We start from the raw sequence: 67,397 nt of genomic DNA on the forward strand, positions 1-67,397 counted from the left end.
CCTCTGGGTCCTCCCCCCACCAACCCTCCACCTTGGCCTGCTGCCCCAGGTGTCCAGGGACAGCGAGGACGCTGGACCCACTAGGAGGAAACTTCCGCCCTGTTTACCTGGCGCCCATGTCTCCCTCACTGGGGGGACGCCAGAGATACAAAGGTGGGGGGACCTCTGCTAACCAGAGGCCCACGGACAGCCCCAGCAAGGTGAGGGTTCTCGAAGTTCGTGCCTCCAATTCCCCATGGGCTCACTGGTGTGGTGCTACTAGAAAGTGGGGCGGGGGGGGGGGCGGGATCTGAACAGCCTCTTCCCTGTTTTCAAGAACGACGTGTGTGTGTGTGTGTGTGTGTGTGTGTGTGTTAGAGAAGGGAGTGCAAGACAATGGTCTCTCTCCAGATCCCATTTAAGTGTCTGTGCAAACGGCACCGACAGGACCCCTTCCAGCCAGTGCCCCTAGGCTGGGACTCAGGACAGAGCCTTCCGCTAGGGAGGGTGGGGGCAGCCTCCAGAGGGCCCACCCTCCCAGGGAGAGCCTGGACTGAGCCCCCAGGCCCTCAGAAGCTGGGCGGGGTTAGCAGGAAGGACCGGAGGCTCGGAGACCCAGGGCCCAGGGCCTCAGGTCACGTGGTCAGGTCCGAACCTCGGCGGGGACCCGTAACCCTGCGCTCCGCTGTGGTCCAGCATCCTCCCAGCGGTTCCCTCACACGCGGCCCCAGGCGAGGCTGGACCCTGGGCTCTGGCAGGGACAGAGCCAAGAAACATAGACTGAACCAGGCGGCCTCCAAGCCACATCAGAGGCGGGGCCAGGGTGGTGGCCCCCTGGGCAGGCGGTGAGGAGGAGACCAGGCCCACCGAGGGAAGGAGTGCAGGGCTGCGCAGGTGGCTGGGCTAGAGGCCGGGGAAGGGACCCTGTCCCATTGGGCGGGGGTGGGTGGGTGTGGCCAGCCCTGGTGGTGACCTGGGCGGGGCTGGGTGCAGAGCTGGGAATCTGGGTGCCAGCCAAGGTCGGGCTGAGGCTGGGCAGTGCAGGTAACACAGGATGAGGGGCTGGCGGTGGGCACAGTTTATTCCACTTCATGCAGACACCGATCCACACGCTCAGGAGCTTAAAAATAATGCACTGAACCACACGGTGCCTGCGCCCCCACCTCTCCCGGAGACACAGAAAGACACTTGGCTGAGTGGGGTCAGGGTCCGAGGGTCCACAAGCCTCCATCCTGGGACAGGGCAGTAGTGTGGGTCCAGGCGGCAGTGGGGGCAGCGTCCTTTCCCCGCCCCCCGAGAAAAAGTGCAGAGACAGGGCCGAGGCCCCGGGCAGGGAGGCCCCACTCTTGGCGGTTGGCAGCAGGGAGGCCGGGGGCAGGGGCCTTCACGGTCCGTCCTGAGGGCCCGGCCGCCAAGCCGTGGGCACAGCTCTCGCGAGGTGCGGGAGCTGAGGCGCCGGGCGGTTGGCTGGGCGCGGCGGTGGGCGGCGCCCTGGAGTCCTCAGCGCCGGGCGCTCAGTCCTGGGCCGCGTCCGCACGCCACTTGAGAGCGTGGTCCTTGTGCGCATCGGGGAGGATCTGGTTGCGCATCCCCCCGAGCAGGTTGGACGTGGCCTCCGTGGCCAGGATGAGGGGCTTCACCACCGTCGGGGGCAGCTGGCGGATCACGCCTCCCACAGCCCCCGTCAGCCCCTTCTGCTCGTGACCCCGAGATGCCACCTCGCAGATGGTCTGAGCTGTGTCCAGGATGCCCTGTGGAGGCGGGCGGTCAGCGCGGGGGGGTCTGGGCGGAGAGTGGGCGGGGGGGGGGGGGGGGGACAGGGACGGGCTGCGCCGCGTTACCTCCCGAACAGTGTCGTAGGCCTTGACCACACCCTCCCGCAAGTCGGCGGGCTGCTGGCCCTTGCGCTGCCTTCGCACGGAGCGCTTGTCCTGCAGGGAGCGGGAGATGGGTTCCGCCGGGGACAGGATGTCGTACACCGTCTCGGCAGTGGCCTGGGGGAGCACAGGAGACGCCGGATGAGGAGAGGCGGTCCAGGCAGACTTGATGGAACCCCTGGGCCCCCAGTCCAGGGAGCCCGCCACTGCCCCACCCACAAACCTGTGCTGGCTCAGGGGGTCTCGCCAAGGTTCCTGCTAGCAGGTCAGGGGGGCTTCAGGTGGACTGGCTGCCTCCTCAGGGGCTGCTCCTAATGCCCTCCAGACCCCAACCCCCTCCTGCTGACCCCAACACCCGCCGTCTGCAGTGCCCCACATGCAGCTTGCTGAGCCGGACCCACTGCCTGGCCTCGCCAGGTCCACAGGGCAGCCCCGCAGACCAGGGGTCCCTCTCACTCCCCCCACGGACCAGGGAGCCAGTCCATCACCGAGTCTGAGCTGCCTTCTGTTGGAGACTCCCGATCTTTGCACCCACGTCTCATCCTGCATCGCTCCTTCCCACCCAGACTCCTTGCCTGGCGGTGCTGCCCTCCAGGTGGGGGAGGCCTCCCGGGGGAGCCCCTCAGATGCTGGCTCGTCTCTCCAGCCTCCTCTCTGGAGACCTGCCCCTGCCCTCACAGGGCGGGGCTTGCACGGCCCAGAAAGCACCACGCTCCCCACGTGTCGCACGCTCACGCCCACCTGCCATGACTGCCTATAAGTGCCTGCCTGCCCTGTCCCAGCCTCACACTGTGGGTTCCCGAGCAACCTACAGCTGGCCCCAGGCAGGACCTGGGATCCGTCGGGCCAGTGAGGTGCAGGGCCTGAGCGAGCCAGGGCCAGTCTGGGCCTCACCCTCCTGTCTGTACACAGGGCCCCCCTCCCCGCCCCTTCAAGACTCGGCCGTGAGCAGAGACCCAGTGGGCTGTAGAGCCTGGGGGACACTCGTCCTCCTGCATGGGGGCCACAGGGGGCCTCGGGAGACGGGCTGTGGGTTGCCGGCCAGTCACGTGGCCTCTCGTCTCCGTGACTGTTCTTCATAAAACGTTGTGCACACTCAGACTGCCCGGTCAGGGGGGATTTGGGGACGGGATTGGACGCCGCGGCAGGCCCTCCCTGCCCTACAGAGCCAGCGCCCTCACCTGGATAGCCTGCACCAGCCGGTTGCTGAGTTCCAGGGCAGCCGAAGCTGTTGACGAGCCGAAGGAGGCGGCCCCCCGCTGCAGCCCCCGCATGAGGCGCCCGTCCTTCCTGTACTGCTCGATGGGCAGCCACAGCAGGTCCCGGAACCCTTGGACTGGGGTGGGGCGGCGGGCCCGTCAGAGGTGCGAAGGCTGCACCGCCCCCGCCACCCTCCTTGAGGACCTCCCCTACTCATTCCCAATGGCAGCTCCTAGGCTGCCCAAGGGCAGGGCAGTTTCAAGAGTTTCCCCAGAGCCAGACACTTACAGAGCTGGACCACTGAGTGCATGGGGCCCACTCCCCCCAGCAGGCCTGGCAGCTGGTTCTTGCGGATGTCCTGCAGCCACTCGTTGAGAGCGTAGCCCAGCACCTTGTCCACGCCCAGGAGTCTGGGAAGGGGAGGGGAGAGGGGGGCAGGGTGGGGCAGAGCCACGCACTGAGGGGTCACAGGGCGAGGCGGACCTGAGGCACCTCCACACTCCCCGTGGCCCCGCCCAGCCCTGTGCAGGGATGGGGAATAATTGCACCCATTTTACAGAGGAGAAATTGAGGCCCCAGAGTGTCGATGTCTTGGCCAAGGCCACACAACCAGTCAGGACCAGAGCGAAAGGAAGAGCAGGGCCCTGGGAGAAGCCGGGGCGCCGGGGGGCAGGGAGGGCTCACCCGTGCCGGCAGCAGAGCCGCTTCAGCTTCAGCTCGGAGCAGTTGAGCTGCGCCAGGCCGATGAGGAGGCCAGTGAACGTGCCCTGGGGAGGCGGAGCGGCTGGGTTTGTGTGGGGGGCTCAGCGGCCTGCCCAGCCCAGCGGACCCCTCCTCGGCAGCCAGTGACGCCTGGTGCCAGCCCTGGCCTCCTGCCCCCAAAAGCCAGGCTACCCCTGAGCAGAGTGGGCACCCCAGAAGGCCCAGGCTACTCAGCTGCCCCACCTGATGGCCCCACTTACCACCTGGTCCATGGTGACGTGCTTGCCGTGATAATCCAGCCAGATGGGCACCTCAGACGTGAATCGGAACTCCCTGGGGGGAAGAGAGCAGGTGGCTGAACCACTGACCTGGCCCCTCGGCCCACCCAGGGCTCCGCCCCGCCCACTCAGGGCCCCGCCCACCGCTGTACCTGAAGTAGATGGGCTGCTGCTCAGAGCCTTGCCCACCACCTGGGGCCTCCTGCACATCATCAAGGGCCTCCGCACCCTCAGGCGCCTCTACACCTTCAGGCGGCCCCTCCTGGGGGCCGCTGGGCTGGGCTCGGGTCTCGGGGTGAGCTACAGATTAGACAGACCAGGGATGGGCCCAGGGCCAGCTGGGAGGTGGAAGGCCAAGCCCCGCCCCTCCCCGGTCCAGCCCCTCACCCTCAGCGGAGGCCTCCGCCGGGACCATGGGGTTGATGCCCGCTGCCAGGCTGGTGAAGAAGTCCCTGAGGAAGAGCAGGGCGTCCTGGGGGGGAAAGGGTGGGCCACAGGTCAGGCTCAGGGCCTGGCAGCAGGGGGCCTCACCCTGGGCCCGCCTACACCCAGCCCGCTCACCTGGTCCACGTTGAGCCGCAGGGGCAACAGCGAGACCCGGAGACAACACTCGGGTGCACCCATGTTGGTGGAGGGGGCCACGTGCAATGCTTTGATGGTGAGCTGGGGACAGAGGGCGAGCACTGGACGATCGCTGGGCCGCAGGCCCTGGGTCCCTGCCCGCCGCGGCTCACCCGATCAGTCTGTGTCCACGCAAGCCACCCCCTCAGCTGGGTTGCCCGGAGACCCCCCATCCCCTGGGCTCGCGGACAACCCAAGTGAGCATGAGCGCATGCGCGCACGTGAGCAGATGTGGCCCCGCCCCCGTCCGGCTGGGTGCCGGGGCTGCCCGCAGTACCATGTTGGAGTGGGTGCGCCGCGGCATCCGCTCGCTGGTGTACATGTACAGGAACTTGTTGATCTTGGAGGAGGGGAGCCGGTCTCGGATTTCCAGCTCCTGCACGACGAACACCTGGCGGGACAGCGGGTGCTCCTCCAGCTCCTCGCCGGGGGCCGCGGGGCCTGCGGCTGGCTCGACCGGGTACACCTCATGCTGGAAGCTCACCTGGGGAGGCGGGGGATGCGGGCCTGAGCCAGGCAGGCAGGGCCCCTACCCTTCCAGCCACCCTTCCCGCATGTAGCCCCAACACGGAGCCACGCCTGGTCCCCTCATGTGGCCACCCCATGGGCATTGCAAACCCACACGGTCACGCTGGACTCCTGATCTCCTCCCCCAGATCCATCTGCCCCGTCACCCTACACACAAACCCTAGTTCAAGCCTCGCTCTCTAACTTATCACCAGGGACGTTGGTTCTGCATCCTCAGAACGTCTGTAAAACCCACTCCACAGAGTAAGTCCCCGAGGTGCGAAGCGCTGGCTGAGCGGAAGGGATGAGGTGACCAGCCGCCGTCCCCCACCCCAGCTGGCCCTTTGCACCCGAAGCCCCTCGCTCACCTTGCTGAGTTGGATCTCCATGAGGACTTGGTGCTGCCGCCCGCTGCCCCCCTGCGAGCGCCAGGAGTTCTGGGGCCGGTTGGGGCCAGAGCAGCGAGAAGGGGAGCCCCGGGGAGCCGCGAGGCCAACTCTTGCCCTGGGCAGGACAGGGGACAGGCTGACTCAGTGGAATACCCTTTTCTCACCCCTCCTCCCAGAGCGGGACTCTTGGCCTGCGGTGGGAGACCCTCTCCTGGAAGCTAGGTGGGATGAGGAAGGAGGAACTGAGGCCAGGGAGGCAAGGGTAGGCTCAAGGTCACCAGATGCTAAAGGTCAGGGTCGGACCCCAGCCCAGGCCCCATCGCCAGCTGCCACCTGCACTCCCTTCCTCACCTGTGGCCAGGGTGGGGGCCAAAGTCTCGGCCTCCGTACAGGTGCCAGACAAAGGAGACCTCGCGCAGCACCACGCGGGTGCTGGGCACCGGGAAGTGGGCGGGCGCCCGCAGCAGGTCCGTGCTGCCCAGCGGCCGGGAGAAGTGCCCGTCCTGCACGACGATGGGGCCTGGGTGCAGCTGCGTCACCACGGGCTCCCCGTCTCGGGGCTGTAGGGGAGGAGCCGAGTGAACTCGCGTGGCGCAGACGCCCTCCCCTGACCAGGCCATCCTCCACCCGGGTTCTTCCGGCCCTGAGCCTCCCTCCCAATTTCTGCAAAAGACGACACTGTCCGCACAGCCTGCGTCTGCACATTCTGCCCGGGATGGGGCCCAGTGCCTCTGCTCCTGCTAGCCTTGCCTCCCTGGGACCTGGGTCTTGCTTGCATGTGACATTCCCACTGGTACCTGGGGGCCAGGGGGTCAGCACCCTTGCCGTCCACACCCTCCCAACTAACCTCCTGCCCACGTCCTCCCTACTCTGGTGTGCCATCCCTCTGCCCAGGATGCCACGCCGTCTCTTCCTTCCCCTGGCAATCCACTAGCTCCCTCGAAGCCCAGAGTCAGGGCCGCCTCCCCAGGAAGACCGTCCCAGCCCCAGCTCCCACGGGAGAGTGACCACCTCCTGCCTCTCCCACAGCTCCCTCTCCGGAAGGGCTGGCCTGGGACTGAGCCACCCTCTCCCGCCGCTTCCCGCCCTCGCCCAGCCTGCCCGCCACACACCGGGATGCCTAGGCCAGGCGTGTCAAGGATGCAGAACTCGTCACTGTCCAGAGTGTCTCCATCCCCATCCCCATCCTCTTCCGTTTCATCTTCATTGGTCTCCGGGAAGGACCCCAAACTGCCAGCAGGGGCCCCCACAGGGGACGAGGGGGGCTGGGCTCCACTCCGTTCACCTGGGAACAGGTAGACTGACACGGGCGAGGCCTGAGGGAGGGGGCCACCTGTAGGAGAGAGAGCTGGTTGGGGGAGCCTGACGTGGGTGCTGGCTGCGCCCGCCGGCTCCAGAGGCCCCCCCCCGGCCCACCTGAATGCTGGGCCAGCTCCCTCAGGTTGCGCTCGGTGTCCAGGAGAGCATCCGCCAGGTCCCTCTGGTTGATGAGGGCCGTCTCCACTGGGGGGCAGGAGGACAGGGAGGCGGGGCTCTCGGAGAGCTGGGCCAGGCAGGGGAGGAGCCATGAATGAGTGCCAGGGGGCGGGGCCCCAGGGGTGCCCCGTGGCCAGGCCCCTGGGGGACCAGGGCAGGGGAGGGGGCCAGGGAGAGCTCTGGGAGCCTGTGTGGCCGGGTCTCACCTGTACCTTCTGGCCGGCGATCTCGGTGGGGCTGGGGGGCCGGGCTGGGGGGTGCAGGTCGCCCGAGTTCATCACGTACTGCAGCAGGTTGAGCAGCAGGGCGCAGGAGTCGGCGCAGCTGTGCATGTGCACCACGCTGTTGGAGCAGCGCAGCTCGAACAGCGGCTGGCTCTGTGGGGGCGGGGCGCCGTCAGCCTGGGCTCTGTCCTCTCCCACCAGAGACAGGACAGGTTGGGTCTTCCCTGGGGTAGGTGAGCACCCTGAGCCCAGGGGGTGGAAGGGGCTTGGCCCAGGCTGCCCAAGGAAGCGGAGCGCCACCCCCTGAGTGAAGGGTTTTGTTAAACCCGACTCCTTGGCCCCTGACCCCAGCCAACCGGGCAAGGCCTCCATTTTACAGATGAGGAGACTGCCCCGCTGCAGAGGCCTGGCTATAGCTCCCCTCCAGTGGCGGGCCTCCCCCTGGGGGACACCCACGGTGGGCCTGGCCCTTCCCAACAGAGCCAACAACCACAGCCCAGCGAGGGAAGGACACACAGCGACCATGACCTGCACGCAGGCCCAGGGAGCAGAAGCAGAGAGACGGTGTGTGGCGGAAGGGGGCCCTCTGCAGGCACCTTGGCCCGGCACCGCTCCAGCCCCGGGGGCTCTGGGAACCAGATGCACTCACCAGTTTGCCCCCCGTGCTCCCCTTCCAGGTTTTGATCACGAGCTCCAGGAGGTCAACATCCAAGACACAGACGTAATCTGAAGCAGAGGACAAGAGACGTTCCTATTGCCTCCTCGTGCCCAGCCCGACGCGCCACCAGGGGGAGAATCGGGGTTTGTCTGGGTGCAGCCCTCGCATGCGTGTGCATGTGGGTGTGTGCGGAGAACCGGCCACTGGGGGAGGGAGGACACGGGCTACTCTGTGTGTGGCCGGGGCCCACAGTCCCTCAGAAGGGAGGGAGCCCAGCCCAGGCCCTGCCCACCTCGCCGCAGGTCCAGGGTCTCCACCTCACACTTGTCGGACAGGTACAAGGCTGAGTCATCGAGGATGAACCTGGTGGGGAACAGGGCTGAGAAGGGCCCGGAGCCCCTGCAGGCGGCAGCTCCACGGGAGCCGGCCAGGGCGGGCGCCCAGAGCAGGTCCCGGGCCCACGGGACCCTGGTGTGTGCACTGCGGGAGGGCGGGTCCCTGGTCTCCCGTGTTGTGGGCCCCAGTCCATCTGTTCCCCCGAGAGCTTCCAGCTCCTCCACCACGTCTGGGCCCAGGGAAGGGAGGGCCCTGCCTTCCCCTCCTGCGTTCACTGTTCCTTTGAAGTGAGCCCTTTTTTTAATGGCAGCATAACACAAGTCCCTTCAAAATATTCTAAAACGTACCAATAAAAGGGACACGATCCCTAACCCCAACCCCAACCCCAACCCCAACTTCCGCTATACGTCTCCTCGCAGCCTCTTTCACGAAGCTGCAGAGAGAGGCTCGTGAACACCTGCTCACACGCCTTTGCGTTAAACCTTTGCAGTTTCTCGCCGTACTTTTTTCAGTAAACGCTACTATGGCATTTCCCCGTAGTTTTCGATGTTGTTCTCTGTCTTGACTCAAATGCCGGGTGAGCCACGTTTACCGACTCCGGCTGGGATCTGGGGGCATTGGGGCTGTGCGTCCTGGCTGTTTGGAGCCGTGCCGTGGAGGCACCGCATTCCAGCTGCTCTGTCCTTCTACCCCCGCGCAGCGACCAGAGGCAGGCTGGGCCCAGGGGAAACGACCGGGACAGGGAGCCTGAACGCCTCAACGGCTCCGATCCCCGGCCCAACTGCCCTCTAAGAGGGTGGGTCCCATGCTCCGGGAGCATCGTGACTGGAGTGTACGGACGGGCTCCGAGAGTGGCCTGAGGACACAGAGCAGGCGGACTGCACAGGAGTGGGCAGGGGCAGTGGCAGACGCAGCTCAGCTCGGGAGGGCGGGGCCTGCCTACCTGAGCAGGAAGGTGGAGGTGTCCATGATGATGTTACTGGAGAGGGTGAAGGTCTCGGCGGTGATGAGGACACGCACGGGGAGGTAAAGGGGCCTGGGGGCGACAGTGAAGCTGGGGCAGGCTCCTCACACCCACTCGAGAGCCTGCCCCTGCCCCCGGCCCCCAGCCTGGGTACCTGTAGTCCACAGCGCAGGAGAACAGGTGCGTGTGCAGGACGGTAATGACCGTCGGGGGCAGGTAGCCCAGCACTGGGTCATCCAGCACATCTAGGAACTCCAACAACTTTGGGGACCAGGGGAGAGAGGTGGTGAGGACAGGGTGGCCTCTTCCCCCTTCCGGCCCCCCACCCCAACCCTGACACCAGCCTCCTCCTGGCCCCGAGACCTGTCCACCCACGCCACCCTCCCTCACCTGGGAGTGCCAGCTCTGTTCTGGTAGGGTCACGTAGTGGCGCAGGGTGGCTCTGTGCAGCCTCAGTGTCACCAGGAACTCCTGGGGGCGGGACACAGTCAGCGAGGGCGAGCCCAGCCCTCCACGCACCAGGCGGGCAGTCGCCCCGGCCGAGTGGGCGGGCAGAAGCAGACACAGCCGTACCTTGACGTTCTTGTGAGGGTCCAGGTGGATGCGCACTGCGGTGGACAGCATGTGGGGGCCCTGGCCCTGGCTCTTTCGGCCTGAGGCTCCCCGCTCGGTCACCCCTTTCTCCGATGGGTAGATGGTTGGGACCAGCTGGGCCGGAGGAGCAAAGGTGGGCAGCTCCAGGCGACTGGGCAGCAGGTAGTCCTCCACGGCCGCTGCAGAAGCATCCGGTGAGCCCCCCGCCAAGCCAGCTGACCCCCACCCCTGTCCTCGGACACCAGAGACCCCTGACAACTGGCCCACAGCCCTCACACCTCGGTGGTAGAGCGTTGCCTTCTCGGCCTCCAGGCAGAAGTAGCCGAGCCCCGGCTGGCCCCGGTACTGCGAGACGTTGAAGATGGTGCCTTGCTCCACGTCCAGCACCAGCTCCCCGTGCACAGCCTCCAGCGGCCTCCCGTCCTCGTCCTGCAGACAGAGCGCATGGCTCGGCCTCACCGGCTGCACGGAGCAGTGCCCAGGCCCTCAGGGGCAGGGGGCCTGCCCAACCTGCCTCCCAGCACCACACGGTGCCCACCTGGGCCCTTTGCATGGTGCCTTACACACAGCAGGCGCTGCTAAGTGCCCGACAGGTCTCAAGAGGATGGGGGGGGGTCCGATGCATGCTGCTGGCTGGACAGGCCCTGCTCAGCCCCCCACTGCCTGGGGCCCACTTCCCACACTCCCAGCCCGGCACTGCTCGCTCTGGTCTCAGTCCCCCGTCAGCGGGGGCTCTGCGGTCGGGGGCGCAGCGCTCTGGGGCTGCCCTCACCTTGGTCTCACAGAGGGCCGTGACCCGGCCCTTCAGCACGGTCACCAGTGTAGTCAAGGTGCTCTGGGAGTGAGGACTCGGGGCCTCGGGGGCGGCCTGGGGGGCGCCAGATGCCCTCACCGAGAAGAAGTGGGCATCCTCGTCGTCCGAGTCCGAGTCTGGGGCGAGATCAAGAGGCCAGTGGGAAGGAGGCCCCGAAGGGCCGCCCAGCCCTGCCCAGCTCTGGGGGCCCCAGGCCCCGCCGGGCGTCCCTCCTACCCAGCTTGAAGGCCGACTTGCACATCTTGAAGTTGTCGTGCCAGAGGCCCGAGGGGCCCAAGGAGCCCGAGGGGCCGGGAGCGTGGGCGGCGCGGGAAGAGGCGGGGGCTGGCAGCAGGTCCGCAGGCTCCCACATGAGCAGGTCATTGTTGATCCTGAGACAGGCGGGTGCAGGGCGGCCGTGAGGGATGCCCGGTGGGACACCCGGCGTGGCCCCAGCCACGGCCCCCACCCGGCCGGTCCGCATCCTCACCTGTTGTAGAGGCTCTCGTAGACTTCCTTGCTGGGCAGGAAGACGTGGGCGCTGGGCAGGACCACTTCCAGGCTGCAGCGCGACAGCCTCAGGGCCCGGCTCTGGAAGCTCCTCATCTCCTCGGGGTCTCCCGGAATCACCATCTACGTGGGGGAGCGGGGAAGGCGTCTGAGAGGAGGCGGGGCCTGCCGCCGGCTCAGCAAGCAGACCCAGACCCCAGACCTGCTTCCTAACCTCCTAGCATTCGTTCGTTCTTTTTTTTTTTCCCAAGAGTTATTTATTTCTAGACAGAGGGGAAGGGAGGGAGAAAGAGAGGGAGAGAAACATCAGTGTGTGGTTGCCTCTCACATGGCCCCCTACTGGGGACCTGGCCTGCAACTCAGGCACGTGCCCTGACTGGGAATCGAACCAGTGACCCTTTGGTTCACAGGCCGGGGCTCCATCCACTGAGCCCCACTAGCCAGGGCCATTTGTTCACTCTTACTCACTCATTCGCAGGAGCCCTCCCCTGCTGGGACGGCAGCCTGCTCCGAGGGCCTCACACGGTAATTCCTTTATCCTCAGGGCAGGCCTGAGAGGGGTCCTCGTGCCCACTTTTCAGGAGAGGAAACTCATTGGCATGTAACTCCCCAAGAGGTCAGGCCCCAGGCTGAGACGACACGGCCGCTGGGCAGCAGAGCCCGGGCTGCAGTCCAGACTTCCTGGACCCGGGGGCCAGGCCCTCAGCCGCCTCTCACTCACCCCCATCGCCTTCAGAAGAGAGGGTCCCAAGGCCTAAACACTCAGTGCCAACCAGTGCCAACCGATGGGACAGGGCCCTGATCTCCCCCCAGGGCCGGCCCTCACCAGCGCCCTCACTCCCGGGCCCCGTGGGCTGGGTTGCTTTCGACTCCCCTTTGAATGAGATGACAACAGAGATGAAAGTTTTGCTGGTGCTGGGTCGCATCCCCTGGGGCCCCGGGTCACCCTTCCCCCGGTCCCCAGCCGCCAGGTGGCTCCCACGAGACCCGGGGCCCCCAGGCCTCACCTCCTCAGTCTCGTACATCGTCCTCTTGGAAGAGAAGGGCGAGGGCTCGGGCTCCCGCAGCTCGCACGGGCTCTCGACAGACAGGTCCAGCTCCTGCCCCTTCTCCGGGCCCACTTCCCACTGTGTGCCGCCGGTCTGGGGGTTCAGGGTCACCACTACCCTGCCGGGGCACAGGCCTGTCACTGGCAGGCCCCGCCCCCCACGCCCCAGCCCCTGGTTCCAGGTGGCTTCGCGCCGCCCTCAGGGGCGAAGCCCCCCTCTGCCGTCTGCCCCTGCCAGAGCCCCCGCTTACTGGGGCAGGAAGTATTTTCGACCAGGGCTCTTGGGGTCCAGGGCTTTGGAGACTCGCAGGCAGGGCACAGGTGGCTTCTCCCCATCTTCATAGGTTCCTGGAGGAGAGGGGGAAGAACGGGGGACGGTCATCGCTGCCGGTCCCCATTTCTCCCCCAGTGCCACACGGAGTCCGTGGTGGCTAACCCTCCCTGTTTGCAGACCTGCGCGTTCTCTCATGCGGCAGCCCAAGGACCAAGGGCCCGTCCTGCCTACTCCCCCGTGACCCCGCCGTCTCTGCTGGAGGCCAGGCCAGAGCCCCTGCCCCAGGTGCTGTCTGCTTCCCAAGGGCTCTCACCGTGCAGGTCAGAGCAGGTAAGTTCCAGGCGGGTAGGGGTTGGGGGGCCAGGCCCGCTGCTCAACTCTGTCCGGAAATGGGGCTCACTGAGCTCCAGCCGCAGCTGCTCCGCCCGAACAGCCTGGCCTGCCCAGGGATCCCTCTCCGGCCGCAGGTCGGCGATGGGGAAGCGCAGCTGCAGCGTGGCCCGGGGCGCCGAGAGCCGCACCACTGTCTGCTGCTCGGCAGCTGGCGGGGACTCTGTCTGCGAGAGGGTGCAGGGGTCACAGCTGCCGCCGGGGCCGTGCCCCACTCCCAGCCCTGGCGGGGCATCTTACCAGCAGGCCGGCGGGTGGCTCGGGAGGGGCGAAGGAGGCCAGGTGCAACAGGGCTGCGAGCCGGTCCAGGGCCCCCAGCTCCACGTCTGCCTGGAAGCCGGCCAGGTCCAGGGCCAGCTCTGAGCGGCAATGGCAGGTGGCTGTGCGCCGGGATCGGCTCTGAGGTTGAGGGTGTTCGGGTCAGCAAGGGCTGTGGGGCGGGTGAGGGCAGGGCGGGGAGGGGTCCCCTTGAGCAAAAACAGAGAGGCCTCCCGGGTGGTGGTGAAAAGGGCTTGGGCAGGGGACTCGGGAGGGGACCAGGAGACCGTCACCACCCTGCCGGAGGCAGATGACCACGCTTGTTTAATAAAAGCCATCTAAGCATCACCACTCCCAGCCCTGGAGGTTAGAGGGGGCCCACCAAGATGAGCCGGGGAGGGGCACCCAGGTTCAAATGTACTCAGGGGTCCTCGGGTGGGGCGGTGTGCTGCTTGGAGCAGGCCAGGGGGGTGACAGAGGAGGCTGGGACTGGGGGTGTGGTGTCAGTGCGCCACGGGAAGAGTGTAGGGCCGGGTGGGTCACCTTGGGCATGCGGCGCAGCGTCTGCGTGTGGCGCAGGTGGGCGCAGGGCTGAGCCGAAGCCTGGGAGCCCTGGCTGCTGGGGAAGCTCAGGATCTGGGTTGGGACGTGAGAGGGGAGAAGATCAGGCCAAGCCGTCGAGCCCACCCCAACCCCCAGGCCCAGGCCGCACGCGCTCGCTGGCCCTCACCTCCATGTACTCAGGAGTGGAAGTGCCCCTGGGCCACAGACACTCCAGCACTTCGAGCTGCCCGAAGTGCACTTCCGTGCTGGTGGTCCGGCGGCCCCGGCCGGTCTGCAGCTCCCAGGACAGCTGCACGGCTGCGCCCGTTAGCCTGCAGGGGAGAAGCTGGGCATCAGACGGGGGACTGCGGGGCTCAGGGAGTCTCTGCTCAGGCCCCTGCCTCGGGCTTGTACCGAACGTGGCTACAGGGACAGGCCCTCTGGAAGCGCAGTCGGAGGTGGTGGAAGTCACGGGAGCCGAGGGGCCCATCCTTGGCAGCATCGAACTCGGCAAAAAAGTGGGCGGTGAGGTCAGGCGGTCCGGAAGACGGGGCAGATGTCTCAAGCAAGGTCAGGGTCATGCCCCCCAAGGTCATCTTCAGTAGCGAGTCAGGGCGCATGGTGTCCGGATGGGGCGTGAGGGCCGTCTTGCCTGAGGGGACAGAGGCTTCACCAGGGGCTCCCCAGAGTTTGAGGGCAGCCCTGCCCAGCCGGACTGTGGCTCTGGGAGGAGGCTTGGCCAGGCACTGAGTCCAGGCTCAGGTCTGGACTGGAGGCGACAGAACACTCAAACCAGTCCCTTACACATACAAGCTCTCGGTACACGGCTAACAAACACGCAGCCCGCAGGTCATGCCTCATTACGCCACTTACTGGGAGGGCACAGCGCGCCTTGGAGAGCGGAAGTGCTCATCCAAGTTCACTGACTCTGGAACCCAGGCTTCGTCCATCGTATCACCAGCCTCCCCCGGAAACCAAGTCACCCACGGTGGGCCTCCCGCATACACGGGACATCGCAGCACCACGGCCTCTGCCCTTCTTTCTGCCTCTGGAGCACTCACCTGTTGGGTGGCTCTGGGCAGGGAGCTGGCGTGGGGTCACGTCACTGTGCACAGAGGAGCCCAGGTCTACGTCGGAGAGGGAGAGCTCAGAGAGGACGGAGGCCACGCTGCTCGTGAGGCCCGCCATGGAGAAGAAGAGGTCTGTGGGCCAGGTGAGGGCGTCAGGGGCCGTGGGCTCAGCCGCCCACCTCCTGCGCCCACACTGGCCACCACGCCAGCTGCCGGCCCGGCCCCACACCCACCGGTGCTGTCCAGGTTGACAAGGGGGTTGGTGAGGGAGTCTGGACCAAGGGGCTCGGTCACAGCCCCCGCCTGCAGCTGCTGGTTCAGGTCCTGCTCGATGAGCCACAGGTCTTCAGCTCCCAGCGGGCGGCTCTTGTTCAGCTTGTCGTCCAGGGCCTTGGGGTCTACAGGGGAGGACACTTCCTTGCATCAGTCCCACCCGGCTGGCCCCTCTCCAGCCGCTGTCCCGCCCCCTGAACGGCCCGGAGGCCTCACCTGCGAGGCTCATGGCGCCGAGCAGTTCCTGAAGCTGCTGGAGCTGCTGTGGGGTTAGGAGCAGGTGCAGGGAGCCCAGCTGTCCGGCCACCTCCAGCTGAGGGCAGAGGGGGCAACCAGGGAGCCTATACTTGCCATCCGGGCCCCCCCGAGAGCCCCTACCCACCTGCCCTCACCCTGCGGAGGAAGGATGCCAGTTGCCAGGCTAAGCTTTCCCACCAACTAGCTGAGTGACCCTGGCCATGACCTGACCTCCCTGAACTTCAGTTTCTCCAGTTGCCAAGAAGGCAGCAACTTCCCCCACTCAATGTCCCACTTTGCCCTGAGAAGATGAGCCTGGCTGAGGATTCTGAGGTAGAGCCCGCCCCCTCCTCCCCACGGGCCCAGGGACTCACCTTGGGGCCTGGGAAGGCCTCATTCTGCTTCAGCTTCACCGTCAGCTCCATGTACCCTGAGCAAGTGCCGATCTGCAAGGGGGGCTCTGGGGCATCTTTCTGGGAGGCGAGAGGGTGTAAGGGGGGAGGGGTCAAGAGGGTGACATCAGAGCTGGTCAGAAGGGAGAGAGGGGCAGAGGGGCCCAGGGCCCAGGAGGGCAGGGATCAGAAGGAGAAGGAGAGCGTGGGGATCGGGGTTGGCCCACCTGTGGGGGAAGCTCCTCGAAGTGCAGGCGGACCCCCGCCAGCTGCAGCAGCTTGTGCAGGAAAGCAGGAGGCTGGTGCACGTCCACCGGGGGGGCCTGGCTCGGGTCCCGCATGGCCTCGTCACAGTACTCCAGTCTGGGGAGTGTGGGGTCAGCCTCTGTCCCGGCCAACCCAGGAATAGAGCCCCGCTCCCCGCACAGTATTCTGTTCTAGGGGTCTGCGGTCACGGGGCTGCCCGTGGTAGCCAGACCGTTCTGACCCTCACGTTCAGTTCTCGCTCCGTGAACCCTCTGCATGTAACCTGATGCTTGTGGGTCCCTTCGCCACTCCGAGCCTGCACCACCTGGCCCTGGGACACCACTCGAAGCTTACAACACAGCCACCCCCCCCCCCCCGCCTCCTTGCTGTAGCCACTGCCCAGGCCCATGCAGACATGCTCTGTCATTTCCAGGAAGGACCCTAGGCTGGGGGTGGGGTCAGGGTCAGGGCCAGTTGTAGCCCTTCACACCCCCCTCTCCCTCACGCCAGCCCACCCACCAGGCCTGCACCTACCTCTGCACATGGACTTCCACCGCCACGCCACGCTCCCCATCGCCCAGGGAGTGCTCCACCCTCACGACAGTGTCCAGGAAGGTCACCCTGATCCTTCGCAGCACTGAGGAGTGAGGAGGGGGTCTCAGGTTAGGTAGAGCTGTAAAGGACGGGCAGAATTTCCCCTTTGGGCCTGCTTACCAGTCTCAATGGTCTGGGCGAACATCTCCAGGCCCTCCAGGGGCTGCGGTGGCTCAGAGGGCTCAGGCAGCCCATCCCGCAGGCACTCCTGAGCCAGCTGCAGGCTCGTGGTCATGCACGAGGCCCAGCTCTGCGAGTCAGCAGGCCCCGGTCCTGCGGGCAGGAAGAGGGTCTCAGGGCAGGCTGGCTCAGCCAGCTCCTGAGCGCCCGGGCCCACTCCCAGTACTTGCTCTCCCACCCCCACCCCACCCCAGCCTTAGCCTGCCCTCGGCCTACCCGTGCTCTGACGGGGCTGCAGGGTGAGCTGGAGGCCTGACACTCGAACGGTGCAGTGGTCAGTGAGCAGCGCGGCCCAGGGCACGGCCACCTCGATGGAGCCCACAAAGCCTTCCACCAGCTCCAACGGCGACTCCATGGACTCCAGCACCTCGTTCACAGACTGAGAGCAGACAGGGGACAGACCTGGCTCAGGAACACCCCACGCCGCCTGTCTCCCCGGCCGCTGCATCCTTTGTCTGCTCTGCTTTGGAGAGCGCCCTTGCTCTCCCAGATCCTCTGCGACGCGACCTGTGAGGTCCCACCTCTGCTCACGTGGACCCCTGCTCTCGGCGGGTCCTAGCACTGTGTCACGCAAACATGCCCAATCTTTCAAACCAGAGGAAGGGAGAGCTGAAGGGGGAAGCGGAGGGACCGGGTGGAGGACAGAAGGTGCAGTGTTCCGGGCTGCGCACCAGCACATTCAAAGGCCCGGCAGAGAGCGCAGCAGCACCGCACCTGCGCTCTGGGCAGGCAGAGTTTGCGGCGAGCGTCCAGGGGAGGCCGGCAGGGGACGCCCCTGGACTCCAAACACTTGGTGTAGCTGTACATCTCTCTGAGGCACAGGCTGAGCACCCCTCCCCCACTACAGATAGGGGACTGGTACCCCCACCAGCCCGGGAGCTCCTGGAGAGTAGAAGCCCGCCTGTTTTCCTTATTGAAACCTGGAGAGGGGCTCAATAAGTACTTGTTGGATCCCATGAGTTAAAAAACCAGAAGGCCCAGAGAGATCAAGTCCAGATTCCTCATGTAAGATTCACAGATGGGGAAACTGAGGCCTAGAGAGGAGTATAACCTAGTCACCCAATGTACTGGACCAACGTCACTCTCCTCATCCTATCTCAGGGTCCCCAGGCACTAGGCTTCCTCTGGGGTCTTCAAGGTGGAGGCTGCAGGCAGAGCAGCCGGGAGGAGCGGCTATTGGAAAAACACCCGCATTCCACGAGAGCACAGCTAGCTAGGAGCCAATTCAGCCCCAACAGGAGGGCAGGGCTGGGTGCGGCAGGAGTGCTTCTTGGCACTGAAGTAGGAAGGGGCAGCTCAGAGGTCTGAGAAGGCTTCCCGCACTGGGACTCACAGGCAAGAGGCTACGGGGAGGTGCCCCCAACTCTGGGCTCAGGGGACTTCCCGCACCCCACATGTGCTCAGGAAGCCCTGTCCCTGAAGCCCAACTCTTCCTGCCCTGGTTGTGCTGAGGCCAGACATGCTGCCTGCCCTCCTGCCCTTCGAGGGCAAGCCCTGAGCTGGTGCCTCTAATTGGGGGTTCCTTTGCAACTTTCCAGGTCAGCTGAGCTGTGAGTCACGACCCCTCACTGCCCCCAGACTCATATCTGACCCTGACCTTATTTCTCTCTGCCTGCTCAGTGTCTATCCCAGCCTCCTTCCTGCCTGGGGCCAGACCTCTCCGACCTTCCTTGTGGGCTTCCCTCCAGGTGGGGATGCTAATTCCCAATCCCCTCCCCAAACAGCCACTTGGTCCCTCCCACTCTCCCAAAAGCAGGAAGTAGGCAGAAGAAGCAGCAGCAGTCACACGAGGTGTTGATCAACACGGGTGCTGACGCGGTTGTTGACATCCACATCCGGAGGCGAACCCCACCCACTGGGCCCAGGGCTGTAGGGTCAGGAGGTCAGGGGACCTTTCCCACAGGTGTCCTCAGCAGGGCTCCGGGCCCTACCAGTCTCCCCTGACCAGCGGCATGGCCCCAAGTCTATCTGCCCTGGCCTGGTGCTACGGCAACCCCCTAGTTCCTCGGCTGCGCTTCCTCCTCACCCCCTCCTTAGTCCCTCCACCACTCTCCTCAGAATCAAGGCCCCAAACTCAATGTGTTTATTATGGCATTCTCCAGACAAGTGACATCCCTCTCCCCAGCCTCAGTTTCTCCTCCTGTGAAGTGGCCACAAGGAGCCCCTTCCCGCCCAGGCTCTCGCTCTGGAGGCGATCAGCAGGGTCCTTCTGACGCCTGAAAAGGGCCGGATTTCCATGGCCTTAACACGCCTGGTACCTGGTCCCTCGGCCCGACCCTTTCTCCGGGAGCCTCAGGTCGCGGGGGCCCTGTGCCCCCCACCCTCTTGCCGGGCTCGGGCCTGGCTCCTCACCCAGATCTCCAGGTGGATATCCCGCAGGGCAACGCTGCCCTTGTACAAATCGAGGCTGAGCTGGTCTAGGCTGAGGTGCTCCTGGAAAAAGTGACCCAAGTAGTGGTGCAGCAAGTAACGGCAGACCCGCTCTTTCACACAGTTCGACCATGGCCACAGCCATCGTGACATCTCGGAGACCGCCGGGCCCGGGCCGCCTCCGCTCGCCGCCCGCCGGCGATCCTTGTCCGGCTACGCTGTTCACTAGAGCCTCGGGTTCGCCCCGCCGCTTCTCTCAGCGCCAGGCCGCGCCCCCGGGCGCTTAGCCACGCCCCCCACGCTCACTGCCATTGGCCATTGTAAAGGGCGAGGCCTACTGATTGGCCGAGGGGGGTGGAGCCTTCAGGCGCCAAAAAGAGACTGGGTTCTCTGCGTGATATACTGCTCCAAATCTTGATTTACGCTTGCGTATAAATTCTTTGTGGGAGGACCTTTAACCTTCCTCCTACAAGCTCTGGGAAGGCTGTTGCTTGAGGTGCTAGTCCCCGCGAAGGAATGCGCATGTGCAGACTCGTCCAATTACTTTAAGTAGTTGGGGACGATTTAAAGGGACAGTGTCTCATAAAACTTCGCAGAAAGCTTCCCAGAGAGATAAAGTAGGTAGGAGAGCCCCTGCACGCATCTGCAGACGCCAATAAATAAACATTTGCAGCTTACAAAGTGCTTTAGCACCCTTTATCTGTTTCAACTCTAATAACAACCATGTAAAGTAGAGGTTACAGTCACCATTTTACAAATAAGAAAACGGCTTTGTAAAGGTTGCTGTGAGTGCATTACCGAGGTCCTTCTCCACTTCTCTTCTGGAAAGCTTGGCAGGAGATTTACTGGCCCTCCTTTCTGCAGCTGGTCAAAACTTCATCCCGTTTGGAATAATAGCTTTTCATGTATCTAATGCTAAAATTAATGAAGAATGGGTTTTAAATCCCTTGAATAGGGGTCTCTTGTTTTTTGTACAGCCAGTGAGCTAAGAATGGTTTTCACATTTTTAAACAGTTGAGAAAAAAATCAAAGGAAGAATAAGATTTAATGACATGCGAAGATCATACGAAATTCACATGCCAGTGTTCATAAGTAAAGTTTTCGTGGAACACAGGCAAGTTCATTTAATTAAGTACTGTCTAAGGCTGCTTTCTTGTTACAGTGGAGACCTGCAAAGCCTAAAATATTTTACAAGTTTGCAGATTCCTGCTCTACCGAGTTGGCCACGCAAGCCCCAGTACAGGAAGGGTGACTTGAGAGATACCCAGAGGTCATTGTGATTCTACTTTAGCCTTGCTTTAGCTTTGCTAGAGCGTGGGGACTCAACTGCCATCTAAAGGCAAAAGTCGGCCTGAGGCAAGGACACTCGTCCTGGCCTCGGGGCAGGGGCCTGGATGCCAGTCCCAGTTCTGTGTGGCCTCAGGCAAGTCAGCACTTCCTCTGTGAAGCTTCCAGCCGTTTTATCTCCTGTAACCAGAGGCTGGGTGTAGCAGGCCGGAGGATTCTTTGAAGGAATTGAGGAACAGCCTCCAGGAGAAGTTTGGGAGACACTGGGAAGGCCCCACTCCAGGAGGCAGGCGAATAGGATGACACTGAGCAAATGCTTGTTAAGGAATGATTCACGAGCTCTGCCTGTCTCCCCCGTGACAGACTGGGGGCACTGCTATGTGCATTGAACGTTGATTAAATTAATAATAATTTAAAAAAATAATAGACATTAGGAATTGAGCCGATGTGATGTCCTGGGCTTGTCGCTGCACTTGCATGACCTCATCTGCTCTTCACCACTGCGCAGAGAGAGGACACTAGTAATATCCCCGTGTCCCCGTCTCACAGCAGAGGTCAACAGGCTGTCTGCCTAAGTGCCTGTGGGGCGAGTGAATGAAAAAGCATCATTTCTCCTTCCAAAGGCAGTGGAATAGAAGGGCATATTCTGGAGAGTAGGAAGTGTCCTTGTGTCCAGTCTAGGAGGGGTGACCATTCCCCTGCAGAGGGGACAGGGTGCATCAGGTGCAAAGGTGGAGGACACAGGACCATTGCCAATATTCAGGTCCCGATCTGGGGTGGCAGCTTCCCTGGTCGACCTCTCTCTCGTGAAGCCACACCCATGTCTGGCTCTCATGGTCACTTGACTGGGAGCCACATCTGTCTCCCAGGAGTGGGTGCCTGTGTGTCCACTCCTCCTCCGACCCTCTCTGTGGCCAGGACACAAGGCAGTGTCTGCGTTACAGCAGAGGAGCAGACAGGATGCAGAGGGGCAGAGGGGCACAAGGGTCCTTCCTGCCGCCTCCCCTAGACAAAGCTCTGTGAGCTCCACAGAAATCCAACTCCAAGACACAACGATCTCACAGTCTGGCCCAGGCCTGGAGCAGCAGCCAGAGGAGAGAATAAAAAATGCTCTCGAGGTAAAGGGTACGAAGACTCTCTCTTAGGAGAGAAGGCTGTGCTTCTGGGAGGAAGTCCCTCCCAGGCCCTGCTTTAAGTCCAGCACCCCCAACAAACACACTGGCTGTGTGCACTGAATTAGGGAGCTTTCACTGGACAACGGGACCCCAGAGAACTCAACGGGTCTGGGGAAAGATGGGGCTGTGGGTCCTCCCCTCAGAAAGAAAAGGGGAAGGGCCAAGCTTTGTGGGGTTCCTTGGGGACCTCCCCACATTAGGTTAGATGGGAACTCATCAGGTAGAACCTGAGTTCTAGGTCTCAGGGGCTGGGGTGGGGGGAGCTCCCCCTTCCCCAGGGATGGCACACCCAGAGGAAGCCCCTCTGAGAATTTCCTCAGTGGGATCAGGGTGGGTGTGGAAAGGATCATAAGCGATAGCAAGGGAGTGTGACCTGTGACTTGGTCCATGGTAGTAGAGGGCCTGGATTTTGCATCTTGCTTAAATTCTGGTAAAACACACATAACGTGAATTTTACCATCTTAACCCTAAGTGTGTAATTCAGTAGTGTTAAATACATTCACGCTGTTGTGCAATCAGTCTTGAGAACTTTTTTGCCCTGCAAACCGGCTGCTCTACCTATACCCACTAAACAACAGAATGGGTGGGGTTTTTTGGAACGTTTATGCTATCTCAATGAAGGCGATAAAAAAGGATTTTCATCTGTGCGTCCAGGTGCCACAGTATCTATTTTGAGACCCAGTTCAAATACCACTCCTTGCAGGAAGCGTTAGTCCGCCCTCCGCCCTCCAGCTCCCCGGTGCTCAGACTGACCGCCCCCCATCCTACAAAGCACCGATTGATCCTCCACTGTCAGCTTGACCTTGAGTCCAGGACAGTATCCCCCAGGGGGCTTGGAGCTGGTGCCCTCCTGACTTAGGCTGGGAGATGGGGGTCTGGCCCCTGATCCAAGCTTTTGGTAATGGCTGTGCGACCTCGGGCAAAGCCTTCTCCCCTCTGGCACTTGGGATCCTTACCTGGCTGTAGAAGGCTGCAGGGTGGGCTTGCCCTCCCCCAGCTTTTTCTGCAGGGGTGTGGCAGAGACTTCGCCTCCTGAGCCTAGGAGTTGGGTAGGGAGGAGATTATGGGTTTCCACGGACAGACGAGGATGCCAAGGGCCAGATGAACGAGGCCTGGTGAAGGCCTCTGAGCAAGGGGCCACTGGCCAGCTCTCCAGTGGTGTGGTCCTGGAGCCCGGCCTTGCTAAACTGGGTCCTTGGCTTTCAGTTGCTCTAGCAGGTGGGCCCCTTTGGGCACCCAGTTTCCACAACAACAGGGAAGATGGCTGGGTGGTTGCACTGGCGCACTGGGTGCTCCCCGAGGCCCTGGGCAGGGTGGGGAGGACTCCGACAAGGGCCCCAGCCTCCAGCCCCCTCCTTGACTTCATTGTCTGGTCTCACTGCCCACTCCTCTTGCTCACATGGACCAGTTAGTTGTCCATCCAGGCAACACTTCTGGGTGATGGCTTCACAGCATAGTGTAGGGGCGTGCAGTTCGAGGGTACAAAGGATATGGGGGTCCAGGGTCCTAGGAAGGGGCCAAGGGAACTTCTGGCAGGAATGTCCAGCTCCTGGAATGCTATCTGTGCCTTGGATACTCTGCACAGGCTTTTCAACAAGAGACCCCTCATCTTAGGGCCCAGAGGGGCTGGGGGGTCTGCCCAGGCCGTCCAGCTTGCCTGCAGGGGGGCAGTGGCAGTGCCAGGGAGCACCTCCAGCTCTGATGCTTTGGCACCCAAGGCTGGCCCTTTAAACCCCAACCCATGATGTCACCTTAGACAGCAAGGAATGGGAGGGGGACTGCAGGCCTGAGGATGGACTGCATTTCCCAGCAGCCTCCTGCGTGCCACACCCCTCCCAGCAGGCACTGGCTCGCCAAACACTATTAACCAGCCCAGTGCCGGTTTCCAAGGAGATTGTGAAGTGTCTGGCGGTTCTGGGATGAGGGTGGGGTTCGCATGGGATGGAACGGCTGGGGCACAGATGGAGAAGGCCAAATCTTGGGGCCTGACATAGTATCGGGCCTCTGTCACTGTCCTGTCATCACGCCTAGCTTCCTGGTGCAACCTCCCGAGCCCTCCTCTCTCCCTATGCGGCCTCCCTTCCAAGAACCTAGGGGCCCAGCACCATTCGAACCTCATCCCGCTCTGCTTCGTCCTCGTCCCTGGGTGTTCACCGGGGCTACCCCTTTGGTCTGGCACCCCGCCCCCCCCCTTTAAGCGGTGCGGAGACTACATCTCCCAGCGGCCCCGGGAGCTTCCTGACGCAGCCCCCCCACCCCGCCCCCTGCCCGCGGGGAGGTGCGGGCCTGGAGGGGGAGGTGACTTGATGTCATCCTGAGCAGCTGGGCGGCGGGTGCCGGTGCGCACAGACCGGGGCTCCCGCGGCGACGCGCTGCGCCGGGTCGGGTCCCGCGACTTGCAGAGAGGTCCGCGCGCTGCCCGAGCCAGCCCCCCGCCCACCGAGCGCCCGCGCCCCGACCCGGCGCTGAGCTGGGGGGCATGCTCTGACCCCCCCAGAGTCCGAGAGGGAACCCAGGAGCGCCGCCGCCCAGCACCCAGAGCGGAACCGCTATGCAGAAGCTCTGAACGGCCGCCCCCTCTCCGCCAGCAGCCCCTGGGGTCTGGGGCCCAACGTCTGGGCTTCTGAGAAGTGAGTGTCCCCCCACAGGGAGACAGATGAGATTTGGGGGGTGAGGAAGGAGAGGCTGAGGTGGGGGAGGGTGCTGGGTCCTAGGAGGGAGATGACATAGGGATGGGATCCCCATTCTTGGGGAAGTCTGCGGTTGCCGGGATCCGCGGGGCAGCAGCGGGGTCCCACTCTGTTAGGGGCCCCCGATGAGGAACGGGGTTCCCCATCTCGGTAGGGGCTGCCTTGGGAGATAGGCTCTGTTCTGAGAGGGGTTGTTTGGAGCTGGGCCATTCAGTCCGAGCAAAGGGAGGGTTCCGCGGAAGGGGCTGCACCTCTCTTTGGGGTCTGGGCAAAGCAGGAGGGAAAAGAGCGCTCTCCCACACGCTGGCTTTCCTGGAAAAACTGACAGGCGCTCTCTCTCTCTCTCTCTCTCTTCCTTTCTGACCTCTCTGCCCTGACTTCACTTTCAAAGAGTCAGGGTGGGAACCCCGACTGGACTCGTCGTGACCCCCAGAAAGGACTTGAGGCCTGAGCCATCCTCCTCTCTACCCTGCCTGCCCCCCAGGACTGGGCAGTTGCCGAAGGCCCTGGGGGGGGGCGCCCAGGACTGTGGTTGTGCCCCCCCCTCCAGGATGGGCCCAAGTTAGTCAGCCAACCTGCACTCAGCATCCTCCAGGGCCATCGGGAGCGGGAGCGGGAACCCCAGGGTCTCTGAAGGCTTGACCACTGCCTGGCTGTCATGGAGACGAAGCTGCCCCCTGCGAGTACCCCTACCAGCCCCTCCTCCCCGGGGCTCTCGCCGGTGCCCCCACCGGACAAGGTGGACGGCTTCTCCCGCCGCTCCCTCCGCAGGGCCCGGCCCCGGCGCTCCCATAGCTCTTCTCAGTTCCGCTATCAGAGCAACCAGCAGGAGCTCACCCCGCTGCCCCTACTCAAAGGTGAGCCCGGCTGCCGCTGCCAGGGCACCTCGGGCCCAGCTGCAGGGGGCAGGGAGAGGCAGCTGGCAGGCGCCGTCAGAGGGAGTTTGGGTAGCCCCTTCCAGGCAAGGGACTCCGCCGTCCGAGCTGACCCCCGCCCCCAGCCCTCTCTGCTGACGCATGGTCCGACTGGCCTGTCATTCTTGGAGGTGGGGCCTCTGGAGGTGGAGCCACCCTGGGGGGCAGACCAGGGCCAAGGGTGGGGCCCACAGCCTGGGTTCCAGGAGGCCACTAGCACCCCAGGTGCTGGCAGGGTCCTGGAACAGGTGTTTCCTGTGGCTCCCTGGGAGCACCGTGTCGTCTCCCTGCCTCTGGGACACAGGGCCAGACTGGCTGTGCCCGGGCACCCTAGAGAGCCTCAGCTCTGACCCCCCCCACCCCACTTCTGGCTCTTGGAACAGACCACCACCTATGAGAGGGAGGTGGTCGTTGTTTGGGGGCACCTGTGGAAAGCCCAGGTACTCAGGGTCTGTCACCTTGCTTTCAAATGGGACCATCACGCCTCTGAGCCTGAGTTAGGAGGGAGAGACGAAGCTCCTTTACCCGCCAGGAACGGAGGGTGGGACGGGAGTCACTTGCTCCCGGAAGGAATGGGGTCTGGGCAGGGGAGGCTGCCCTAAGAATCACGGGGTGCGCCCAGGCTCAGCCCCTCCCCGCTTCCCAGATGTGCCGGCCTCCGAGCTGCACGAGCTGCTGAGCCGGAAGCTGGCCCAGTGCGGGGTGATGTTCGACTTCCTGGACTGCGTGGCTGACCTGAAGGGGAAGGAGGTGAAGCGGGCGGCGCTCAACGAGCTGGTGGAGTGCGTGGGCAGCACGCGGGGGGTCCTCATCGAGCCTGTCTACCCAGACATCATCCGCATGGTGAGCCCCCGCCGCCCAGCCTCAGCCTCTAGGCAGGGTTGGGGGCGGCCCAGGACCGCGACTGGTCTGCCCGTGGGCTCCCGTGTGGAGAATAAACCCGATACCCTCCTGCCTGGCCCCGAGTCCCACATCTTCCTTCCGCACTGTCCTCCAGGGCGCCGGGCCGGGGCCAGTGTGGGTCCCTCAGCGCCCCTGGGGGGCCTGTCCAACCCTATGCTTTTGCTTATCCTCTCCCCAGGCTCTGTGTGTACCCCCTCCCCGGCCTCGCACCCCTGCTCCAAGGCCCTCATCACCGTGTCTGGCTCAGGGGCTGCTTCTTCCGTGAAGCTTGTCTCAATGCCCAAGCTAGAAACCTCCCCTTTGATGGCTAGAATCCCTGCAGACCTTACTACTCTCTGTCTCGTCCTCCCCACTGGACTGCACCCCACAGAGGGCAAGGATGTGGCTTGTCCATCGTTGGGTCCCCAGCCCCTGGCCCGGGGCTTCCGTGAAGTCTGTCCTCAGGCAGTGATTGCCAAGGAGTGACTTGCTCGCTGGGGCCGGTGATGGGCCCCATGAGAATTTTGGACGAGGGACCCCCTGGCTTCTGCCTTGGAGGGCTCTTCCTTAAAGAACCCGCCTCTGTCCCGCAGATCTCAGTGAACATCTTCCGGACTCTGCCACCCAGCGAGAACCCTGAATTTGACCCTGAAGAGGACGAGCCCAACCTTGAGCCGTCGTGGCCGCATCTGCAGGTACGAGGGCTGGGGAAGGCAGGGATCGGGGTTTCCAAAAAGACCCAAGGACAGAGGACGAGGAGGGCCACAGGGCAGGGCGAGTGGGGGCGTCTGTTCCTGAACTCACCTTTTTGCCTATCCCCGCCCCCAGCTGGTGTATGAGTTTTTCCTGCGTTTCTTGGAGAGCCCGGACTTCCAGCCCTCTGTGGCCAAGAGATACGTGGATCAAAAGTTTGTCCTGATGGTGAAGTGGGGAGCCCAGGCCGGGCGGTGCCATGGGGCAGGGGCAGGCTCCCTGAGGGGCATGGGGATAGCATGGGAGCCACCTGGGCGTGGTCTCTCTCCTGACCCTTGACCCTGGGGCCCACAGCTCCTGGAGCTATTTGATAGCGAGGACCCCCGGGAGCGGGAGTACCTCAAGACGATCCTGCACCGGGTCTACGGCAAGTTCCTGGGGCTCCGGGCCTACATCCGCAAACAGTGCAGCCACATCTTCCTGCGGTAGGTGCCCGCCACCTGCCCCGCTGAGGCCTGGAGAGGAAGGGGCGGAGCTGTGGGGGAGACTGAGGCACAGGCTGCCAGGCTGGGACTCTGGTTTTCCGAGTTCCTTCTTGCAACGTATTACTTGATAGTGATCATTCAAAGCCGGTGAGGTCAGCAGAGGAAAGATGCTTATTTCCATTTTACAGATAAAGAAGTAGAGGTTTGCAGGGACTAAGTCTGTCCAGGGGGGGCTAGGACCTAAACCTTTTGCCCCTATTATGCTCAACCGGAAGGACCTACAGGAAGATCCTTTCTGCAAATGTGTGTTGAGCACCAGTGCCGGCACAGCCTTGCAGTTGGGACTGGCTCTGGGCTGTATCTGGGTTGGGTTCAAATATCTGGGTGCTCTTGGGCAAATTGTTTAAGCTCCCGCCTCGTCTCCTCATCTCTAAAATGGGCGCGAGAGCTACCTCAGGGACATTCATCAAGATGACACGAGGCGACTCCTCGGACGCGCCGAGTGAGGCACCCGGACCGAGCCCGGGACTCCGAAATGTTTGCTCTGGTCGTTACTAGCTGCAGAGCGGCTGAGCCCTGACCCCTGTCCTTCAGGGGCTCGGAGCCCCTGAGAGCCCCGGCTCACGAACTTTGGGGCGAGTTTCATTGAACCGCTGAGCCTCGAGTTCTCCCTCTGTGTGGTGGGTCTAGTAAGCCCCGCCTCGCAGGATGCCTTAGAGAAGAACATGGCTCAGAGCAGACACTCTAAGTGTCTTCTGTCCTTTCCGTTGACGGGCATGAAGCGGGGAGGGGCCAGGCGAGGTGTCTGCTGACTGGGTGGGGACCAGGTGAAAGGGGGCTAGAGTCTGGGGGGAGGGATGAGTTGGAAGGCTTCCTAGGAGAGAGGTGTGAGCTGGGGCTCAGAGTGGCCCCCGTGGCTGGGCCAAGGAGGGCGATTCTGGGGTGGGGGTGGCTCTCAATGGGGCCTGCTTTCGGGTATCGGGCAGGGAGCACGGCCTCTGGGCTGGGAGTGAGTCGGCTCCTCGGCCAGGGTTGGGGGGCCACCCAGGATGGCTGGGAGGGCCTGGGCCTGCCCCGGTCTCTCTCTGAGCCCTCCGCACCCTTCTCTTCCTCTCGCAGGTTCATCTACGAATTCGAGCACTTCAACGGTGTGGCGGAGCTGCTGGAGATCTTAGGAAGGTGACTCTCCCCGGGCCTCGGCCAGAGCATTGGCATCCTGGGTGGGAGGGTTGGGGCCCGGTGGTCTGAGCCCTCCTCCTCTCTCCTGCCCCCTCCTCAGCATCATCAACGGCTTTGCGCTGCCCCTGAAGACCGAGCACAAGCAGTTTCTGGTCCGGGTCCTGATTCCCCTGCACTCCGTGAAGTCGCTCTCCGTCTTTCACGCGCAGGTGAGGCCCAGGCCTGGCGCTGACCGTCAGAGCAGCCGCCTGGGTCAAGCTGACACCCAGGCTTCAGCCACACGACGTCACCAGTTTCGGGGGATCCCCTCTCACCTTCTTCGTCTTCACTGATTCTATTCCGTCGACCTCAGAGCATTGCCATGACCCTCAAAGGTTGCCAGGCACCAGCTCTGTGAAGCCTGCCCAGCCCCTCCCTCCCTGCCCTGTGCCCTGGGCGGGATCCAAGTCCCTAGCTTCTAGGTTCCCGTAGACTGAGATACAGATTTCGATCACGGAACCTTCTGTAACATTTATGAGGACTGGTTTGCCGAACGTTAGCCCTGTAGGATCCCCACTGTGTCCCCCCCCCCCACACCAAGCGGGGCGCCTGGGGCGTCCCAGGCTGTCGGGAAGTGCTTGGTGAATGAGCGTGGTCACGGGAAGTGAGCGAGTGTCTGGCGCCCAGTCCCCGTCGTCTCCTGACCCCAGTCTTCTCCTCCCTCTGCCCCCACCCCCCCCCTCAGCTGGCATACTGTGTGGTGCAGTTCCTGGAGAAGGATGCCACCTTGACAGAGCATGTGAGTACCTGGGTGGGGGAGGCGAGTGTCTGTCCCTGCAGGTCTGACCCCTCTCTGCCTCTGCCCCCACAGGTGATCCGGGGGCTGCTCAAGTACTGGCCGAAAACCTGCACCCAGAAGGAGGTATGCGGACGGGGCTGGCCCAGCACCAGGGGGAGGCTGGGAGGGCTGAGCTCCCGGAGGGCGGTTGGGCGTGTGGCCGGGAGATGGAGCCGCTGACCCATGTCCTCCCCCCACCCCCCCAACCCCCACCTGCAGGTGATGTTCCTGGGGGAGATGGAAGAGATTCTTGACGTCATCGAGCCCTCCCAGTTCGTGAAGATCCAGGAGCCCCTCTTCAAGCAGGTGGCTCGCTGTGTGTCCAGCCCCCATTTCCAGGTATGGGGTGGAGACCGGTGAGGGTGGGAGCCGGGGCACGGACGAGGAAGGTTGGCCAGTTGACCTAACACAGCTCCCTCCACCCTCTGGACCCTCCTTGAACCTGGTGATGGGCAGACACTGGACTCAGAGTGAGGAGGCCCTGGGTGGAGCCTCCCCCTGGCCGAGGGGCCTCAGGCCGCTCGCTGTGCCACTCTGGGCGTGATTGGGCTTCCCCCCCACCCCCCGTCCGTAACGTGAGCCGGCAGCAACCCCCCCAGAGGGCGGTGTAGATGTAGGTGGTGAACTGCAGTGTAATGACGCACTCCGCGTGGGCTGTCACCGCTTCTCTGCTCTCGTCGGTGGCCTTCGGTTTCATTAGTCCCACTTCAGGGCCCAGCCCGGTCCCCATGTCACGAGGCTGGAACTAGTGTTCCTCCATGCATGGGTACAGACGCGCTCCCATTCTCATGAGCCACACCCTCTGGTGGAAGTCCGTTCTCCCTCACAGTGACTCTGGTACTTCAGTTTAATGCACCTTATTCGATTCTTACTACAGTCCAGGGGCCAGGGGGGTGTAGGTATTATTAGCCCCATTTTGTAGATGAGAAAACCAAGGCCAAGAGGTTGACAGCTTTGCCCAAGGTCACGTGGCCCATGTGTAGTGGACCTAGGATTCAACCCTGAGCACTGGACCCCACATCCAGTGTTCCTGCTTCCCTGCCACGTTGCTCCCTCCAGCGGGGCAGACAAGCCCGAGGAGGGGTGTGTGGAGGGCAGGGTGCCCTGGGCTCAGGGTGGGGGTGGACACCAGCCCTTGCACACACAGGGGAGGCCCTGCTGGGCGCCCACTCTGCCGTCTCGCTGCCCCAGGTTGCAGAGCGGGCTCTGTACTTCTGGAACAACGAGTATATCCTGAGCCTCATTGAGGACAACTGCCACACTGTGCTGCCTGCTGTGTTCGGGACCCTCTACCAAGTCTCCAAGGAGCACTGGAATCAGTGAGTGCCCAGGCCGTCGTGCCCTGGCCCACGGAAGCTGGGTCCAGGGCCCGCCGGTCCAGACCCAGGGTCACTCCTAGCTAGAGGGAACGAGGGAAGGCGCGGGAGGGGCAGGCAGAGGGCCGTGCTGGTGTGTGCGTGCGGCTGCACTGCACGCTGCGTTCGGGGCACCACGGGGATGGGCAGAGCCCTGGAGAGGGAGGTGGGGCCAAACCGAAGTTGATGTCACCGCCTCACCCATCTCCCTTGACCCGCCAAGAACCATCGTATCTCTGATCTACAATGTGCTCAAGACCTTCATGGAGATGAACGGGAAGCTGTTTGACGAGCTCACGGCCTCCTACAAGCTGGAGAAGCAGCAGTGAGTGCTGGAGGCCTGGCCGAGGAGGGAGGGGAGACAGGGAGGAAGGAACAGCCTTCTCACGGTTGGAGGGAGCCGGGAGGATGACCCCGCACTGATCTGATCAGATCCTTAAAGTCCCTCCCTACGTCCCTGGAACGTGTGGCCCACTCCCGCCTGCCTCCCCACTGCATCATCCAGGCACCCTCCCAGGTGCCTCTTCCAGGTGCGGAGCTTTGGCCTCCTAGGGTCTCCTGCCGCTCAGGGCCAGGCTCGCCCGTCCGCTCCATGACCAGCCAGCCTGTCCTCAGTGACGTCTGCCGGGAGTGGAAGGTCCCCGTCCAGCCCCCTGTGCAGCTGAGGCGGTGGCAGGGGAGTCTCGGCCGCAGTCAGGGCAGCTGCCTCACCCTCTCTTCCCAGGGAGCAGCAGAAGGCCCGCGAGCGGCAGGAGCTGTGGCAAGGCCTGGAGGAGCTACGGCTGCGCCGGTTACAGGGGACCCAGGGGGCCAAAGAGGCCCCCCTCCAGCGCCTTACACCCCAGGTGGCCGCCGGTGGGGGTCAGAGCTAGAGATCCTACGGAAGGGGAGGCACCCAACCTGGAGCTATCAGTCCCTCCGTCCCCTCTCCTGCCCGGGGGCCCAGACAGACACACACCTACCCCTGGCCCCGCCAGACTGGGCTCGGAGGGCTCCCTGCCTGGCCCGGAGCGGGCAGCTTCCACTGTGGGGGAGGCGGAGAGGAGCTGGAGGTCCTGGCAGCAGGACTCTCAGGCCCTTGAGGCAGGACTTGACCAGGGCACGCTTGACCGGAAGCGGCCGTCAGGGACCTCCCTGCCCCGAGGAGCTGGGCCCTAGACTACAGGCAGGTGCCCAGCCCCTGCTCCCGCCGAGGGCAGTGGGACTCAGCTCCTCCTCCCTGCCGCCTCGTGCCAGCGCGAGGCCCCTCCGCACCCCACCACGGGCTCCACGGTCTATTTATTCTCCCCTGCTCACCCCCAACACAGACGCCGTCCTGGGCCTGGGGCGCCCTCCTCCCCTCCCCTCCCTCGCCCTGTACTTTCTTGTCCCCTTTTTATTTATTGGGCAGGGGGAGGGGTGAGGGCACAGGCAGAAGAGATTCCCCATGTCCTGAGGCAAGGTGGGGTCACTGTTACTGTGGTCTGTCCCCTTCCCCTGGCTGGGGGTAGACTTAATAAAGACAGAAACTCGAGGACTGCTTGTTTATTAAGGGGTGGGGGCCAGGAGGAAAGTGAAATGGCCGAAGGCTGCTTGGGAGGCCAGGCAGAGGCAGGGAAGAGGCAGAAGCGCCCCCCTTCTTTTTTTTAGTATTTTATTTATTTATTTTTAGAGAGGGGAGGGAGGGAGAGAGAGAAACATCAATGTGTGGTTGCTGGGGGCCGTGGCCTGCAACCCAGGCATGTGCCCTGACTGGGAATCGAACTGCGATGCTTTGGTTCGAAGCCTGCGCTCAATCCACTGAACTACGCCAGCCAGGGCGAAGTGCCCCTCTTTTCAGGAGGTGACAGTCACGGAACCTTACGAGGGTGGAAGCTGCCGTCCCCAATGAGGCTGAGGACAGATGGGAGTCCTCCAACTCGGTCCCTCTGACCAAGCGGAGGGAGAGGGCGGGCAGGGGTGGGCTAGAAGCGTGAGAGGCGACACATGTCACACTGGCAGGCCCTGGCCGTGAAGATCTCCAGCTCCTCCCTCCGGGCCCCCCCACACTGCAGCTGCACCTTCACCTGTGGGGGAGAGGGATCCACGTTCCAGTCCCCTTCCTCAGGGGACCGCTTTAGACCCCCGCCCCCCCTGCCGCCCCCAGCCCTCGGGGAGCCACCGCGGGGCCGGGCACCCTCACCTTCCTCAGGCCGCTGATGGTGCAGCACCGAGAGACGGAGGTGACGTTGTGTCGATAGCCGCTGGCCACCAGCACGGAGTACCGGGAAGGGAAGGCGCTGGACTCGCAGTGGCCCACACAGGCCTGTGCCACGTGGGAGCCCTGGCAGGTGCCCTGGCGGTCACTTCGCACTGTCACATTGAAGGCTAGACGGAGACAGGCAAGTGGTAGATAGTGCCTCTGCGAAGACTCGCCCAGCCCCTGCGGCCCAAGCCCTCAGTGCGGGGCGTCACGGGGGCTGCCCGCCCCTCCACCCGGCCCATCAGCTCTTTGCTCCCACCCGGCTCTCCGAGCCCAGGGTTACTCACGGTGCAAGTGGCAGCCAGGGACGGCCGCCCGCTGACCCCAGCCTTCAGCGATCACCAGGAACAGCAGGCAGGAGAGCAGGGTTCGGGGGGACGCCATGGGCACCTGAAACACAGCGGGCAGACAGGTGTCTGCAGGTGGGTGTGCAGGGGTGCTGGGGAGCTCTTTAAAGGCCGCCTGCGTCCAGGTGAACGGGCGGGGCTGGGCTGGGCTGCCTGGCTGGGGTGAGGCGGGCCTGTGAGTGGGGCTGTCTTCCCTGCACCTGCCTTGGGCTGAGGGTGTCTGCCTGTGTCTCTCTAGGTGGGTGTCAGTGTGAGCCACTGTCTCTGGATGTGACTTGTGTGTCAGCCCACTGGGGTGATGTCCCCTTGCATTTCTGCCACCACATGGGGCGCAAACATCTGCCTCCCTCCACCTGCCCATCTGGGCCTGCAGGACCCCAGGCCTTCGCAGGGCTGCTTCTGTCCCGGGGGCTTACCACTTCCAAGGCCCGGGAACCGAATGGGTTGCTGGGCAGCTCCTGTGCCTGCTGGTAGTCTCTGGCCAGTGCTGGTTCTCCAGATTTTTATTTGCCGGCATTGGGAAGGCACGCCCTCTCGGAGATCGGCTTTCAGGCTACCGCCTGGCCAGAGGCCTGGAGGAGCAATCCCACCTGGGAGACCCTGCCCCTGGCTGGGGTGTGGTCCTAGGAGGAGGGTGGCTCCTGCTGCGTTCTGCTTCCCCTCTGTCCAAAAGCTGCCCGAGGCCCAGGGCGGGGGAAGTGAGGTGTGGAGACAAGCCTGGGAGCTGCTGGGGGGGAGGGGCGGCTTGTACGCAGGTGGAGGAACAGGGGCCAGGACTGGGCCCAGTTGTGGCCACCTGCATTCTCTTTGCTGGGTGGCCTTGGGCAAGACAGCCTCATATTGGGGGCCTCATCCCCCAACCGTAAAACTACTGAACTCAGCCCCGCCTGCCTCCTCACCCCACAGCAGAGGAGGGGGTGTGGGGGAGGTTTGTGCGCACACGTGGGGCGACACCAGAAGCCGTCTCCCGAGATGTGCTCGGTGGCAGAGCTGGAGGGACAGGGGGCTTCTAAGTCCACGTTAGGGCTGCACGTGCACTGTCAAGTGGAAGGCTTCTCATCTGGGGTCAGCTACGAAGTGGGTGCCCCCCGCCCCCACCGCAGTCCCTGGAACAACAGGGGCCCGACTCCTGGAAGGGCCTGAAGCTGTTGATCCCAGCAAATCCCACGGTTTACTCCGGCTCCGGCTCCGGTTACAGGTGGAATGTTACTAAAGGTCACGCAGCCAGTTACTGTCAGGGCCGGGTGGGAACCCAATTCTGCTGGCCGTGTGTGGTGCTAAATGAGACTCGGGACAAGAACGTGGCAAGCTGGACAAAGATCCCCTGGTGAACGGTAGATGCAGGGCTGAGGCGGGGTGGAAACCAGAAGAGGGGGTGGTGACCTGGCCCACGCCCGGGGCCGCTGGCTCACCCAGCTGCTCGGAAGGGCAGAGCCAGCCGCACAGGCTGCTGGCACTGGAAGCCACTGGAGAGCCCAACAGATCCTACTTGTTTTCCAAATGAGAAAATAAGAACCAGAGAGAGCGCGACTTAGCCGCGGCTTCGCTGTAAGCTAGTGCATGTCAGGATGCTCTCGGGCCGCCTGGCTCTGGAGCTGCGCCTTCGGCTCTCCGTGAAGCGGGTCGTGCCAGGGACAGGGGGGCGAAGGCTGAAAACTTGACTTGCACCTCGTCCCCCAGTCCTGGTTGACGGCAGCTCCCCCCCAGCCCTCCTCTCCCCAGGGCCCAGGCCCTTTCGCAGCAGCCCCCTCTTCTCCCCACCCGCGGGGAGGGCAGCAAAACAAGGGGTCGCCCAGGGACCCAAGCAGTCACCCCGACATCACGGGAACCTCCGGGCACATGACAGACAGATCAGCTGCCAGGGGACCAGAGCTGACGAGGGTGCGTTACTCCATGAGGTGGTCCATTCTAATGTCGAACACCTCTACCAGTTAAAAAAGTGATTCCTTTGTCCTCAGCTACAATGAGGTTCCCTAAATTCCCAACAATTACTTTCATCCTCTGTGAAATACGACACAAACCCAACCTGTCTGTCCCGGATCAGCCCTGCGTTACAAGATGCCAGAGCTGGGGGCCCTGGTCTTCTCCAGGGGCCCCGCCCTGGGCCGACCTCGGTGATGGGTAAACTCACCTGCGTCGCTGCCAAAAGCCAGAGGGACAGGCGGGTGGGCAGCATTCACCCACTGAGAGGCCGCACCCCAAGCTGGGTGCGCTGGGGAGGATGACTTGTGAGGGTCAGCAGGACCCAGATCGGCGAGTCTTGCAGGACCCCACTCCCTGACCCCAGCAGGGGACTTTCCAACTTTCCAGTCCACCCTGCGGTCCGGACCCCGCCCCCACAGCACCCTGCAACCACAGGTACGCCCAGGGCGGGGTCCAGGCGCTGCTTCCCCGTATCTTGCGGGAAGAGTTTGCTCTCTCTCACACTCTACTTTACTGAACTCAGTCAATAACTGTTCATAAATAATTTATTGTCTTAGGATCCTAAGTGCTAGAGATAAAAGACCCAAATTGAACCTCAGAACAGTATAATTCTCAAACTAGAACATTTTAGAAAGTTCCATTCTTTTTCTAGTATTTTAAATTGAAAAAACAAACTTTCACTGGAGAGGGGGAAAGGACAGGGCAAACCAACTGGAGGACCCAGGGAGTCGGGGCGGGCAGAGGACAGCCACCGGGAGCGCGCACTCCGGCCACCGCCGCGTCCGTGGAAGGTTCACTGGCTGCTCCTCCGGAAGAAGTACCGGAACGGGAAGAGGGAGCTGCAAGAAAGCAAGCGGGACAGGCTGAGGCTCCAGAGGGCCCACTCCCTTCCCCCAGGCCGCATTAGGGCTCCATTAGCCGGGGCGTTTTCGCTCGGGGGAACCACTGAGTGGAAACTCAAGTCTGGAACGGCATCTGAGAATGTACCCAAATTAGATTACTCTCAGGCGGGGAAACACAGAATTGCATCAGGATGGCTGGGCTCTAGATAGATGAAGGGATCTGCTAACTGTCCTCTGCAAAAATAACTCTGGAGACACAGCCTAGATTCAGGGAGCATAAAAGCATTCTGGTCACCAAATCACCTAAAGGAGCCAAACACAGCGCCAACAGTCTCTGTCCAGGCAGTATGTATGCCACGTTGGGTGGGCTGCGCTGTGTGAAAATGGACAACATGCAGTTTCTATTAAATTCACAGTCAGGGCCGTGGCTGGTGTGGCTCAGTGGACTGAGTGCCGCCGGCCTGCGGACCAAAAGGTTGATGGTTTGATTTCCAGTGAGGGCACACGCCTGGAAGGTCCCCAGTTGGGGGGTGTGCAAGAAGCAACTGATAGACATATCTCTTGCACATGGATGTTTCTTTCTTCCTCCCTCCCTCCCTCTCTAAAAATAAATATTTTAAAAATTTTTTAAAAATCAATTCCCAGTCAGAGTCCTTGTGGCCAGTCCCCTCTGCGTCATCTCTCCCGAACACAGCAGACACCATGCGGGGAATCTGCTTCCTCTCTCTTCTCGTTTCCCGAGGCTCTCGGCGAGGCGGGCTCAGGGGGTCTTCCGTTCTGGGCCGCAGTCCGATGGCAGCAGAGAGGTGTGTCTTACCTTAGAAACCCCAGGAAGCCGCTGGTTCCCAGGCCCCCGGGCCCGTCAGGTGGAGGCGGGCTGCTCTGCTGCCCTGGCAGGGTGTCGTCCCCTGCCTGGCTGTCCTCCCACGGGGAATCTGCGAGGAGAACACGCGGGCAGGGAAAGGTCACGGTCCCTAGGCTGCTTTCACGGGGGCAGAAGGCAGGACGCTCCCAGCGCGAGCCAAGGGCGGCCTCACACCAGGACTTTTTGAAGCCACGTGGCCCGTTTGTTCCGACTTTCCCAACCCCATCTCCCTCAGTAAGACGCTGCTCTGGCCTCGGGGTATTTTCAAAGTCGGACCCCTGAGGTTTTTGCACCATTCGACTCCCAGCCACCCGCCACTGCGGGTGTCTTCACGTGGGTGACGACTCGTCGAAGAACTCCCCTGCTCACCACACCCCCGCCTCTGCGGTAACTGCGGTCCCCGCAGGACCCCCACGCTGGGTAAACGGTCGGCGAGCTGGAAGGGCGGCGCTCGGACATGCATCCCCACCCTCGCCCAGCACCCGGGGCAGCGTGCATGCTAACGACACTGACGCTGAAGGGAAGAGGCGGAGAGACAGCTCCCCCGACACCGTTCTCCACTAAGACGGAAAAGCGAAATACATCGCCCCACGTGGAAACGCTCCGAAACACTGGGGGCATCGGTTTCACTGTCAAAAGCACAGGAAGCACATGCACCGCCTCCTCTCACTCGGCTTGGGAGCTAGACGAGGGGTGGCTTCTACGACCCCGGACGAGGGCAGGCCCCAGGCTGGAGGGTGGCCCGCGGGCACCTCCACGGGAACAGGGCACATCACCCACCGAGCACGCGGACGCTCAGAGCTCTGTGCTGCTCTGCTCCCCAGAAAACCCCGGGGGCCGGGACAATGATTAAAGGGCAGTGAATGAATTTCCCGGCACCTACCCTGTTCCTGGACGTCAGTGACACCAAGTGCCGAGGCCTCCTGACACTCCTGCGGGGTTCTTCTTTCCCGGGTCTGATGAGAAGAGGACCAAGGAGAGTTTTAGACTCTATTCCAGTACAGCCCGAGGGTCTGCATGCAATCTGCTGGTGGACGGACCGCTCACAGCGCTGGGGCCTGGCTGCCGACTGCCCAGGCAGGTTCCAGATCTCTGTCTTAGCGACCGTCCTTTTCCCATGTCAGCCTCCGAACCCCTGTCCTTCTAAAATCACAGGGATGAAGAGCCAGAACAAACTGAGCTGGGTTTAGTTTATCATTCCGTATCACTGAGTGCCAACTATCGGTAAGGACAGACCACTGAGGTTTTGGGAGTCAGGGGAACCCCAACCTTCCCGTGGAGACATGTCTGGCCTGTGCGGTGAAGCTGCCGCACGGACTGAGAGCTGTGGGACAGGGCGGGAGGGGGCCCCGAGAACCCCCAGGGAGTGCTGGGGCTGGCGGGGAGGAGCGGGGCCTGAACGGAGCGGGCGGCAGTGAGTCGAGGAAGACTTTGCAGGGGAAGTGCTGTCTGGATGGAGCTGCGGTGTACGAGTGGGATTCTGTCCTGACGGGGCTCATGGGGGGTGAGGAGGTGGCAAGAGGAAGGGCATTCAAGGCAGGGACCAGAAGTGCAAAGGCACAGTGCACTTCCTAACAAATACCATCAGCGCGGCTGGAGCTGGGGCGTGAGAAACAGGAGCACAGCATAAGCAACAAGCATGCTACAACGCAATCTCTCGATTTCTCCTCCTGCTATCACTTTACAAGGCTTCCTTGGACATCCTACAACCCGGTTCCCAAGCCCACATTTCCAGTAGACGCCCTGAGAGTCAGACACATGGTTCATACATTTTCTTTGGGAATCTCTGCCAACTAACCACTCCCCTCACCTGGGCAGGACCTGAGGGCCCACTACCCAGCGGTGCTGGGGAGTCCCTCGAGCCGTTTTGCTGGTGAGGAGCTCTACAGCGAGGGGCTGCGGGCTGGCGCGGTAGGTCTGGGAGGAAGGAGCGTGGCGAGCTCTGGGGAAGCCAGGACACAGCCTCCACCCTAACATAAGCTGGTATTTCCAACGTGAGCTTTTCCACAAACCATCACATTTTGGACCACATCAACAGCCACTTAAGCCGTATTCCGATAAAAGTGGAAGGAGCCCTAGCCAAGTTGCTCAGCTGGTTAGAGCGCTGTCCTGTATACCAAACGGCTGCGGGTTTGACTCCCAGTCAAGGCACATACCTGGGTCGTGGGTCCGGTCCCCAGCTGGGGCACGCACACGGGAGGAACCAACCGACCCATGTTTCTCACATCAGTGTTTCTCCTTCTCCCTCCCCACCCCTCCTCTCTAAAGTTAATAAACATGTCCTCGGATGAGGGTTTTTGGGAAAGTGAAAGGAAACTTCAGGAAGGAAGGAGACCACCTCCTGCCCTCCTCCAGTCAGCGCAAACATGGAATTCCAGGGTCCAGTTCTGACTTCTAGCTTGAGGGAATGGTTCTTACAAATCTAATGAAACTATGGTTTGGGGCTAAATCCTGCTGCACTGGCCCGCATGAAAGCACCTAATAAGGTTGGCAGTGGGAACCAGAAGGGCAAAAGGCCTGGGGCAGAGGTCAAGCCTACTTCTGAAACACGAAGAGTCCACTCACAAGGTAACTTAGTTCTTCTGTCCTGAAATCTTGAGAGAGTTCTTCTTAGGAAAATGTTGAGAGGAAAAAAGCATTATAGCCTGAAATAAGACCAGGGGTGTCGGGTCTTGGAGATCCCCAGAGACTCCGCCCCACCCCATTTATGGGACCGCCCAAGGTGCTTTTGCATATGAATGGCTGGTCTTGGCTCCTGCTGCACAGCTTCCTAAATCCTCTGCAACAAGCAGGGTGTCAGCGAACCCCCAGCCCAGCACCAGCAGCAGCCAGCCTAGATTCACGGCTCGGCTCCTACTGGGAATCTCCAAGCCCAGCACAAGTAACAGCCATCTCAGATTGCTCTATAGCTCAGGCAGGGTGACCCCAGGCAAAACACAGGTGGGGGCTGACCTCGGCCTGCACAACCTGGGAAACCCAGGGCCAGTGCACCCAGTGGACAGCTACGGACCATGTCAGAGCACCACCACCCTGCCCCTGTACAGCCTATCCTCCACGGAGGGTGGAGGTTTGTGGTCAGTGTTCAGAGCCAGTCCTTGCAGCTGAGTAGCCTAGGTAAATCCCTCCCACTGACCTGCCAACAGCAACCAAGACTCAACTACAAGAGGAGGGTACACTCAGCCCACAGGATGAGTCCAGCTTGGGTGAGAGGGGAGGCTGTGCCACTGGTCCAAGGGAATCTCTGCCAACCGACCACTCCCCTCACCTGGGCAGGACCCGAGGGCTCGAACACCCAGCGATGCTGGGGAGTCCCTCGAGCCATTTTGCCGGTGAGGAACTCTACAGCAAGGGGCGGTGGGCTGGCACGGTAGGTCTGGGAGGAAGGAACGTGGGGAGTTCTGGGGGAAGCCAGGACACAGCCTCCACCCTAACATAAGCTGGTATTTCCGATGTGAGCTTTTCCACAAACCATCACATTTTGGACCACATCAACAGCCACTTAAGCCGTATTCCGATAAAAGTGCAAAGAGGACACTGACTGCATTAGGCCACATTACCAAGACACAGAGTCAAAGCAGCTCTACCTAACACACAGAAGCAAACACAGGGAGGCTGCCAAAATGAGAAGACAAGGAAACATGGCCCAAATGAAAAAACAGATCAAAACTCCAGAAAAAGGGCTAAATCAAATGGACATAGCAATCTATCAGACGCAGAGTTCAAAACACTGGTTATAAGGATGCTCAAGGAACTTAGTGAGGACCTCAGCAGCATAAAAAAGATGCAGTCAGAAACGAAGGATACACTAATTGAAATAAAGAACAATTTACAGAGAAACAACAGTAGAGTGGATGAAGCCAAGAATCAAATCAATAATTTGGAACATAAGGAAGCAAAAAACAACCCATCAGAACAAGATAAGAAAACAATCCAAAAAAATGAGGACAGTATATAAGCAGCCTCTGGGACAACTTCAAGAGGTCCAATATTCTCATCACAGGGGTGCCAGAAGGAGAAGGGAAAGAGCAAGAAGTTGGAAATCTATTTGAAAAAAAAAAATGACAGAAAACTTCCCTAATTTGGTGAAGGAAATAGACATGCAAGTCCAGGAAGCACAGAGAGCCCCAAATAAGATGGATGCAAAGAGGCCCACTCCAAGACACATCATAATTAAAATGCCAAAGGTTAAAGATAAATCTTAACCTTAAAAGACTCTTAAAAACAGCAAGAGAAAAGAAGTTAGTTACCTACAAAGGAGTTCCCATAAGACTATCTCAAAAGAAACTGCAAGCTAGCTGAGACTGGCAGGGCAGATAAAGAGCTTCCCAGACAAAAAATTAAAGGACTTCATCATTGCCAAACCATTGTATGAAATGTTAAAGGGACTTAGTTAAGAAAAAGAAGATCAAAACTATGAACAATAAAATGGCAAAAATACATACCTATCAACAAATGAATCTAAAAACCAAACCAAGCAAACAGGAACAGAGACAGAGTCATGGATAGGGAGAGCATTCTGATGGCCGCCAGACGGGAGTGGGGTGTGGGGGAAGGGGGAAGAGGGGAGGGGACTGAGAAGCACAGATAGTTACAGAAGCGCCAGGCGGGATGTGAAGGACAGCACAGGAAGCCGAGCGGCCAAGGGACTTACGTGCAGGACGCGTGGACACGAACAATGGTGTGAGGACTGCTGAGTGGAAGGGGGCAAAGGGAGAAAAATCAGGACAACCACAATAGCACAACTGATAAAATATAATAAAACAAAGACTGAAGGTATCACCCGGGATACCCAACAGGACACAACACCCTAAAAACCACATGCAAGGTGGTCCTCTGTTCAGGGCCAGATCCGCTTAGAAGTGCAGTTCCAACAGAGGGGCGGGCGGGCAGGCCAACAAGCAAACAAACGAACTACACGTGTGACTATGTTTTACTTCTGGACCATTCATCTTTTCGTCCCCCATTTTTTTACCCTTCCCACGTCTGGCTCTCTAGGTCCAGGACACGGGGTAACCAAGGGAATGGGTCTGCCCTTCCTTCCCGTTCTCCCCAGAACACCTTTCATGGAACCAGAGACCTTACTCTGATGTGTATTGCATTCTTCTAAGCTGTCCCCACTCAGGCTTTCAGTGTGTTCAGACAGGCATAGTCCGCATGGTGTTGCCACACCCTAACCTCCCCTGAAGGGCAGAGAAAGTATGAAGCATGGGGCCACAGGAGCAAAGTCAGTTTCTGCAGCTCCAGTGGCTCACACTGCAAGTCACCGTGATCACTTTAATTCAGGAGAAATCCTCTCTCTGGGAACAGGGTCTATGATGGAGCCTGTCTTCGGGCTCTGAGTCAAAACCAATAAACATGTTCCTTTTGGGTTTTTTGCTCCGAGTTTTTTCTAAATTCAGTATCAGGCTGAAAGGTAATTACGTTGAGTAAGAAACTGTGGGTACAGTTCTTGAGGGAGATGATCTGTCAGGCTAAGAATAGGAAGGCACAAAGGCTAGAGCGTGAAGGCAATGTTCCTTTACCGGTGATCGTGTCGGCTGCATCGAGTGTCTTTGTTCTCCGGAGCTTCGTGTACTCCCCTCGTACTTGCTCGGCTCCTCTTCCCTCTCAAGAGGATGGGAGGATGGAAGAGGGCAACGACCCACCTACAATCACCCCATGGGCGAGCTGGCCGCGGCACAAGGAAGCCGGGTAGCCCACACAGGTGGAGGTCTGCGCCCCAGGGAATTCCCTCTTCCTCCACTGAACAATTAGCTCCTAAAGGAAACCCGATTTTACACGCCTGGGTGCACCCCTGCACCTAACACAATGCCTTGCAAACAGGAGACAGAATCATCATTCAGGAGTGAAAATCATTCCACTTTTCTACTTAAAAATACTTTGCAGGGAGTCCTTTAATCTTGACAGTGACTCCAGGCTCTGGGGGCACCGGCGTGCAGTCCCCAAAGCACTGTCCTCTCTCCTGTTGGCTCTAATTCTCTGAGGAACAGAGCAAGCCTCCCAGTCTGGGTGAGGCTCTCCCTTGTGGTCCCCTCGCATCCTGCGCTTCCTGTGCTCCTGCACACAGCCCAGCTATCCGTAATCACACAGTTGTTGAGGAGAGGGTGTGCTATCCCTAGCTCCTTTTTTTTAAACTTTCTATTCATTTAGTTTTAGAGAGAGTGGAATGGAAAGAGAGAGAGAAACATTAATGTATGGAGATATATCAATTGGTTACCTTTCACACACCCCCTACTGGGGACCTGGCCCGGAACCCAGGCATGTGCCCTGACTGGGAATCAAACCAGTGACCCTTTGGTTCACAGGCCCGCGCTCAATCCACTGAGCCATACCAGCCAGGGCTCCCTAGTTCTCGGCACATAGTACACTCAGTGGAAGTTTACTGAATGAATGAATGAATGCACTACAAATGCCTGCTTGCTAACTGGTCGTGTAATGCGTCCTGGGAAGGTGAGGGAGGTGAGTTAAGAACGTGTGGACACTTAAGGTCAGAGCTACTTGGAGAGACAGAAGACAAGAAAGGATAAATAACCGCTATTTCAGGAGAGAAGGAAAAGAAAACGAGTGTTGTTTTAGAGACTACTACGGAGAACAGGCCTGAAACGGAGGAGGAGCAGCAGATGTATGAACATCTAAACGGGGAGCAGACCTCACCAACAAAACCCAATACCAGTGGGGCCAGCCCACCCTGCTCTCGCTCTCGGCAAGTGTTCTCTTCCCACTGCCCCGTGCTGTTCCGCGCCGAGCTGGTCTGTGAAAACTAGATGCTCCTAGACTCAGACCCCCGTGCAGATGAGGGCAAAAAGGTTTCCAAAGAGAAAATCCTATATTGGATCCCACCTCAGTTCAACAGCCCTATTTTCTCATTTGAACTGCAGAGTACAAGAAGTGGCTTTTTCCGCCGAGAAAAGAACTCTTAACAAAAGGAGTCATCGACACGTATGGTGTCACGCAGCTACGGCCGGAACAGGCTGTGGCAAGGACAGAACGGCTGGATGTAATTCTGCAAACAGCGACACCTGAGACCGAGTTCAGCCCATTCCGTCTGCAGCAGCACCGAGACGCGCCGGTAACAGGACCCCTGACTCGCTCGGAACGGCGCAGGACAGTCAGGAGCCTCGAAGCCTCCACCGCTGGGCTTACCCTGCTGGTCTCCGTGGGGAGCTTCTTTCTGCCGGGGCCTTGGCTGGCGGTCCTCATCCTGGCCCTGGGGTGGGGGGAAAGCCCAGGAATGGTTACTGGCAGAAACAACATCGCCACATTCAAGCAAACGTGGCTCCAATGAATATTTCAGCAGGTTGGCTATTTTTATACCGCTCCTGGCCTGCAGACTAAATTGTGTGGCCAAATTCCCTTTGGGTGCTGCTTTAATTCACAGTAGAATCCCAATTTGAGACATTGAGGGATCTAGTGCTTGAGAAAAGGGAAACGGACTGACAGCAGGTATCAGATTTTGAAATGCCTGATGCTGCATACAAACTCAGAAAAAGGGAAGGCGTGAAGCCTCATCTCCACGGAAAACTCAGTGAAGTGGAACCGCGCAAAGCTTCGCGTCTCCAAGCACCCTCACGTTCCGCCTGGCCGGGAAAGGCGTCTCCTAGCCCCTCGGGGCCTCATGCGTGAGGAGGGTGCTGCACTCGGCTTCCTCACGGTCCACCTGCACGGCTCCTGACTGTCTCGGGCCCACACGGTCCCGGGGGGAGAGCAGCTGCTCTCTGTGAGCCTGGGCTGACAGCACTTTGGGCCGGGGAGCAAACCACACGTGGGATTCCTCCAGCAGCCCTCTCCGGGTGCTGAACTGTCTGACCGACTCGCTCCGTCCCCGCCGGAGAATCAGAAGGAAATACGCAGCCTCCTCAACAACAACTCCAACACATTAGGGATGTGCTCGGTGTTCCACTTAACAGTGCGGCACCTCACCCAGTAATTGTTACACACCCCCTTGCAGGCATTTGTATTTCAGATCGGACTATCTTTTAACGGAGAGCTCTAAAAGCTCACTGCTCACCAGGCAAAGGAGAATTTACATCTTATTTGTTCTTAATCTCTTGAGGGTTTCCCTATGTCCTTATATATCCTGGAACTTTTTAAATCTTGTGTCTTCTGTGTTTTTCTGGTAGTACAACCATAGTAAGTACTCGCTGAATATACCTTGGGCATACTTGTGTAGATCTGAATGCATTTCTTCCTCAGCCTTCATTTTAATAAACAAAGAATCCTGTTTCGCCGAGGAAGGTACTGTTCAAATTACACTGCAAACACCAATTTGTGTCCACCCACCGGAATAGCCAGGTGCCGAAGGAACCCTGAGAAAGTGACCTGCTCAGGGACAAGACCAACCAGCAGCAACAGCTGGCAAAGCGGAACTGGAATGTAGGGCTTGGACTTGCTCCCGACCCCACCGACCTGTCCGGCCCGGGCCTGCTGGGGGTGCTGGGCACTTCCGTGCGTTTTCGCTTCTTCCTCACGGCTCCTGCTGCCTCCCTCTCGGTCAGGACCTTCAGGGAGGAACCAGATGCTGTGACTCCTCGTTTCCAGAGGTGCTCACGGTCCGGGGGGGCACCGTGAACGCCCCACCATTAAGTTGCCAAAGGCAGCTTTGCCAGGATGGCAGACACTCTGTTAGAGACCGTCTTACTCTTGCCAGGGGGAAAGAGGTTTCGTGCACACAGGTCTGACTGGGCCTGGGCAGCAACAAGGGATGCAGTTAAAGGGAGAGACTAGAGCGGGATTTTTTCACGACATAGGCCACACAGGCGACTTTCACATTACAAACAAAAGGCAACTTACCAACCCAAGAGCACTGTCGTTCATTGGTTTTCCTAAAACAGGAAATGTCAATGTCATAGCGGATCAAGATGGATTTCTGGCTACCATTTTACTTCCCCAACTGTCCCGCACAAACCCCCCGTGTACGCCCTTCTCCCCTCCGCCTGGTGCCGCTTACCCTAGAAATGCAGAGTCTTCAAAAATCTACTCCTCCCCTGTTTTAGAACTATGATCACCTGCAAGCTGAAAACCCCCGAGTCTGCTTCACACCATATTCTAACAATACGCCACTTATTTGGGGGGGGGGGGTCCCCTACTATGAAACGGAAGGTGGAACTTCAGGCGCCAGTGGCAAATTAACCGGGGAGATACTCTTCGGCGAGGCCTTCCCACCCTTCCCCAAATCCAACCGGCAGGCGCCTGCTTGTCCCTCTGTGAGTAAAGAGTGACGGCCCTTACGGGATAAAAACTGGGAGACAGCACAGTAAGACATTTGGTGGAAGCCACGGAAAACTCTAAAGTGGAAGGAAGTATTTCTATAACAGGTCTCTTCCACCGAGTGGTCATTCTGTCACACTTTGCACTTACGGTCCGTCTTCCAGTGCTTACATAAGTGAATGGTTTTAACAACTCAAAGAGACAGGTGGTATTATTGTTCTTCACCATTCCACAAGGCAGGCACAGAAAGATTAAGAAATTTACCTGAGGGCATACGGACTAAGTGACAAAGCCACCAGGACCTGGACCAGGCAGTCTGGCGTGGAGCATGGACCCCAACCCGGGGTGGCAGCAGAGCCCAGTGGGGCTGGCCGCTTGCGCACTCAGCCGGCACCGCCAGCTGACCCCCGGAGCCGCCACCTTCCCCTTTGCTCTTCTCCGCCACCCGCACTTGCAGCGTTCTACTTACCAGGCGACAGGTTTTCGTGAAACCATTTCATCTCCACATATAGAGTCAAAACAAATGGATAGGGGACCAAGGCGTTCTCCCCATGTTTGAATTTCAGGTGGGACACTCTTTCCCATCTGCTTTTATCTGGAAAATGGTGCTAAGGAGTGAGGGAAGACGTCAGTATGAATACCTGGGCACTATTTTAGGGATAAGACTCTCTCTCCTCCCCGTGACCTGCCCTCCACACCGCCTACAGGTCTGGTGCTCCTATTCGAACGAACACTTTGCGCTGTAGCTCACGCCCATCCAGAAACAAAAGGATACAGGGAAACACGATGAAGTGTTTTGTAGTAAACGGCTGCAGGTTGTCCAGGTTTCCCAAGACCACACGAATCGAGTCCTGAAAAAAACAACGGAAATGACTTTGACCTTCTCAGGCCTCAGCGAACCTTTCATTTACATTTGTCATGGCTCTTCACACACCCCACGTCCTGGTAAAGCTGAACCACTCGCTGTTCCCCGAACGTGCCTTCCTTCTGCATCCCCATTGCTATGCTCTTGCGCAGTCTGTTCCCTCGGCCTGAAGCGCCCTTTCCACTCACCAGCCTATGGCCAAGTCCTACCTTCCTTTAAGGTATAGTTCAAAGCCATTTCCAGGAAATGTTCCCTGGTTTTCCAAGTTGTGATTAACTGTTAGTCAAACTGCACAGTAATTAGCTCTGGGCCTTTACCACATTCTGCATACATGTTTTATTTTCCTGAGAAATCTCCTTGAGGTAGACTTTACAAGGTCTGTCAAGAAAAAGTCCAGCCATTGTTAATGTAACCAGAATGGTTTGCGTGACATTGATGTAACCCGGCAGCCAAGGAGAGTGGACTGGAATGCGCATGCGTGAACAATGAGGACTTCACTGTACTGGTCAGCAGGGGCGGTAGATGCCATTGAGTGAGTGTGCGTACTGTGAGGCTGTTGCATTCAAAATGCCTGAGTAGAGCAACACATCTGCACCAAATTTTGTGTCCAGTTTGAACATTCCTCCCTGGAACTGTTCAGATGGTTCAGAAGGCCGAAGCTATAGGCAACTGGTGACTGACAGCTTCGTTAGGACAATGCACCCACTCATGCGTCACATCTTGTGCAGAGTTTTTTTGTAAAACATCAAATCACACAGGTGACTCAATCCCTCTCTAGCCCAGATTTGGTGCCCTGTGACGTCCAGTTTTTCCCCAAAACTAAAATCACCTTTGAAAAGGAAGGCAGACCATCGATGAGATTCAGGAAAATACAACAGGGCAGCTGATGTGTGTGAGGTCTCAAGGTGTCTGCTTTGAAGGGAACTGAGGCATCATTGTCCTCTGTACAATGTTTCTTGTATCTTGTAACTTCAACAAATGTCTCTCTCTTTTTTTTTCATATTACCTGGCTGGATCCCTTCTGGACAGACCTGGTACACTATGTATTTTAGTGACCCTTCTGTGGTATCCACCATTGTGGGTGATGCACGACGGGTCTCCAGTAAACATACTGAAGTAACAGTGCTGGTGTTTACTAAGTTCTTTTGCCTTTGCTTAAGTCAAACCTTTTCTTCTACTCTTTAAAAATTTTAATTGATCTCTAATTAACCTGTGCTTGCTAGTATACACTAATTAAACAATGTGGTATCATAAAAAGACTATTAGATTTCTACGGGGAAAAAAATCTGAATTTCAGTCCTAGCTTTGCCATGTCATCGAAGCCTCACTTCCATCACATCTGGGCTCACAGAAGGTAGAAACTGGGTCTTAATTCATCTTTGTATTCTCTGTACTAAGCATAGTATCTAGCTTATTTATATATTTATTGAGTAATCACAATGGCAAGTGTTACTGTTTTGATACATATTGTCTCTCATAAAACTCTACGAGACAGACACTTGTATTACCCTCATTTTACAGATGAGGAAACTGAGGCAAGGAGAGATGGAATAACTTTTTCAAGGTTTCATAGTTAGCAATGGTACAGCCAAGATATGAACCCAGGCTTGTCTTAACAATTAAGGTATCGTGCCTATCGATACATGTTTTCTAAATGACTGAGAGTAATAATTCTTGCCTCAAAACCAATGAAAGCAAGAGAACATATAAAAAGCACTCTGAGAACATGAATATGATTATATACGTATCTGAATGCTGTCTGGCTGGCATTTATTGAGCTCCTCTGTGGCAGGCACTGCACACATTCAGTCCTCACCACAGCCCCGACAACGGGCTGTGTTTACGGAGCTCACTGACAGGTGAGCAAACAGACTCACAGAAGGTGGGTCACTTGTCCGAAGTCACTCTGTGAAGGCAGAACCGGAATCCACATCCAGGTGTGGCTGGTTCTAAAGTCTATGCTGTCTCCACTTTACTCTGCCACCTTGAGCTCCTCTCTGCCCAAATTAGCTGGAGCAAAGTGAATTAATTCTGCTCCACTCACAATTCAAATAAGCAAAAACCTGCCACGGTCCTGCATCGTTATTTACAATGATGTTTCTGAGGTCCTGCAAGACCCTAACGTACGTTTCAATGTTTAGCCAAAGGTTCCTTCAGGGCTATGACTCAGATTTTTGGTTTTCACAGTTTTGTGTATTTAATTGTATTTGAATTCTTGGAAATGTGGCAGCATATGTCTTTTTTTTTTTTTTTTAACTTTTATTTTTAGAGGGAGAGAACATCATTGTGTGGTTGCCTCACACATTCCTACTGGGTACTTGGCCTGCAACCCAGGCATGTACCCTGATTGAGAATCGAACCAACGACCCTCTGGTTCCCAGGCCGACGCTCAGTCCACTGAGCCACACCAGCCAGGGCAGCATATGTCTTAATAAACCACAATAATCATAAATCACTGAGTTGAAGTTCTAAGAGATTAAACAACTTTAAAACTCTCATTCTAGCCCTGGCTGGTGTGGCTCAGTGGACTGAGTGAACTGGAATGTTACAGGTTCGATTCCTGGTCAAGACACATGACTGAGTTTCGGCCCAGGTCCCCATTTCGGGGTATCTGACAGGCCACCCAATCAATATTTCTCCCTCCCTTGCCCCTCTCTGAAAATAAATAAATAAAATCTTGAAAACTCCCATTTTACCCATGAGGCAATCAAGACCCAGAAAGATAAATGACTTGCTGAGGATCACACCACTAATGAGCGGCTCAGGCCCTTGCCCAGCGCTTTTACCAGTTTTCAAAAATGTCCACCTGTTCGGTCTTCCTCCTGTGTGAGAACCTCAAGCTAGAGGAGCTGGGTAGAAAAGGAATGAAAATAAAGTGGGAATAAAGCAATGGCAAATGTTTCCAATTAAGATGAAGACACGGCAGCCTTGTCTGTGTATTTACAATCCAGTTTCCTGAACGTCAAGCACAGGCGGTGGTTGGGATGCTGAGGTTTCCCAGAGCCCTGGAAGGCGGCACCCCGCCCAGGCCTCCGGAAGCTCCCTCTCTGCCAGCTGCCCCGAGAGCTGCCTGTGGCTGGGAAAGCTGGTGGAAACAAAGTAACTCTCAGCCTCGAAGGTGCTGACACTTCAACTAGGAAAACTGAAAAAGGATACAGGCTTTAATGTCCCTGGAAAAACAGTCAAGTTTCTTTGCAGAGGAAATGTGGCAGGGAGAAGCCAAGCAATCGTGGAGTTGTGACTCGGTTGGTGAGAAATAATTAACATCTGAATATAGGCGCATCCTCAGAGGAACAACTTTCCCAGAAGTTGTCGGCTTCTTTCCCTACCTCCAGCTCCTGGACGATGACTTCCTTATTCTCTGCATCTTCCCTCCTAGAAGGTGAATAAACAAGAGATAAGTAAGCCAGGAAGGAAAGCTCTGGAGACAGTAGAGCAAAAATGACACTTCCACTGAGCTCAAGAAACATGACTAAATAACAAGCATGTGTGCTGACCCAGGGCTCACGGGAGGAAGGGATCACCTAGGTGGTGTGGTCTGAGAACTGGAACGAGGCAATACCCCGAAATACCTTCTCCGCTAACTTGCCGAGACCTGAAATTCCCACTGTGAAAGTTACTCATTTGTTAGACTGTTTGTAATCAAGTGCAGTCTGATGACCCCTGCGGGTCCCTCAAGACCCTTTCAAGGGGTCTCCAAGGGCAAACATTGTTTTCAGAATACTCAGGTGTTATTTGCCTTTTTCACTGGGTTAACGTTTGTAATCATTAATGCAAAAGCAACAGTGAGCAAAACCGCTGGTATCCCCGCATAAATCCAGCCCGCTGCACTCAACTGTGCTAGCGGTTACAGTCACCTTCACTGCCACACAGGAAAAAAAAAAATCCAGCTTCATTTAATACCCTTGAGGAAGCAGTAAAAATTTAGTAATTTTATAAAATCCCAACCCTTGATACATGTCTTTTTAATATGTTATAGGCTCAAACGGCAAGCATGCAGAAAGCACCTCTGTGCCCACAGAAACACCAGAGCCGTCCGGAGGGAGAGCACTCGTGCGATCGGGCTGCAAACTGAGCTACCTGCTCTTTTCACGGATGGCGATTCACCTGGACGGTCAGCTAACACACAAACTACGGTAGTTATTAGACTTGGTAATGTGACATTTTCTCAAAAATGAACAGTGAGCTTATCGACTCAGGGATTTACTGTCAAATAACAACTGATAGTGTTTGTTGTCAGTGATACATTTTTGAATTTCAAGCAAAAATTTGCACTTTGGAAAACTTCTGTCCACCACTATGAGACTGTCAGGTTTCTGATGAGATTGGTAGTGGCATTAACAAATATGGTTTTTTTAATGTTGTACAGGCACATCTCGTTTATTGTACTTTGCTTTACTGTGCTTCACAGTTACTGCGTTTTTTACAAATTCAAGGCAGAACTCTACCAGCAAAATATTACAGCCTGCTTTATTGTCGTGGTCTGGAACTGGACCCACAGTATCTCCAAGGTATTCCTGTACAATGAAATGTGTTGACATTTGGATGATCCGAATAAATCAGCGAACCAATGTTTTCCAAAGGACCAATGAAATGCATATGTCACAAAATCGTTCTAGGTAAAACATTCATTTGAAGAACAAGAGAGACGAATAAATTTTAATGTAGCAGAGTTCAAAAAGTTCACTGATATAATTTCAGATTCCACGTTGCAATTAACCTTTAACAAAAATTACCACAGTAGCCTTGACTGGGTGGCTCAGTTGGTTAGAGCATTGTCCAGATACACCAGGGTTGTGAGTTCAATCCCTGGACACGGCACCTACAAGAAGCAACCAATGAATGCATGAATAAGTGAACAATAAATCTCTCTCTCTCTTCCTTCCTCTTTCTCTAAAATCAATAAAAAGCATTTTACCACATACTATTTTTACATTAATAAGTATATTTTAATTTTTCTGTTTTATTTTTTATGATAAATATTGACAGGAATAACCCATATAATCAAAACCTTTGGGATACTCAATAATTTTAAGAGGGCAAGAGTCCTGAGATAAAACATTTTAAGAAGCATTTCCCCAAAGTCATGCCTCACTCATTTGGAAACTTACACAAATAATACATCATACATGGAAAACAAAGTACCTCGGAAAGACGCCTACAAGGCACTGCCTCAGCCAGTCTCCCGGACTGGGCGAAGGCAGAGGGAGGCTGGCCAGGGGAAACGCGCTAACCTGTTTGCAGAGGCTACCCCCACCCCCAGCTGTAAATTTACCTGAAGCTGTTGCCATATCTGATGTTTCATTTGAATTTTCTTTTATTTTTTAATAGCTTATTTTATTGTATTTTTTCCCACTACCGTTTATGCCCCCTTCACCTGCACCCACCCCCTCCCCTGCCCCACAATCGCCACACTGCTGTCTGTGTCCGTGGCTTATTTTTCTTTTTTGCTCGATCCCTCCACTCCCCAACCCCCTTTAAATTTACCTGACTCTGTTGCCGTATCTGATTTTGAATTTATACACATTAGATCCTGAATGAAGAAACCTTGTCTCTGGAAACGGGTAGGTGAAGGGTTTTAAACTCATTGCTTCCGAACGATAGCCTATAAAAGAAATAGTACAGAAATATTAAAAAACTGAAGATGGCCTCTTACATATGGAAAAGTGAGCCTGCCCAACCTGTAGCACTGTTTCTGAGTAAAATGTCCAACGCTCAGCACCACTGTTCATGTCCCAGGCTTAGTTCTGATACTAATCACCCGGACCATTCTGCTGCCTGCGTGCGGAGGATACCTGGTGTTCTGGGGCAATCTCTTCACTTGAAATCGAAAGTCCTGAGCAAGCTTGGTTTATCTTGGAAGCTTGTGCAAATTACCTCTCCTCCACGAGAATAATACTGACATCTGATGACTCACAGTGTTTGTCTTTGTTAGCACTAAATAGCTATTTCCAGCCCCGGCCGGGTGGCTTAGTTAGTTGGAGCATCATCCGTGCACCAAAACAGTTGCTGCTTCAATTCCCAGTCAGGGCACACATGGGAGGCAACCAATTGATGTTTTTCTCTCACACGGATGTTTCTCCCCCACCTCCATCCTTTCTCTCTGAAATCAATAAACGTCTTCCATACCTATCCCCAAATATCTCTTGAATCTATCCTCTGCCCTTGTCCTCACTTTCCCTGTAACGTAGTAGGCCAGTGCGAACAGGGCTCAGGTCACGTAATGAAGACAATCCAAAGGCCGCACCAGTGCGCGGCACAATGAAGGAGACCGGGGCTACTCATTTTACACGCAGTTAAGGGAGCAGCCCCACTCCCTGCCACAGCCAGTGCAGCAGATGAGGGCGTACACCGATGTTTCTCAGCGCCGCTGGGGGGGCCTCGCCTTCCCGACCTCCCAGTCACTCTTCCCCTTCATCTCCTGTGAGACGAGAGTGCCCACTGTCCTCCTAGCACTTACTAGTGTTACTTCTCCTATTCCAGAAGCTCTGCCCACTGAAGGCCCCAGTGTGGGAAACTGAGGAAAGGAAAGGGGAGGGATTAAAAAAAGGACAGCATATCTCTCCTCCTTGGAGCGGGCAGCTGGCATGTGCTGAGAGCTAGGAATCAGGTATACTGCGTTTTTCTAAGTTATTAGGATTCTCTGGTGCCTCTTTTTTTTTTTTTTTTGTAAAGTACAAGTAATAAACCCTGCACTTTCTGTCTCTTCGTATAGAAGTTTAAATGCTAAACACTGAGAGTAAGCAGTCCACAGTTGTTGAGGATCAGAGCTACCGTCACACAGTGCAAGACGCCGAGTCCAGAGGAAGCTGAGATGAGGCAGAGACGAAGTGGGGACAATTCAGGTTCATATCTCAGCTCCCATGTCTCTACTTAGTTTCTCTGGGCCTTGGTTTTCTTATTTACATAGTAATAACTGTTTCGTGCCCTCTTATCTCAGTCTTCACAATAGGCCTACGAGACAAGTGGTCTAACTCTGACAGACGAGGAAACTGACACTGAGAGTGGAGGAGCCTCCACGGCTCTGAAGGCTGGAAACGGGACTGGAACCGAGGCCAGTGTAAACCCAGCCCTGATGCTCTCAACCACTTCCCCACGCTGCTTCCTGGGGTTATTAGAAAGGAGAAAAAATAAATATAACATCATTTTTAAGTACTAAATATTATACACACATAAAGGACTATTTTCATTATTTGTTACTCCCTATTGCCGATACCGTTTCTACTCAGCAGGGAAGACTCGTGTATGTTGGAGCCAGAAGATCTATGTGGCCAGAGAATGGAATTTCCCACAATTTCCAAAGTTTAAGCCTGGGGCTGCCAGGAAAGAGATACCCCAGTGTCTGATCTTGCTGCTGACCGGAGGTTGGAGCCAGAGCCCAGGGGATTATTTAGACTAGAATTGCAGTCAAAAGTGAAAAGCACTAGTTGGTGCCAACTGCAGAGTTACCAAACGGGAAATAGTGTTCATATCCTGAGAAAATTCTTGCTGCTTCTCCGTGCCAAGGCATAGCAGGAACGCAGGCTACATTTGATGGTGTTTTCTGGTCCTAGGTAAGTTTTCTAAGCGGGCAGGGAGTCCACCTAGTGAGATTTAGGCTGATGCCACAAAAATGTAGATCTCAGTTACATAAAGGATTCTTAAAAAATGCAGTCATTTCTCTCTGCGGGCTGAGGGCTGGGGGCTGAGGGCTGAGGGTATCAGAGCAGAGGAAATGAAGGACATTTGCTGGAAATGAGAATCCAGAGAGGAAGCTTCACGCACTGAGCTATAGCTGGCTGTCTGAAAGAAGGAAAAAAAGCCCTCTTCGAGCTGGGGCCTGTTCCTGTTAATTGCTGGCGGCAGAAACAAACACCGCACATGAACAACCTTGTCTGGAAATAAAGATTAGACAGAATAACCCAAAACAACCACACAGCAGTAGCGGTGGCTCCAAGATTCCACAAGGTTATCGTCCAACATGAGTACTGCAGTCACGGTGACACTATGTCCCTGTGACTATTATTAAGTTGATGAGATCCTGTAGATGAAGAGACAGGATCTCAACCCATTTCTAAGTGACCACAAAACATGACAGCTTTAAAACAAAAGAAGGAAAGTTATAGGCAAAATGGGACAGACATAACAGTGGGAAAGACCTAAGACATGGAATTGGAGGACCGAGGCTCACGTCCTAACTCTGCCGTTTATTAGGTAGTAAACCCTGAACAGTTCAGCCTCTTCATAGGTCAGTTTCTACCTCTACAGATGGGGATCCCACCCACTCCCGGAACTGTTACAGTCACTGAATGAGATCCTGCTATAAAATAGTACTTCATACCCTCTAAAGCAGGGGTCCCCAACCCCCATGCTGCTCCGGTCCAGCAGGAACCAGGCCGCACAGCAGGAGGTGAGCTTGAATGTAATGCGCTTGAATCATCCCGAAACCATCCCCCCACCCCTCACCCCAGTTCATGGAAAAATCATCTTCCACTGAACCAGTCCCTGCTGCCAAAAGGTTGGGGATCACTGCTCTAGAGTATTATATACACATTAGCTGTTTCGACAGATTTGAAGTTTCTCTGTGAATGCTTCACTAGAAAAGCAAATTCAAGAGAGGAAAACTGATTCGCTTTGATCTCACTGCAAAACCTGACAAGCCCCAATCAAGAATGTTTCCTCGAAAATCCCCAATAATTAGACCTAAACGACACATTAGCACTGATGTCAGAAAAAGCTAGCTTTTTCGAGGTCTGGGCATTTGTCTGACATACAGAAAAACCGGGGTCAGTGCACGGAACCCGAACAGGGCTGAACGCCGCATGAGGACGGTGATCCCGTCTACTGAGCAGGAAGAAGACCATCACAAGGAAGCACCACCGCTCAACTTTTCTGGTGTTATCTGATGAGAAAATCTTCCAGTGTTAAGGGACAAAAGAGCTTCCATAAATATTTGTTCAAAAATACATTTGCTCTGTGACCACTGGTGAATGTGGGCCACAAAACAGCCGGAAGTCTGTATTTCCAACCAGAGGTCTATGGTTGCCTGTACTGCAGTGCCCTTTGTTTCAGCGGGACAAGAGCAAAGTGTATCACCACAGAAGTAACTTGCACAAAATCACGTGACTCCGCACAGAACCAGGACTAGCCCCCCAGAGACTGCTGACTCCCTTGGCCCACGCATTTTCAGTTACAAAACATCAGTCAGCCAGTCGTTTCATTAAACTATAACAGAACTCAAAAAGTCACTCTCGTAACTCTGGATGATTCAAGGCAAACTGAATCTGGGTAGAGATCAAGCCAAAATCTAGTATTTTCTAATGGAAAGGTTTTCAGAATGATATCTTATAGTATAAACTGTTACAGCCACATTTGTTTGTCTTCAAGCTCTCCTTTTATTTCGTTTTTGAGATTCTTGGTTTGTTTTTCCTTTTCTTTTTCAAGCTCTATTTTCAAAAGGAACTATTTTCGGTTTCCTGATCACCTTACAGGGTGATTAGAATGGTTAATGAAATAATGCATGTATAATTGCTTATTGTATTGCTCTACGCATAGGTCACTCAATAAAGAACAGCCTTTTAAAATGCAAAGTGTTACAATATGGGACAGGAAGGGACTGACCTACGGCTTCCCAGGACACCTCCCTGCTTACTGATGTCATTCGCTTTCTCTAGGTTTCTTCCTGTGCGTTTTGGTAAGGCACACTCTTTAAAACGCTACTGGCATTTGTTCAGGAATAGATTTGCCCTTGGAACTGTGTCAGGTTTTGTTTTGTCCGGGAGAAAGGAGTAACTAACCTCCGAACAGAGAGGCAGGAAGGTGCCCTGAAGGGAAATCTAGAGGCCTTAGTAGACCGCTCTACAGACTCAGACGAATGTCTAAGTCACCCTCGAAGTTACTCTCTGCACCTGAGTGCCTCTTCCACTCCCATCCTAACCGTCATGAAAGCTCATGGAAAAAGCACCTTTGGCAAACAGGTCCAGGACTGTGTTGCTTATTATGGAAAAGCAACAGAATAGTATTTCATCTCCCCACCTGGTCCAACAGTATTGTGGCCGGGAAACAAAACACTTGGTACTTTGAAAGACCAGCAAACCATAGGGATATGACTGTGAACAGACCTTAGGAAAATAAAAACCAAACCCTCATATTTATAAAGCACTTTCTGTTTAAACAATGCTTTCCCATCTCTTATCTCACAAGATCCAAAAAAATTCCGTTGAAGTAGGCAAGGCAAATTCAGCCACCTTACACTCCATGTTAACTGCTCTAATTTTTACCTGATCTGATTTTCTCAAAATGGTATTCATTCAACCAAATATCTGCATGTCTACTATGTTCCAGAAACTAAGTCTGGAATAAACTGGGGAAAAATAAAAACTTGGTCCCTGCCTACAAAAACTTACAGATGATTTTAACTATAACAACTCAAACCAAAGAAAAGGATAGGGTGGTATGGGACATAACCTAACCTAGAGTACCCTAACCTAGGGTGGAAGTGGGGGGGGCCCACTCTGAGTGACTCCCATATGAAGGGTGAGTATGAGTTAGGGATGCGCAAATTAAGAGTAGGTGTGGGGGCTGCGGTGGGTACAGGAAAGAGCAGATGCAGGGGTCCTCGGCTGGGAGCAGCATGGCATTTTCAAAAGAGAGAAGCGTAGCAACCCGGAGGAACACAGTGGACATGAGGGCAGTTCTATAACGCAAGCCCGCAAGTGACGTCAGTCACCAGGCATTTGAGAGCCTCAGGCTCTCTTCTGAGCACGGATGAAATATAGTGAAAAGAGAAACATGACTCCATCTTTAAGCGCTTACACTTCAGGAGGCGTGCACAGCAACAATAAACATATAAATAAACGAATATAATTTGAAATACTCTAAGTGTTATGAAGAAAATAAAATAGGATTTTGTAATAGTGGCTGGGAGGCTGCTTCAGCCACTGTGGCCAGCAAAGGCCTTTCAGAAGAGATCCCGACCCAGGTGAGGCCCCACTGGAAAGTGAAACCACCATGCAAAGTCAAGGGGCAACGCATTCCAAGCGGCAAAAAATAGCAAGCGCGGATGCCCCGTGACAGGTGAATTAATGGGCAGAAAGGGCAGTGTGGCTGGAACGCAGAGAAAGACGACAGAGTGGCGGAGACGAAGGCAGAGAGACGGGCAGGAGCCAGATCACATAGGGCCTGCCGACCATCGTCAGGAGCTCCGGTTTTATGCTAAGGGTTTTATCAAAAGGAAAGAAACGATCTGTGCTCTAGGAATATCACTCTGGCTGCTGAGAGGATGACGAACTGAGAGAACAGCAGCAGAGGCAAAAAGACCAGTTAGGAAGCTTGTGTAGCAGTCCAGAAGAAAGGTGTTCTGGACTTTGGGGTCTTAGGAGCTGGAAAATAGTTGGATTTGAGGTATATTTTAGACAAATGGACTAGCTGTGGGAATCAAGGATGTCGCTCACTTTGGCTTTTGCTGTGAGGTAGATATTGGTACATGCCCCTTACTGAGATGGGGAAGGATGTCAGGGGCGGAGATTCGCAGAAAACAATCAATAGTTCTGCTTTGGCTAAGTTGGAGAGGCCTGTTAGCTCCGTGGATACGCAGAGGGGTGGTATCCTAGCGAGCAAGGGATGGAAATATAACTTTGAGTCACCAGTGTTTCCATGGCATTTGAAGCTGTTGGAACGTTCAGGGAGAAAGCACAGGTAGAGAAGGAATGAGGACATTCCTTACAGGCCAGGTTATGAACTGCGGAGTGTTTCCTAAGAGCGATAGGAAAGAACACTGAAGAATATAAAAGAAAGGATGTGACCACATAGATCTAAGTTATAAAAAACAAAACAAAACAAAAAAAACCCCTCTGGTTGTAATGTGGGAATAACCCGGAACCCAGAACAACAGCAGATGAAAACGAACCGGCTAGGCGACTCCTGTGGCTCTAGGCAGAAACCGAGAGCCATCTAGGGTAATTAAAGATAAGCACCTGGTTTAGAAAATGTCTAGGAAGATGTCACGATTTGGTGACCTGCTGGGGTGAGGGACAGACGACGACCATTCCTGGTTGCTTGAACTAGGATTAAAGTAAACACGCCACCTCTATAAAAAGGAGCCTTAGCAAGTTCAGGTTGTGAAGGGAAGGTTTGAGTCCTTACATGGAGGCGCCCGTGAGATCCCCGGTGAGGGCGAGTCCAAACTGACTGTGCTACAGCGGCAGGTCTGCCCCTGCGGACGTGCGGGTGAGAGCGCTAACGTTCAGAAAAGTTGAGGATGTGTGGCAAAGTACACGTGCTCGACCCTTCCCGTCCCTGTCCCCACATCCCACGATTCAAGAACCCGAGGGGCTGAGCAGATCTCTCCCCGAGTGCTGTGACTCAAATATGTACTTCCGCGGTCCAACCAGGCATTTGCAAACTAGAAACACATTCCAATCTTTACGACATGATGTGATAAGAAACGCTTCCATGGAAGAAGTCTTGTTTTCACGGCAACTACCAAGCCTGGCTCACCGCTGGGGCTGTAGATCAGAATAGACACTTTGGACACACAGAGAGTCGTTCAGAGGGTGGGGCGCGGGGCTCGCGGCCTCCGAACACCCGAGCTGTGCGGTAGGCCGGGCGGCCCGGGTTCTCTCCCTCCGCACCGCTCAGCGGCCTGTAGAGGGGATCGCCCCGGCCCGGCACAGACCTCAACCAGGCCCACCCGGCCAACGCACGCCACGGCCCCTCCTGCCCGCCGCAGCTCTCCCTGGATCCACACCGCCGCTACCGGAGCACCAGGCCATGGCGACCCCCGTGGCCCTGTGGTTGGGCCAAGGGTGTGCTGGGCGTCCGAACGGGCCCAAGTGCTGGCGAGGTTACGTTAGCGGCCAGCGGCGGGGTGGCGAGGAGCTGCCAGACCGGAAACCTCCCTGGTGCGTGGGAAGGCGGAACAAACCCGAGCACCAGGCCGCTGGGGCCGTTACCTCACACCCAAGGGCCTCGCGGGCTCAGCCAGGCCCTTTCTCCCACATTGATGGCTCTACGCGCCTCAAAAAGTGGCCTCAACAGGTCTACTCACTAGGCAGTGCTCGCTGAGAAACGAGGGCGCCGACTTCGAACGAGGCCCGGCTACAGGACTCGCTCATCCTCTCCCCCACGCTCTCTGCTCGAGACTCCAGCCCGCCAGGCCTTCTGCACATGTGCGGCGGCACTGCTCGCCCTGCCCATTGGGGCTTATGCGCATGCGCAGATCTGCACCTCTGTCCCGCCCACCGGGCTCGCGCTCACTGAGTGGCAGGGGCTTACGCATGCGCACTGGAGAGACCTCGTCTAGGGGTCTCGCGAGGCCGAGGCCCAGGATGAACCGTGGGCTGCACCTGCCACAGCTGAGATGCTGGGTACCTCTCAGCAGTTCCCTGGCCATATGCACCAATTGTTCGTGCTGCGCTATGTGTCTGGCGTAGTCAAGTCCAGAACTGTTACTGGCAGACCCCTACTGTGTGTGGAACATGGTACAGGCACTTTTCACGCACTCCTTTAATCCTCAAGGCCGTGCTGTAAAGCAGTTAGGCATATCCCAGTTTTAAACAGGCGTGGAAGCGGGAGCGAATGCTAGAGGCCCAAGGACTCAGTCAGCGGTCTGTGTGATTCCAACGCCCAGCACCTTCCTTTCTACTTCCTGCTGGTCAAATTCTGACCATGTTGTGAATTAAGTGATTCGGCTCCACATCTTCGTAGGACTGAGGGTTCTGGGGGTGCTGCCTTCCTGATAATGGACCTACCCACTTGGGAGATACCCTCTGGGGGAAACTCTGATCCCTACAGTCCGCATTCTCCTGCTTCCACCCTAGCCCTGTTCCTTCTCCATGCAATGCCTCCCCTACCCCTTACCCACCCCACTTTAAAACCCTCCTCCACATGCTGTCAGTAGAAAAGGGTTTCTAGGGAAAGCAACCTCACAAGGTGATCTGATAATAAATCGTTAACAGGACAGTTTGTTGCAAGTAGTCCCACCCCAGGCATATAACATTTTTAGTAAAAGGTTTTGCTTTGCCTTAGCAAGTACTGTCCATTGTTTCTGGGCACCTATGTTAACACTCCATTGAAATGAACCTAACCACCCTCAAGAGAGCACCTAATCTTGTTTAACTATCTTGGAATCCAACCCCCTTCCTATTCTCATGTAGTCTTTCCTTTTCCCTCCTTAATCTCAAATGCATAAACTTATTTTCCAAAGCAGTTGAGACCTGGCTCCCCCACTGTTGCCAAAATAAACTCCTCATTCTCTGCAGATTTGGGTATTCTTACCTCAGCAATGTCTAGGTTGTAAACTCCTTCAAGACTGACACTTGTGTGTCTTTCTGTCCTTCGGGCAGCTAAGCACCTACTACTGGGCGGTGCTCCTAGAGCCTTGGGAAAGCAAGGCAGGAAAAGAAAGGAAAGAAGTGGGAGAGGCAGAGAGAGAACTGGACCTCACCAGGGCATCTGCCCCATTTAGAGGGATCTGCAGTCCGGCCCCCCGCGAAGGGAGGCCTGAGGGAGGAGTGGTCTGGTAGTGCTAGATCTTATTTTCATGGAAAATCTCTCGATTTAAAAATGTTGGCAAGCCCCAGTAGATGTGAAGGACAGAGGAAATAGTCACTGTTTGGTTACAAGTAGTTTTTAGTGTCAACCAGCCTGGAAGGAAATAGGCAGAAAGCCTGAGGATTTGAACCAGAGGGCTTTACTACAAGCCCAAATGACTGAACATCCCAGAGGACATTTTTTTTTTTCATTGCTTTTAGAGAGACAGAAAGAGAAAGGACTACTGATGAGGGAGAGAAACATTGATTGGTTGTTTTCTCATACATGCCCTGACTGGAGTGATTGGGGAATCGAACCCACAGCCTGGGTATGTGCCCTGACTGCAAATTGAACATGCAACCTTTCAGTCTACCGGACTACACTCCAACCAACTGAGCCACATTGGCCAGGACCACACAGACACTTTGACTGACTGAGTGAGATTGAACCAAAGTACCTCCCTGGGGAAAAACAACAACAACAAAGTACTCTCTCGGCAGACACGAACACACGCTGCTGTTGAGACGTGGGAGCCCAAGATGGTCTCCCTCTCAGTCCATGGGGCCCACTGGCACTTCCTTCCTGCTGGGGGAGGGTGGCAGCCCCGTGCTGACCGTCACTGTTTGCAGTGAGGCCAGGGCTGCTTCCACTGGGGCTCTGGCTGAAGGGCCATAATGGGATGCATCAGGAGGAAGAGGGAGAAATTCTCACCTGAGACCTCAGGAGACCCTTGGGCCAGAGGAGGGGCAGAGCCAACACCGAGCAGGAATATTAAGTGCCAAAATTCCAGGAGAGGAGTGGCAGTGAGTGGCATTCTTGGAGAAGGGGCTGTGGTGAGTATTTAAGCTACCAGCATGAATTCAGGAGTTTGGAGGCAGTGAGATAAATGGATAACAAATATTTACTCCATCAACAAATATCCACTGAGCAACTGTTACTGGGTATTGATATTCCTTCCACTAATTTCCACTTCTCCTGCCTCTGAGTCTAGCCCAACTTTCTGTATATGTCCTGCTAACATATTAAACAAACCAATAAGGAGATAAAGCAGGAATCCCCAACTTTTTGGCACCGGGGACTGTTTTTCCCATTAACCAGGGGTCGGGGCGGGGGGGTCAGGAGGTGGAGCTCAGGTGAGTTTCCCCCCCTGGTCCATGGCCTGGCCCGGGGGTTGGGGACCCCTGAAATGAAGCACACCCGTGTCTGACACCTTTGCCTACAGGAAACCATCCTGTCTCTACATATTCTGTTTTAACAGTGGCTTCCTGTCCGCAACAGAGGTTACACCTCAGGACAGCTAAATGCTTTTCATGATCCAGGCAGTCACAGGCTTTCCTGTAGTCTATAAACATAGACTAACCTTCTGAATTTCTTTCTTTTTAAAGGTTTTATTTATTTTTTTGTTTTTAGAGAGAGTGGAGAGAGGGATTTCGAATAAGAGGGAGAGAAGCATCAACTGGTTGCCTCTCACACACCTCCAACTGCGGACCTAGCCCACAACCTAGGCATGTGCCCTGACTGGGAATCGAACCAGCAACCTTTCAGTCAATAGATCAATGCTCAATCCACTGAGCCCCACCAGCCAGGGCTGAACTCTTTAGAGCACTCCAGTATCCAATGAATGTTCCAGTATCCAATGAATGAACTGGATCTCAAGTGCCTGTTCCTTTTCTGTATCCACCCTGAGCATCCGATACTTCTTGCCCCACACAACATAGGAGCCCTTGTTGCATGGCCTCCAGCATCGCTTTACCTCCCCAGGAAATTGGAGCGAAACACTATGGCCACTGCACTCCTTGGCGCCCCTTTCTTGAGAATTGGGATGTACACTAAACGTTTCCAGTCGGTAGGCCATGGTTTTGTCTCCATATTTGTTGACATATTCTTGTTAGGATTAGAACACTTGAACATCGTAGGAGAATTATACAACCTTAACATAGACAATGAAGACATCAAAGTTGTTACAGATTAGCTTACCCTGGTTCAGCCATCAATTCAAACGGAGGCTGCAGTCAAGAAATTGAGAGAAGGTTGAGACTCGTCAGGACAGCAACTCGGGAACTAGGGAAAATCACCAAAAACAAAGATGTGTCGTAAGGAACCAAGTCTAAGGTCATCCGCACTCTCATATCCCCAGTGAGCATGTATGGGTGTGAAAGCTGGATATCGATGAAGACTGATAGGGGAGAAACTGATTGATTTCAAATATGGCGTTGGCGGAGGGCTCCATGGACACCCTGGACCACCAGAAAGACACACACGTGGGTCCTGCAGCAAATGAAGCTAGACACATTGCCGGAGGCAAAAATGACCAAACTGAAGCTGTCCTGCTTCGAGCACGTGGTGAGAAGGCAGGAGAAGATAATAACGCTGGGAAAGATAGACAGCAGCGGCAGAAGAGGAAGACCACACATGAGCCAATTGGCTCCATAGAAGAGGCCATAGGCAGGAGTCTACGGGAGCCGAGCAGGGCTGCTGAGGACGGGACATTGTGGGCGTCACTCACTCACGGAGTCACTAGGAGTCAGAGCTGAGTCAATGGCGCATAACACACACAGCTGTCCTAGACAGGGTGGGGCAAAAGCGGGTTGGCAGCTGTTCATACGGTAAATAATACAATAATTAATAAATAATACAGGAATCGACTCCAAGTTTTGCCCCACACTGCATAAGCGTTGTTCTAGGCCCTTGGAGATACCTTGGTGAACAAGGTGAAGTCTATTGCCATCCTGGAGATGACACTGAGGTCAGAGTAGATGGCAGAATTGTTGGGTTGGGGGGGTGTCAGTGCTGTGACACCATCCGGAGCATTAGCCAGACCTGGAGCTTGCGTTAGCGAGCCACCCAGGAGCGGTGTGTGGACTGACCAGAGATGGCCACCACAGATAAGACGATGGGTCACAGTGCCACCTCTGGTGACTGCCTTATCCCTGGGAATTCTTTTTTTTCTTTAAACTGGTATTAAATTTTGGTAAAAATTTGCATATAGTACAACTCACTGTTTTGGGTGTGTAACATTTTTTAACAGATGCATAGATTAGGAGAGAAAGCAATCTCATCACTCAAAAAATGTCCCACGCAGGTTGCCCTTTCGTAGTCAAACCCTCCTCCCACCCGATCCCTGGCAATCTGTTCTCCATTTCCGAAGCATTGCCTTTGCCAGAATGTTCTATAAACGGGGTCATACAGCGTATAACCTTTCAGAATCGGATTCTTTCTCTTAGCATCATGCATTTAGATTGATCCATGTTGCTGCTACCAGTGGTTCGCTCCTCTTTGTCAGTGAGTAGGAGCCTATGGTGTGGAGAGACCCCCACTCGTTTACCACTCACCTGTGTATGGACTTGAGTTGTTTCCACCCTAGGGTGATTTTGAAAGGAGCTTCTGTAAGTGCTCAGGCACTGGGGGTTGCGTGAACCGCAGTCTTCATACTTCTCAAGTCATATCTACACGCGGGATTGCTGGGTTACAGGGTAAGCGTGTGTTTAACCTCATAAGAAACTACCAACCTATTATCCAGAGGAGCTGCACCATTGTGCACCCCCACTGGCAGAGTATGAGAGTTTCACTTGCTCTGCATCCTTGCCAGCACTCGGAATATTCCGTTTTTAGACTTTTTGCCATTCTAATAGATGTTGATGGTGTCTAGGTGTATATCTAATTTGCATCTCCCTAGTGATTAATGATACTGAGCATGTTCCATGCGCCCTCGGGGTTCTTGAGAATTCACAAACCTTTACTCCAATTCAGAAACCAACTTACAGTGCTAAGGAGACTTTATCTGGATTCGCACTTGGCTCGACTCACTGGGACATTTCAGCAGCTACGCTCAGCAGATGATGACAGGACTCGAAGCGCACATGCCAGGCTTGTCGGGCCAGCATGCAGGCGGCGGGAGGCTCCTGGCTGCTAAGCACCGTCTCCTCTGTTCCAGGTTTTATGCAGAGGAAAGCATTTTGTGTCTTTGCCTGTGAGATGCGCGCCCTGTCAAACTCTTCATCCCTCCTGCTGTTGTTTTTTCCTGGACCTCCTCGAACATTCTCCCTTCTTTCCTTTGCTAAATGATTATTCATTGAAAGCCCACTGCACGGCGGGCTCTATGCCCTGTAGGCCCTTGGGTCACAAAGTTAAAGAAGATGCCTATTTACAAGAATTTCACATTCTAGCCCTGGCTGGCGTAGCTCAGTGGATTGAGCGCGGGCTGCGAACCAAAGTGTCACAGGTTCGATTCCCAGTCAGGGTACATGCCTGGGTTGCAGGCCATGACCCCCAGCAACCGCACATTGATGTTTCTCTCTCTCTCTCTCCCTCCCTTCCCTCTCTAAAAATAAATAAATAAAATCTAAAAAAAAAAGAATTTCACATTCTAACAGGGGGATTAACATGAAGCAGATTTTTAAATAAAGTGCAGTGAGGGCACCAATGAACCTGTGTTCCAGGCCTCGGGGAACTTGGAGGATGATGCTTATTCAGCCAGCAGTCAGGAGTGCTTCCTGGAGGAGGAACACCTGAAGTGAGTCCGAAAGGACAGGTAGGCATTAGACTATAAGACACAGAGAGGGCATTCTAAGCAGAAGGGACGGCATGAGCAAAGGCCTGGCAACGAGCAGTGGCATGCTGTGTGAGCGAGTGCGTGTGTGAGAAGTTCAGTTGTGCTCAGACGTGTAAATGGAGGTGTGGAACACAGAGGGTGGGGCTGAGGAAGGAGAGAGGGGCGGGATTGTGGAGAAGCTGGTGCTCAGGCACTTTATTCCAAAAGCAACCAGATGCTTTTAAAAGTTAGATTTGGTTTTAGAAGACTGTTTCTGGTGCTTTCCTTGCCTGCTTGTTGAATTTTAAAAATTTGTATCTATTTATTTATTTTATTTCTAGAGACAGGGGAAAGGAGGGAGAGAGGGGAAAAAAAAACATTGATGTGTGAGAGCTACATCAGTCCGCTACCTCTCGTGAGCCCCCGGCTGGGGACCTGGCCCGCAACCTGAACGTGTGTCCTGACTGGGAATCGAACCAGCAAACCCTCAGCTCTCAGGCTGGTGCTCGGTCCACTGAGCCACACCAGCCAGGGTGCTTGTTGATTCTGACTCATCCTTCAGGGCCCAGTTCAAAGGCCACCTCCTCCGGGAAGCCCTCTCTAATCCCCACATCCAGGAAGACTGGCTCCCTCCTGGGCTCTTTGCCCCAACTTGTACTTACCCGCCAGCCTGCCTGCAGGGCAGGAACTGGAATGTTTCCCACTTTGGGCTCCTCGGGAGGCTTGACATGGGGCCTAGCACGTAGTAAATGTTTGATGACCGTGAAGGAATTCGTAAAGAGGGAAGTCTTCCAGGCAGCCCCACTCCCGAGCCCCATCAGATTGAGCCCGAGTTCTCCCACCGAGTGGGCTTTAGAGTCAGGTAGAGGCCTTGCAGGGCTGCTCGCCCGAGCTTCCCATTCACAGGTCTGGGAAGGAGGGGGGCCTGCTGAACCTGCCCAGTAACTTCCCAGGTGACGCCGCTGCTGCCAGCTGCTGCCGGTGGGACCACACTCAGAGAAGCATGGATGTGGCTGTGGTTCCAATTCAGGCGCTTCTCCTGCCGAGCGAGCCGGGCTGGGCATTGTCACGGGCTGTCATCGCTTCAGTTTATCACAATCACCTGACCACGGGGCCCTTCGGGGGATTTCCTTCTAGTCCCACCTGCTTTGAGCTGGAGCTGGGGGTTGCAGTAGCCTCTCCCGATCCTTTTCTCCCAGGGACTCCCTGGGGCTTCTGGAAGGAGGGGAGGCTGGCCACATGGACTCCTTATCTGGCTTCCCTCCCACTGAACGGTCCCACCGGAGAGCCCCAGGAGACAGAACAAGTCCTGAGCAGGTGCTGTGAAAAAGCCCCGGATGTAGGAAGCAAGAGTGGAGTTCCAGGAGTGGGGGCGTCACCGCAGCTCTTAGGGTAACTCGTGGGCAGACCTGCCGTCTCCCATGAGGGTCAGAATGGGGTCTCGTCTCCCTTGACATCAGCGGCTCCCTGGGCCTCTGCAGCTCAGGTCTCCCAGGCCCCGGGAAGGAGCCGCTTAATCTGAAACAGCTGCACCTCCTGCGGCACCTGGGCTCCGCCTTCCCTGAGCCCCCTCCCCCTCCCCCCACCTCCCTTTGGGTTTCTGGGGCCAATTACCTGCCAGACAA

At 57.0% G+C, this 67,397-nt stretch overlaps 4 protein-coding genes across 6 annotated transcripts; 1 reads left to right on the forward strand and 3 right to left on the reverse strand.

Annotated features, from left to right (window-relative positions):
• Positions 1-1,042: 1,042 nt before the first annotated feature.
• ATG2A (autophagy related 2A) lies at positions 1,043-19,239 on the reverse strand. 2 transcript variants are annotated; one of them, XM_028515792.2, is made up of 41 exons: positions 18,966-19,239; positions 16,830-16,992; positions 16,554-16,706; positions 16,374-16,476; positions 15,821-15,956; positions 15,576-15,674; positions 15,181-15,277; positions 14,925-15,089; positions 14,683-14,823; positions 14,036-14,273; positions 13,809-13,953; positions 13,622-13,714; positions 13,061-13,219; positions 12,744-12,987; positions 12,408-12,504; positions 12,116-12,275; positions 11,089-11,231; positions 10,836-10,990; positions 10,578-10,735; positions 10,084-10,234; positions 9,785-9,984; positions 9,602-9,682; positions 9,366-9,472; positions 9,191-9,283; positions 8,204-8,274; positions 7,903-7,979; positions 7,242-7,406; positions 6,970-7,096; positions 6,666-6,886; positions 5,905-6,113; positions 5,533-5,668; positions 4,935-5,141; positions 4,598-4,699; positions 4,424-4,508; positions 4,189-4,336; positions 4,019-4,091; positions 3,741-3,823; positions 3,345-3,466; positions 3,038-3,192; positions 1,821-1,973; positions 1,043-1,730 (listed from the first exon to the last, which is right to left on the reverse strand). In XM_028515792.2, exons 1-41 carry the CDS (start codon positions 19,134-19,136, stop codon positions 1,494-1,496), a joined length of 5,823 nt encoding a protein of 1,940 aa, XP_028371593.1. In that variant the 5' UTR covers positions 19,137-19,239; the 3' UTR covers positions 1,043-1,493. The 2 variants fall into 2 exon arrangements, with proteins under 2 accessions (XP_028371593.1, XP_028371591.1); XM_028515790.2 differs by having other exon boundaries at positions 7,236-7,406; positions 18,966-19,238.
• A 4,483-nt stretch (positions 19,240-23,722) lies between these two features.
• PPP2R5B (protein phosphatase 2 regulatory subunit B'beta) lies at positions 23,723-31,973 on the forward strand. Its single transcript, XM_028517058.2, has 14 exons — positions 23,723-24,075; positions 24,527-24,992; positions 25,696-25,892; positions 26,525-26,626; positions 26,760-26,852; positions 26,979-27,109; positions 28,229-28,288; positions 28,389-28,497; positions 29,013-29,066; positions 29,139-29,189; positions 29,325-29,444; positions 30,297-30,424; positions 30,684-30,785; positions 31,185-31,973. Exons 2-14 carry the CDS (start codon positions 24,794-24,796, stop codon positions 31,330-31,332), a joined length of 1,494 nt encoding a protein of 497 aa, XP_028372859.1. The 5' UTR covers positions 23,723-24,075; positions 24,527-24,793; the 3' UTR covers positions 31,333-31,973.
• Positions 31,974-32,263: 290 nt separating this feature from the next.
• On the reverse strand, positions 32,264-33,708 carry GPHA2 (glycoprotein hormone subunit alpha 2). Of its 2 annotated transcripts, XM_036027598.1 has the most exons (4): positions 33,445-33,708; positions 32,969-33,071; positions 32,622-32,806; positions 32,264-32,505 (listed from the first exon to the last, which is right to left on the reverse strand). In XM_036027598.1, exons 2-4 carry the CDS (start codon positions 33,063-33,065, stop codon positions 32,404-32,406), a joined length of 384 nt encoding a protein of 127 aa, XP_035883491.1. In that variant the 5' UTR covers positions 33,066-33,071; positions 33,445-33,708; the 3' UTR covers positions 32,264-32,403. The 2 variants fall into 2 exon arrangements, with proteins under 2 accessions (XP_035883491.1, XP_028370892.2); XM_028515091.2 differs by lacking the exon at positions 33,445-33,708 and having other exon boundaries at positions 32,969-33,428.
• Positions 33,709-37,197: 3,489 nt separating this feature from the next.
• Positions 37,198-52,395, reverse strand: MAJIN (membrane anchored junction protein). The gene is made up of 8 exons (XM_028514387.2): positions 52,218-52,395; positions 50,060-50,105; positions 46,641-46,716; positions 46,335-46,460; positions 45,449-45,480; positions 45,065-45,156; positions 43,802-43,865; positions 37,198-37,614 (listed from the first exon to the last, which is right to left on the reverse strand). The coding sequence occupies exons 1-8, from the start codon at positions 52,316-52,318 to the stop codon at positions 37,291-37,293; spliced, it is 861 nt and encodes a 286-aa protein (XP_028370188.2). The 5' UTR covers positions 52,319-52,395; the 3' UTR covers positions 37,198-37,290.
• Between the last annotated feature and the right edge of the window lie 15,002 nt (positions 52,396-67,397).

The sequence above is a fragment of the Phyllostomus discolor genome, chromosome 6, assembly GCF_004126475.2.
Source record: "Phyllostomus discolor isolate MPI-MPIP mPhyDis1 chromosome 6, mPhyDis1.pri.v3, whole genome shotgun sequence".
NCBI lineage: Eukaryota > Metazoa > Chordata > Mammalia > Chiroptera > Phyllostomidae > Phyllostomus > Phyllostomus discolor.

Coding starts and splice junctions, on each gene's coding strand:
- GPHA2 (XM_028515091.2), bottom strand. CDS start 33,389: ATGGGCAGGTGGAGGGAGGCAGATGTTTGCGCCCCATGTGGTGGCAGA. Junction 32,807..32,968: donor CCCTGGCTGCCACTTGCACC/GTGAGTAACCCT, acceptor GTCTCCGTCTAG/CCTTCAATGTGACAGTGCGA. Junction 32,506..32,621: donor CCATCAGCGGCCTGAGGAAG/GTGAGGGTGCCC, acceptor TCTCCCCCACAG/GTGAAGGTGCAGCTGCAGTG.
- PPP2R5B (XM_028517058.2), top strand. CDS start 24,794: ATGGAGACGAAGCTGCCCCCTGCGAGTACCCCTACCAGCCCCTCCTCC. Junction 29,067..29,138: donor ATGCCACCTTGACAGAGCAT/GTGAGTACCTGG, acceptor CTGCCCCCACAG/GTGATCCGGGGGCTGCTCAA. Junction 29,190..29,324: donor AAACCTGCACCCAGAAGGAG/GTATGCGGACGG, acceptor CCCCACCTGCAG/GTGATGTTCCTGGGGGAGAT.
- ATG2A (XM_028515790.2), bottom strand. CDS start 19,136: ATGTCACGATGGCTGTGGCCATGGTCGAACTGTGTGAAAGAGCGGGTC. Junction 12,988..13,060: donor AGCCACCCGCCGGCCTGCTG/GTAAGATGCCCC, acceptor ACCCTCTCGCAG/ACAGAGTCCCCGCCAGCTGC. Junction 11,232..12,115: donor CGATGTACGAGACTGAGGAG/GTGAGGCCTGGG, acceptor TCCCCCACGTAG/ATGGTGATTCCGGGAGACCC.
- MAJIN (XM_028514387.2), bottom strand. CDS start 52,318: ATGAGTTTAAAACCCTTCACCTACCCGTTTCCAGAGACAAGGTTTCTT. Junction 45,481..46,334: donor TCACGAAAACCTGTCGCCTG/GTAAGTAGAACG, acceptor TTCCTGTTTTAG/GAAAACCAATGAACGACAGT. Junction 37,615..43,801: donor TCCCCACGGAGACCAGCAGG/GTAAGCCCAGCG, acceptor TCTTCTCATCAG/ACCCGGGAAAGAAGAACCCC.